The sequence below is a fragment of the Nicotiana sylvestris genome, chromosome 2, assembly GCF_000393655.2.
Source record: "Nicotiana sylvestris chromosome 2, ASM39365v2, whole genome shotgun sequence".
Taxonomy (NCBI): Eukaryota; Viridiplantae; Streptophyta; class Magnoliopsida; order Solanales; family Solanaceae; genus Nicotiana; species Nicotiana sylvestris.
In genome coordinates, this window is record NC_091058.1 from 143,601,321 (window position 1) to 143,673,409 (window position 72,089).

Genomic DNA, 72,089 nt, shown 5'->3' on the forward strand with positions numbered 1-72,089 from the left:
AGTTTCCAATATTTTCCGATTCTCCATTATAATATACTAGCTTATATCCCTTCATAAGTAGCATTTCCAGCATATTTTATAGGGAGCAATCAAAATTGGACGAATTTAGAATAAAAGTATCTAGATTATTCAAGTCTAGTATGAAATGCAGGGTATCATGTTTTAATAACATATAACTCCAGTGTAATATACAGGAAATAAAATATTTAATTATTTAATTCCAGTAAATTGTTCTAGATACCAAGTTTCCAATATTTTTCGATTCTCCATTATAATGTACAGGCTTATATCCCTTCATAAGTAGCATTTCCGGCATATTTTATAGGGAGTAACCAAAATTGGACGAATTTAAGACAAAAGAATCTGGACTATTCAAGTCCAGTATTAAATACAATATTTCATGTTTTAACAACATATAACTCCTGTGTAATATACAGGAAACAAAATATATTTAATTATTTAATTCTAGTAAATTGTACTAGATACCAAGTTTTCACTATTTTCTGTTTCTCCATTATAATGTACTGGCTTATATCCCTTCATAAGTAGCATTTGAAGCATATTTTATAGGGAGTAACCAAAATTGGACGAATTTAGGATAAAAGAATCTGGATTATTCAAGTCCAGTATTAAATACAGGATATGATATTTTAACAACGTATAACTCCAGTGTAATATACAGGAAATAAAATATTTAATTATTTACATCCAGTAATTTGTACTAGATACCAAGTTTCCACTATCTTCCACTTCTCCATTATAATATACTGGCTTATATACCTTCATATGTAGCATTTCCAGCATATTTTATAGGGAGTAACCAAAATTTGACGAATTTAGGATAAAAAAATCTGGATTATTCAAGTCCAATATTAAATAAAGGATATCATATTTTAACAACATATAACTCAAGTGTAATATATAGGAAAATTTAATTATTTGTTTCCAGTAAATTGTACTAGATACCAAGTTTCCACTATCTTCCACTTCTCCATTATAATATACTGGCTTATATACCTTCATATGTAGCATTTCCAGCATATTTTACAGGAAGTAACCAAAATTTGACGAATTTAGGATAAAAAAATTTAGATTATTCAAGTCCAGTATTAAATAAAGGATATCATGTTTTAACAACATATAACTCCAGTGTAATATACAGGAAAATTTAATTATTTGCTTCCAATAAATTGTACTAGATACCAAGTTTCCACTATATTCCAATTCTCCATTATAATATACTAGCTTATATACCTTCATATGTAGCATTTCCAGCATATTTTATAGGGAGTAACCAAAATTTGACGAATTTAGGATAAAAAAATCTGGATTATTCAAGTCCAGTATTAAATAAAGGATATCATATTTTAACAACATATAACTCAAGTGTAATATATAGGAAAATTTAATTATTTGCTTCCAGTAAATTGTACTAGATACCAAGTTTCCACTATCTTCCACTTCTCCATTATAATATACTGGCTTATATACCTTCATATGTAGCATTTCCAGCATATTTTATAGGGAGTAACCAAAATTTGACGAATTTAGGATAAAAAATTTGTATTATTCAAGTCCAGTATTAAATAAAGGATATCATGTTTTAACAACATATAACTCCAGTGTAATATATAGGAAAATTTAATTATTTGCTTCCAATAAATTGTACTAGATACCAAGTTTCCACTATATTCCACTTCTCCATTATAATATACTAGCTTATATGCCTTCATATGTAGCATTTCCAGCATATTGTATAGGGTGTAACCAAAATTGGACGAATTTAGGATAAAAAATCTGGATTATTCAAGTCCAGTATAAAATACACGATATCATGTTTTAAGAACGTATAACTCCAGTGTAATATACGGGGAAAAAAATATTTAATTATTTAATTATAATAAATTGTACTAGATACCAAGTTTCAACTATTTTCCACTTCTCCATTATAATATACTGACTTATATGCCTTCATAAGTAGCATTTCCAGCATATTTTATAGGGAGTAACCAAAGTTGGACGAATTTAGTATAAAAGAATCTGGATTATTCAACTTCAGTATGAAATACAGGATATCATGTTTTAATAAACTATAACTCTAGTGTAATATACAGGAAAAAATATATTTAATTATTTAATTCCAGTAAATTGTTTTAGATATCAAGTTTCCAATATTTTCTGATTCTCCATTATAATGTACTGACTTATATCCCTTCATAAGTAGCATTTCCAGCATATTTTATAGGGAGTAACCAAAATTGGACGATTTTAGGATAAAGGTATCTGGATTATTCAAGTCCAGTATGAAATACAGGTTATCATGTTTTAATAACATATAACTCAAGTGTAATATACAAGAAATAAAATATTTAATTATTTAATTCCAGTAAATTGTTCTAGATACCATGTTTCCAATATTTTCCGATTCTCCATTATAATGTACAGGCTTATATCCCTTCATAAGTAGCATTTCCAGCATATTTTATAGGGAGTAACCAAAATTGGACGAATTTATGACAAAAGAATCTGGACTATTCAAGTCCAGTATTAAATACAATATTTCATGTTTTAACAACATATAACTCCTGTGTAATATACATGAAACAAAATATTTAATTATTTAATTCCAGTAAATTGTACTAAATACCAAGTTTCCACTATGTCACGACTCCAACCCCGATCCTATAGTATCCTCACATCTGGCCTTGGCTGTACTTAGTCTAGAAATCATATAAGCTCCTCGGGCAATAGTAATATAGTAGTTCTCAGCCCAAAACATCATTTAATATATCTTTTAGTTTCAAAAATCGAGTAAAAGTGGTTGAGTTGTAAGACAGTAGAAAACGGTACGACTGAGTTCAAGTAGTAAGTCAAACAGTGAGGAAATAGTAAATAAACTCCCCAGAGGGTTCAAAGAATTGGCAAGAAGCCCAAATATGACAATCAGTCCAAGTAATGATGATAGCAAATAAGCTTTAATCAAATACGCAGTAGAAGCAACACTCGGGACGGACCAAGTCACAATCCATAATAGTAAACGACCCGCGCTCATCATCAAGCACGTGTCTCACCTCAATATAGCACTACGATGTGCAAATCCGGGGTTTCAAACCCTCAGGACATTATTTACATTCATTACTCACCTCAAGCAGGCCGAAATCCTAGCTCACTACTCCCTTGCCTCGCAAATCAACCTCCTCGAGCGTCGAATCTGATCAAAACCACAAGTAATACGTTACAATAGGCTAAGGGAATACAACCCAATCGAAAAGACTCGAAAAATATCAAAAATCATGAAGTTGGCAAAACCCGAGTCCCGGACCCACTTCTCTTAAAATCAGAAAATTGACGTCGACGGATTCCTTATCTCGCCACGAGTCTATACATATCAAATTTACCAAAATTCGAGCCCAAATGCTCCCTCAAACCCCCAAATTTCCATTTAAAAAGTCAAGCCCTAATCCTTCCCTTTTTATTCAAATTTCCATGAATTTAGATGTTGAATCTACAATTAAATGACGTTTCTAGGCCATAGGACTTACCTCCAATCGAATCCCAGTCAAAACCCTCTTTAATACTTGTCAAAAGCTCCCAAGGTTACTCAACAATGGAGGAAATGGGACTTGGTTCACGGGTGAAATGTTTATTAAAACCCCTTCTGTCAGCCCAGATTTTACTCTATGCGATCGCATCCGAGCCTCTGCGATCGCATAGCTCAACTTTCCCAGGCCTCCAAAATGTCCTATGCGAACGCGACCCCTTAACTACGATCGCACTGATTCACCAATCAAACCTACGTGATCGCATACACTACTCCGCAATCGCATTGAACTAAGTACCCCTCAGAACCTCAGGTCCATTTAACGCTACGCGATCGCATTACTCCTCATGCGATCGCAATGAACAACCTCTTCAACCTATACGATCACATACCCTATTCTGCGATCGCATTGAGCAATTAGAACAGCCTTCTTCAAACCTTCTATGCGATCGCAATTGCACTCCTGCGATCGCAGAGAACGAAAATGTTCTGCAACACTCAGCTGAATTCTGCAACTTCGAAAACCAAGATTGGTCCAATTGACCATTCGAAATCACCCCGAAGCCCCCGGGACCTCAACCAAAAGTGCCAACCCATCCTAAAACATCATTCAAACTTGTTCAATCATCAAAACACCACAAGCAACACCAAAACCATCAAATTACATCGGATTCATGCCTAAATTTCTTAAAAACTTCCGAAATACGCATTTGATCAAAAACCCGACCAAAACACCTCCGAATGATTTGAAATTTTGCACACACATCCAAAATCACCTAACGAAGCTACTGCAACTCTCGGAATTCTATTCCGACCCCCGTATCAAAATCTCACCTACCAACCGGAATTCGCCAAAATACTAACTTCGCCAATTCAAGCCTAATTCCACTCCGGACCTCCAAAATCAATTCCGATCACACTCCTAAGCCACATATCAACCCCCGAAGCTAACCTAATCACCGGAAATTACATCCGAGCCCTCTAACTCAATAGTCAACATCCGGTTGACTTTTCCAAAACAAGCCTTCCTTAAAGAGACTAAGTGTCTCATTTCCTATCAAAACCAATCCGATTTAACTCTACACACTGAATACCGATAACGAAACATAAAGAAGCATAAAATGGGGGAAACAGGGCAGTAACTCACGTGATGACGGGCTGGGTCGTCACATCCTCCCCAACTAAAACAAACGCTCGTCCTCGAGCGGGTCAAGAAACATACCTGGAGCCTCAAACAGATGAGGATATCTGCTTCGTATCTCCTGCTCGGTCTCCCAGGTAGCCTCCTCCACGGGACGACCTCTCCACTGCACTTTCACTGAAGTTATATCCTTTGACCTCAACTTCCGAACCTAGCGACCCAAAATAGCTACTGGCTCCACATCAAAGGTCAAACCATCATCCAACTGAACCGTGCTGAAGTCCAAAACATGAGACAGATCCCCAATATACTTTCGGAGCATAGAAACATGAAATACCGGATGCACACTCGACAGGCTGGGTGACAAAGCAAGCTCATAAGCCACCTCCCCAATCCTCCGAAGCACCTCAAAAGGCCCAATCAACCGCGGACTCAACTTGCCTTTCTTCCCAAACCTCATAACACCCTTCATGGGCGAAACCTTCAGCAAGACCTTCTCACCAATCATGTAGGATACATCTCGAACCTTCCGGTCCGCATAGCTCTTCTGACGCGACTGTGCTGTACGAAGCCTCTCCTGAATCACCTTCACCTTCTCTAAGGCATCCTGAACAAAATCTGTCCCCAATAGCCTAGCCTCGCGGGCTCGAACCAACCAACGGGAGATCTACACCGCCTCACATACAAAGCCTTATACGGAGCCATCTGAATACTTGACTGGTAGCTGTTGTTGTAAGCAAACTCTACAAGTGGCAAAAACGCATCCCATGCACCTCCAAAATCAATAATACAAGCACGCAATATGTCCTCCAATTTCTGGATAGTACGCTCGTACTGTCCGTCCGTCTGAGGATGAAATGCTGTGCTCAACTCCACCTGAGTACCCAATTCCCTCTGCACGGCCCTCCAAAACTGCGAAGTAAACTGAGTACCTCTATCTGAGATGATGGAAACCGGAATACCATGCAACCGTACAATCTCCCGGATATAAATCCCTGCCAACCGCTCTGAAGAATAGGTTGTACACACAGGAATGAAGTGCGCAGACTTGGTCAGCTGATCCACAACCACCCAAATCGCATCAAACCTCTTCAAAGCCCGTGGAAGTCCAACAACAAAGTCTATAGTAATCTTCTCCCACTTCCACTCGGGAATAACCATCTGCTGAAGTAAGCCACCCGGTCTCTGATGCTCATATTTCACCTGCTGACAATTGAGACGCTGAGCTACAAATCCCACGATATCTTTCTTCATTCTTCTCTACCAATAGTGCTGCCTCAAATCCTGATACATCTTCACGGCACCCGGATGAATGGAATACCGCGAGCTGTGGGCCTCCTCCAAAATCAACTTTCTAAGCCCATCCACATTGGGAACACAAATCTGTCCCTGCATCTTGAACACACCATCATCACCGATGGTCCCATCTCTTGCGTCATCATGCTGAACTCTATCCTTAAGGACAAGCAAATATAGATCATCATACTGGCGCTTTCTGATGCGATCATATAAGGAAGACCGAGAAACCACACAAGCCAACACCCGACTAGGCTCCGAAATATCTAGTCTCACAAAACGATTGGCCAAGGCCTGAACATCAACTGCAAGGGGTCTCTCCCCAACTGGAATATATGCCAAACTCTCCATACTCACTGCCTTTCGGCTCAAGGCATCGGCCACCACATTGGCCTTCCCCGGGTGATACAATATGGTAATATCATAATCTTTAAGCAACTCTAACCATCTTCGCTGCCTCAAATTAAGATCCTTTTGCTTGAACAAATGTTGAAGACTGCGATGATCAGTGAACACCTCACAAGATACGCCATACAAGTAATGTCTCCAAATCTTTAATGCATGAACTATGGCAGCCAACTCCAAATCATGAACGGGGTAGTTCTTCTCATGGGGCTTCAACTAATGAGAAGCATAAGCAATAAATCTACCATCCTGCATCAACACATAACCAATCCCAACTCTCGAAGCATCACAATACACAGTATATGAACCTGAAGCTGATGGCAAAACCAACACTGGAGTTGTGGTCAAGGCTGTCTTGAGCTTCTGAAAGCTCTCCTCACACTCGTCCGACCATACAAATGGAGCACCCTTCTGAGTCAACTTGGTCAAGGGCGATGCAATGGATGAAAATCCCTGAACAAACCGGCAATAATAGCCTGCTAACCCAAGAAAGCTACGAATCTCTGTGACTGAGGACAGTCTAGGCCAACTCTGAACCGCCTCTATCTTCTTTGGATCAACCTGAATACCCTCGTTGGACACCACGTGCCCTAAGAAAGCCACTGAATTGAGCCAAAACTCACACTTGGAGAATTTTGCATAAAGTTTCTCCTCTCTCAACCTCTACAACACAACTCTTAAATGCTCTGCGTGCTCCTCTTGACTACGCAAATACACCAGAATATCGTCAATGAAGACTAATGCGAATGAATCGAGATAAGGCCGGAACACGCTGTTCATCAAATGCATGAATGCTGCTAGGGCATTGGTTAGCCCGAAAGACATAACAAGAAATTCATAATGACCATATTTGGTTCTGAAAGCAGTCTTAAGAATATCTGAATCCTTGATCTTCAACTATTGATAGCCAGAACAGAGATCAATCTAGGAGAACACTCTCACTCCCTGAAGCTGATCAAATAAATCATCAATGCGAGACAAAAGATACTTGTTCTTAATTGATACTTTGTTCAATTGCCTATAATCGATGCACATTCTCATTGTGCCATCCTTCTTCTTCACAAACAGAACGGGCGCACCCCAAGGTGACACACTAGGCCGAATGAACCCCTTATCTACGAGTTCCTGAAGCTGTTCTTCAATTCCTTCAACTTTGTTGGTGCCATACGATACAGCGAAATAGAAATGGGCTGAGTACCCAGCACCAGGTCAATACTAAAATCAATATCCCTGTCCGGTGGCATGCCCGACAGGTCTGTAAGAAAAATATTGGGAAAATCCCTCACAACTGGAACAGAATCAATACTAGGAGTCTCGGCTCCAACATCCCTCACAAAACGCTAGATATGAAAGGCAACCATTTCCAACCATACGTTGGGCCTTCAAGAAGGATATCACTCTACTAAGAATATAATCAGTCACACCACGCCACTCGATCCGCGGTACACCCAGCATAGCCAAAGTGACTGTCTTAGCATGATAGTCTAGAATAGCACAACACGGGGATAGCCAATCCATGCCCAAAATGACATCAAAATCCACCATGCTCAATAGTAATAGATCTTCTTGGGTCTCCTGACCCCTAATAGTCACCATACATGACCGGTACACACGGTCTACAACAACAGTATCGCCCACCGGGGTAGATACATAAATAGGTAAAGCAAGAAACTCATGGGGCGTACCCAAATAATGAGCAAAGTATGATGACACATAAGAAAAGGTGGAACCGGGATCAAATAATGAAAAGGCACCTCTGTGGTAGACGGAAACAATACCTGTAATGACATCATCCGAAGCAATGGCATCGGGTCTGCCTGGGAGCGCATAGAAACGGGCCTGACCTCCCCCTGATCGACCTGCCCCTCTAGAGCGACCCCTGGCTGCCTGACCTCCACCCCTAGCTAGCTGGGCGGGTGGTGAAGTAACTGGAGCAGAAGTCGAGGGCTGACCCCTTTGCTGATACTGACCACCGCGAAGTTGAGAACACTCCCTCCTCATATGCCCAAACTCTCCGCACTCATAAAAACTACCCGGTGCTAGAGATGGGGACTGAAGGGAACCCCTCGCACCGGAGTGACTAGCTGATGCACTCGGCACAGAAGAACCCTGAGCTGATGGGGCATGAAACGAACTCTGAGCTGGAAGGGCGGTGAGTAAAGGCTGGCCCTGCTGAGACCTATGATGACCACGACCGGAAGATGCCCCACGATACTCTGGATGGGCCGAATGAGCAGGCCTGAAAGAACGACCTCTACCATGCTGGAACTGGCCTCTCGAAGGAGCACCACTATAACTGCCCGATCCTCGAGGCCTCTTGGCCTCCCTCTCCTATCGCTCCCAACGGAGAACCATCTCAATCTCACGAGCGATATCAACCACCTCCTCGAACATAGCACCCAATACTCTCTCTCTAGTCATCAGAATACGGAGATGGTAGTTAAGGCCATCCACAAATCTCCTGATCCTCTCACGATCTATCGGAATATCCGCTCCTCTCTGCGGGACTGCGGTACATACTTCTCTAAGAAGAGAGCGAAGAACTGCTTCCCAGAAAGGGGTGCTGCACCAACCGGCCTACACCTCTCAAAATCCTCCCACCAAGTAGAGGCAGCCCCCGAGAACTGAAAGGTGGTAAATGCCATACCACTAGACTCAAGAATCCCTGATGTACGGAGCATCCGCTGGCACTTGTCAAGAAAACCCTAGGCATCCTCGCCCTCAGCACCACTAAACGACGGAGGCTGGAGCCTACCAAACCTCTCAAGACGAAACTGCTCATCGTCCGGCATAGCTGGTACTACGAAAACCTGAACTAGTATAACCGGTTGAGTTGGAGGTGCCCCCGACGTCTATAGTCCCTGCACTACCTGCTCAGGTGTGCAAGCAGCGGGGGTCTGATTGCCTCCCCCGGTCTGTGAAGTAGCTGCTGCTGTGGTGGCTGAAACTGCCTGAGCGAGGCCTGTGCAAACTGTCAAGATCTGTGCCAAGGCCTCCTGGAGACCCGGTATCACAATGGGCACAGCTGGTACCTGCACTGGTGCTGCTGGAGCCTGGTCCTGAGCTGGGGCAACTAAAGGATCCACAAGTGCTTCCCCTACTGCTCTGCCTCTACCACGACTACGACCGCGTCCTCGACCTTTAGTAGCCTTAGTAGGTGGTACTGGTGGTCGTCCGGTACGTCCGGTAGCTCGAGTCCTCACCATTTGTGAGAGGGTGCAATAAAGAGAAATTTAATATTCGGAGCAAAAAGTTCGCACAACCAAAATTTAAAGAATGCGTAATTTTCCTAACAGGTTCTGCAGCCTCCCGAGGATAAGTACAGACTTCTCCGTACCGATTCGCGAGACTCTACTAAACCGACTCCAGACTCACGAGACCTAGTAACCTAGGCTCTGATACCAACTTGTCACGACCCCAACCCCGGTCATGATGGAGCCCAACACACTGCTAGGCAAGCCTGACCAACTAACAACCCTTTCTGTTTTCTTATGAAAATCATTATCAGTTAACACAGTTAAATTGCTAAATTACTCCAATAAGAGTTTAAGACAACGAGTTAAATATGCGGAAAGTCAGATGATAATACCACTACATAGCCCATACAGATCTGGTGTCACAAGTCTCTAGCCTCTAGTACAAGTTTAACAACCTAATACATGTCCATCTAGGGAATACTAATTAATAACATAGAAGGGAGAGATCAGGGCTGCGGACGCCATGCAGCTACCTCGATGCTCTCGGATATGCGCTGCTCAACTGAAATAATCCTCACTCAGCCTCAGATGCACCTGGATCTGCACGCAAGGTGCAGGGAGTAATGTGAGTACTCCGACCCAGTGAGTAATAAGCATAAATAATGACTGATAATAAGAAATCACGGAAAATATAGAGTAATCTACACTGCGACAGTTTAAAAACAAGTAATATGAGAGTAATAAACCAATGGAAGCAAAATGTAGAAATACTACAACAAATAAGCAGTTAAGTGACAAACATATAAAGAGAAGTCAACACATAGAACGTTACCCTATAGTACCCGCTACGGCATGCAGCCCGCTCCATTTATTTATCGTCGACGACGCTCACTGGGGGTGTGCAGACTCCGGGAGAGGCCCCTTGCGGCCCAAGCGCAATATCAAGCCATCTCGTGGCATCAAATCTAGGCCCTCAGCCTCATATCAATATCAGTATAACAGTGCGGCAGCGCGCAACCCGATCCTATAGTATCCTCACATCTGGTCCTTGGCCGTACTTAGTCTAGAAATCATATAAGCTCCTCGGGCAATAGTAATATAGTAGTTCTCAGCCCAAAACATCATTTAATATATCTTTTAGTTTCAAAAATTGAGTAAAAGTGGTTGAGTTGTAAGACAGTAGAAAACGGTACGACTGAGTTCAAGTAGTAAGTCAAACAGTGAGGAAATAGCAAATAAACTCCCCGGAGGGTTCAAAGAATTGGCAAGAAGCCCAAATATGACAATCAATCCAAATAATGATGATAACAAATAACCTTTAATCAAATACGCAGTAGAAGCATCACTCGGGACGGACCAAGTCACAATCCATAATAGTAAACGACCCGTGCTCATCATCAAGCGCGTGTCTCACTTCAATATAGCACTACGATGTGCAAATCCGGGGTTTCAAACCCTCAAGACATCATTTACATTCATTACTCACCTCAAGCAGGCCACAAGTAACACATTACAATAGGCTAAGGGAATACAACCCAATCGAAAAGACTCAAAAAATATCGAAAATCACGAAGTTGGCAAAACCCGAGCCCCAGGCCCACTTCTCAAAAAATCAGAAAATTGACATCTCCGGATTCCTTATCTCACCACGAGTCTATACATATCAAATTTACCAAAATCCGAGCTCAAATGCTCCCTCAAACCCCCAAATTTCTATTTCAAAAGTCAAGCCCTAATCCTTCCCTTTTTAATCAAATTTCCATGAATTTAGATGTTGAATCTACAATTAAATGACGTTTCTAGGCCATAGGACTCACCTCCAATCGATTCCCAGTCAAAACCCTCTTTAATACTCGTCAAAAGCTCCCAAGGTTATTCAACAATGGAGGAAATGAGACTTGGTTCGCGGGTGAAATGTTTATTAAAACCCCTTCTGTCAGCCCAAATTTTACTCTATGCGATCGCATCCGAGCCTCTGCGATCGCATAGCTCAACTTTCCCAGGCCTCCAAAATGTCCTATGCGAACGCGACCCATTAACTGCAATCGCACTGCTTCACCAATCAAACCTACTCGATCGCATACACTACTCCGCGATCGCATTGAACAAAGTACCCCTCAGAACCTCAGGTCCATTTAACGCTACGTGATCGCATTACTCCTCACACGATCGCAATGAACAACCTCCTCAACCTATTCGCATACCCTATTCCGCGATCGCATTGAGCAATCAGAACGGCCTTCCCCAAACCTTCTATGCGATCGCAATTGCACTCCTGCGATCGCAGAGAACGAAAATGTTCTGCAACACTCAGCTGAAATCTGCAACTTCAAAAACCAAGATTGGTCTGATTGACCATCTGAAATCACCCCGAGGCCCCCGGGACCTCAACCAAAAGTGTCAACCCATCCTAAAACATCATTCAAACTTGTTCCAATCATCAAAACACCACAAACAACACCAAAATCATCAAATTACATTGGATTCAAGCCTAAATTTCTTAAAAACTTCCGAAATACACATTTGATCAAAAACCCGACCAAAACACCTCCGAATGATCTAAAATTTTGCACACACATCCAAAATCACCTAACGAAGCTACTGCAACTCTCGGAATTCCATTCCGACCCCTGTATCAAAATCTCACCTACCAACCCGAATTCGCCAAAATACTAACTTCGCCAATTCAAGCCTAATTCTACTCTGGACCTCCAAAATCAATTCTGATCACACTCCTAAGCCACATATCAACCCCCGAAGCTAACCGAATCACCGGAAATCACATCCGAGCCCTCTAACTAAATAGTCAATATCCGGTTGACTTTTCCAAAGCAAGCCTTCCTTAAAGAGACTAAGTGTCTCATTTCCTATCAAACCCAATCCGATTTAACTCTACACATCGAATACCGATAACAAAACATGAAGAAACATAAAATGGGGAAAACAGGGCAGTAACTCACGTGACGACGGGCCGGGTCGTCACACACTATTTTTCACTTCTCCATTATAATATACTGGCTTATATGCCTTCATATGAATAGTATTTCCAACATATTTTATAGGGAGTAACCAAAATTGGACGAATTTAGGATAAAAAAATCTATATTCTTCATGTCCAGTATTAAATACAGGATATCATGATTGAACAATATATAACTCCAGTGTAATATACAGGAAAATTTGTTTAATTATTGAATTCCACTAACTTGTTCTTGATCCTAATTTTGTACTATTTTCTGACTTCTCTCCATTATAATATAGTTGGATATATAGCTGCCAATATTATATATGGTATTGTTTGATTTTTCACATTTGTAACAGTAAAATCATAGTCATTATTTATATTTTCCTTGAATTTAAAGAGATCAAAAGTAAGTTAGATAAATACATTAATAAAAAGAAATTATATTAATATAAACTAAAATTACATTGTCACCATTAAGATTCCAAGTACTTCCACAAAAACACACAAAAAAAGAGCATAAAATAAAAAATTAATCAGAGCCACAAGAACTATCATCTATACTGCCACCATTAGCCCCATATCGGACAATGATCTCCAGCCTATCCAGCTTGTCCTTAAGTCTTCTTAAATCCCTTTTATATTTTTCCATGAACTCATCGAACTTGATCTCAAAGGCTTCGATGATATCTTCTTTGATTTGATCAACTATTATTTTGATTGCTGCATCCATTTTTCCTTATTTTTTCTGTTTGTCTAATTAAACTAGATGAGTTTGTGTGAATAAATCTGTAAACGATATGATACTTATATAGCGTAATTGTTTTTTAAAACTGTATATAAAAAGACAAAAGACAAATTGAACGTCAGGGGTAAAAATAAATATTCATGAATCATAATTTAATGAAAATAGTGTAAATGTAATTATTACTTTAACACAACTTCCAATGTGAAATATAAGTTAATTTTAGTGGTTAAAAATGCATCAAACACTGCACCTCATAAAGTAATTAAATGTAGACAAAATAGATTTACTTGTATGTTATGTCATAAAATACCATATTTATGATGTAATACAAAGCAATGTGTATAATATTCCAGTAATTTATTTTGGATAAAAAATTTCCAAGCTTTCCAAATTTCTTATTATATATATACAACTCCAGTATAAGATACATAAAAATTTCAAAAATTAGGCTCCAGTATAATGCATAAGTAAAAATGCTCTAATTACTGTGATACAAGTCCCAACATATAATATAACTTGTGATTAAAAATGCACAAAAAACTGTACCCAATGGTTACTTAATGAAATTCATAGGTAATGATGAAATATTATAGCTAATAATGAAATATTATAGGCAAGTAAACTAGAGTCAGTAGTATGTCACGTCATATAATAACGTCATATAATAATGTCATATAATAGCTATTACTTGATAGACTACAAATTGCTGTAGTTTGATTTATATCGCTTCATAATTAGAATTTTCAGAAACCAACCCATGAAAAATCAAACTTATTATGCATAAATCAATATACTTTCATATAATATAGTTGCAGCATAATGTAATTTATTATACACATTCGGGTTTAAAATACTAGAGAAAATACTTGTATTTGATATAGCTGCAGCATAATATACAGGAATTAAAATTACACAAACAAATGAATATTAGACAAAATAAGTATAATTCTGTAAAATTATGATGTCCAACTTATTATCCAAAATGTAATTATTAGTTTAACACAACTCCCAACGTATAATATAGTTAGTGGCTTAAAATGCATAAAAGACTGCATCCAATAGTCATGAAGTACTGACGAAATGATTTAATGTTATAGGCAGCTATACTAGAGTGACTTGTATCATACGCCATCAAAAATCTATAATTCAAGTCACGTCCAATATTAAATAATGGACATTTTCGTTTAAAAATATATACCTCCAGTGTAATATACAGGAAATAAAATACTGGTGTATATGCCTTGATATGTAGCATTTTCAGCATATTTTATGGGGAGTAAATAAAATTGGACGAATTTAGGATATAATATTCTGGATTATTCACGTACAGGAAATAAAATATTAAATTATTTAATTCCAGTAAATTATTCTACATACCAACGTTCCAATATTTTCAACTTCTCCATTATAAAATACTGGATTATATACCTTCATAAGTAGCATTTCCATCATAATATACAGGAAATAAATTTACAAAAACAAATGAAAATTAGATTGCAGTATACTTAATAAGTATAATCCTGTAAAATTATGATATCCAATTTATTATCCAAAATTTAATTATTAGTTTACCACAACTCCCAACATACAATATAATTTATGGCTAAAAATGCATAAAAGAATGCACCAAATTGTCATAAGTACTGAACAAATTATTAAATATTATTGCCAGTTATACTAGAGTGACTTGTATCATACACCATAACAATATCTAAGCAGAGTTACGAAAATTGGTCATAAGTAGAATTTGCAACATAATTTAATGGGAGTAACCAAAATTAAAAGAATTTAGGATAAATAATTCTGGATTATTGACGTCCATTATTAAATACTGGGTATAATGGTTTAACAAGATATACCTCTAGTATAATATACGGAAAATAAAATAATATATTATTTTATTCCAATAAATTATTCTAAATACCACGTTTCAAGTCCAGTAATAAATACGGGATATCATGTTTTAACAATATATAACGCCAGTGTAATATACATGAAACAAAATATTTAATTATTAGATTCAAGTAAATTGTTCAATAATATACGGGCTTATATACCTTCATAAGTAGCATTTCCACTATATTTTATAGGAGGTAACCAAAATTGGTCAATAATAATATACTGGATTATATGGCTTAATAAGTAGTTTTTCCAGCATTGTGCACATCTTTTGTAGGAACTTTATGGTTTCGCAATATATATATATATATATATATATATATATATATATCCAGTAAAATATACAGGAAACAAAATTTTAAATTATTTAATTCCACTAACATGTTCTTGATACCAATTTTGCACTGTTGTAGACTTCTCTCCATTATAATATAGTGGGATATATAGCTACTAATACTATATGTGCAATTTAAAGAGATCAAAAGTAAGGTAGATAAAGACATTAACAAAAAAATATTATATTAATATAAACCAAAATTACATTGCCACTATTTACATTCGAAATACTTCCACAAAAACACACACAAAAAAAGCATAAAAATAAAAAAAACTAATCATCTCCCATATCATCAGATTCAAACGAACTATCATCTATACTCCCATTTCACACAATGCTCTCAAGCCTATCTAGCTTATCCTTGAGTCTTCTTAATTCCCTTTTGTAACGATCCGATCGGTCGTTTTGAGCTTTTGCACTTCGCTCGCCAGTTCTTGGGCATTACTTACCTCGTGTGGTGCATTATGACTTATGTAAATCATTGGTGTTGGGTTTCAGGTTAATCAGAATGAATTTAGAAGAATAGTCTCAGTTGAAAGCTTTGAATTTGAAAGCTTTGACCAAGAGTTGACTTATGTGTAAATGATCTCGGATCGGAATTTTTATGATTTGTCTAGCTCCATTAGGTGATTTATGACTTAGGAGCGCGATCGGAATTGGTTTTGGAGGTCCGGTGTGGAATTTGGCTTGAATTGGCGAAAGTAGTATTTTAGCGATTTCCGGTTGATAGGTGAGATTTTGATTCAAGGGTCGGTATGGAATTCCAAGAGTTGCTGTAGCTTCATTATATGATTTGGGATGTGTGTGCAAAATTTCATGTCATTCGGAGGTGATTTGGTCGGGTTTTTGATCAAATGCGTGTTTCGGAAGTTTTTGGAAAACTTAGGCTTGAATTCGATGTGAATTGATGGTTTTGATGTTGTTTGAGGTGTTTTGCTGATTCGAAAAAGTTTGAATGATGTTATGGGGTGTGTTGGCATGTTTGGTCGGGGTCACATGAAGCTCGGATAAGTTTTGGAAGAGTTTTTGGAAGATTTTTGCCGTTTTGAGCATAAGCACGTAATGATCCAAAGGTCCATTTTTAGTTATCGAGATTAAAATGTGATTTCGAGACTTCCGGAATTTTGATAATGAATTATAGGACTAATCTGGAATATTTGGTCCAATTTCATCAAGTCACGATTGGGTTTTTGACGCGAAACATCTGATAATTGTTTAACGAGCGAAATGGATATTGCACTGAGCAAACGAGCTCTGAATTGAGTTTTGACTGAAGGGATATGTTTGTATCATTAATTGTGACTCATAGGAACAAGAATCATCGAATTCCGAGGTCCCAGGCCCGAGAAATGAAATTTTTGAGAAAAATTATTTTCTGAAAATATTTAAGGAAAATGGAAATGAAATTTGATTAGAAAGTGATGATATCGGGCCCGTATTTTAGTTCCGGTGCTCGGTACAGGTCTTATATATGTTTTAAGCACTTTCTGTAAAGTTTGGTTGAAAACGGACGTCATTTGATGTGTTTCAAACTCAAAATGGGAAAATTGATGTTTTATGAAATTTGAAAGAATTCTTGGATTTTAAAGCTTAATTCATGGTATATGACGTTATTTTGGCGATTTGATCACACGGTTAAGTTCGTAGGATGTTGTTGAGTTAGTGCATATGTTTGGTTAAGAGCCCCGAGGGCTCGGAGCGTTTCGGAGGTGTCTCGGAGTGATTTCGGACTTAGGAAAATTTGGAGAAAAATTGCAGAAATAGTACCTAGTGAATAGTACCGGGAACAGTGTAACGACCCGATCGGTCGTTTTGAGCTCTGGCGCGTCATTCAGCAGTTTGAGGCCATGAGCAGCTTCATCTCAGGTATATTGACTTGTGTGTATGGTAAGAATTAAAATTCAGGAAGTTTGGAGTCAAATCTAAATGGAAATTCTCATTTTGAAAGCTTAAAATTGAAGAAACGAACTAGGATTGGAATTTTGAGTAAACGACCTCAGAATTCGGATCCGAAGGTTCCAGCAGGTTTATATGATGATTTCGGACTTGGGCGTATGCCCGGATCTAGTTTTGGATAACCCGGGAGCGTTTTGGCGCCTATTGTGGAAGATAGCATTTTAGAAGAAATTGCATCAGTTTGGCTTAAAATGCATTTCAGTGTTATTGATGTCCGTTTGGAATTCCGAGACTGGGAGTAGCTCCGTATGGTGATTCTGGATTTGGGAGCGCGATCGGAAGTGAATTCGGAGGTCCGTAGGTCATTTTGGAGCCGTTTGGCTAAATATAGAAATTTGAAGGTTTTTGAGAAAATTCGACCGGAAGTGGAAATTTTGATATCGGGGTCGGAATGCGATTCCGAAAGTTGGGGCAAGTCCGTAATGTCGAATGTGACTTGTGTGCAAAATTTGAAGTCATTCCTGAATGATTTTGGTAAGGTTTGAGACACTTAGTCTCTTTTAAGGAAGCTTAAGTTGGAAAAGTCAACCGGATATTGACTTATGTGTTAGAGCGCTCGAAATGCAAATTTTATGGTTCGGATAGCTTTGTTAGGTGATTTAGGACTTAGGAGTGTGTCCGGAATATTTTTGTGCTGACCGGTGTAGAATTAAGCTTGAATCGGCAAAGTTAGTATTTTGGCGAATTTCGGTTGATAGGTAAGATTTTGATCCGAGGCTCGGAATGGAATTTCGAGAGTTGGTGTAGCTTCGTTATGTCATTTTGGACTTGTCTGCAAAATTTGAGATCATTCGGACGAGTTTTGACGTGTTTCGACATCGGATGTGAAAATTAGAAGTTTCAAAGTTCATAGGCTTGAATCCGAGGTGAATTTAGTATTTTTGCGTTGTTTTTGGTGATTCGAAGAAACAAATAAGTTTGTGTCATATTATGGGACTTGTTAGTATACTTTGTTGGGATCCCATGAGGCTCGGACAAATTTTGGAAGAGTTTTTGGAAGATTTTTGCCGTTTTGAGCATAAATGTAATGATCTAAAGGTTCATTTTTAGTTCTAGAGATCCAAATTTGATTCCGAGACATCCAGAATTTAGATAATGAATTATAGGACTGATCTGGAAATTTTGGTCTAATTTCATCAAGTCGCGATTGGGTTTTTGACGCGAAACATGAGTAATTGTTTAACGAGCGAAATAGATATCGCACAGGGCAAATGAGCTCCGAATTGAGTTTCGATTGAAGGGTTGTGTTCGTATTATTATTTTTGACTCATAGGAACAAGAATCGTCTAATTCCAAGTTCGTATGAAGGAATTAGAGCCTTTTTAGTAAAATTAAAGAGTGCTGGTGCATCAGGTCTGGTGTGGCACTTTTAGTGACCAGATTAGCACCTTTAGCGACCAGATTTGGGTCTTTAGCGACCAAATTTGCTTATTAAAAGCTGCTGCGTTTCTACTCGTTTTTTTTACCAATTTTCTAGCGAAATAACACGGTTTGGGGCGATTTTTGAGCAAGAAATCATGAGAAATCTTGAGGTAAGTCACTTGTGATTATTTCTACTCCATAATATTGAATTATCATCTAATAATCCGACTAGATTACATGTTTTTGAGGTGTAAATTGGGGATTTTGGACCTAGGGATTTGAAAATAAGATTTGAAGATTTGAGGGGTCATTTGAACTCCGATTTTGGTAAATTTTATACGTACGGACTCGTGGCGATACAAGGAATCCGGTGATGTGACTTTTGTAATTTTTCGAGAAGTGAGCCCGGGGCTTGGGTTTTGCCAACTTCGTGATTTTTAGCATTTTTTCGAGTATTTTCGATTGGGTATTATTCCCTTAGCATATTGTGATGTATTCGTTGTGGTTTTGACCAGATTCGACGCGCGAAGAGGTAAATTCGAGAGGCAAGGGCATAGCGGAGTAGACATTGGACCGTCTTGAGGTGAGTAATGATTTTAAATGATGCACTGAGGGTTTGAAACCCCGGATTGCACAACATACTGCTATGTTGAGATGAGACACGCGTTGTATGACGAGCGCGGGGTCATTTACTATTGGGGATTGTGACTTGGTCCATCCCAGTTGATATTTTTACCGCGTAATTGATAAAGATTTATTGTTTTTCACTATGATTGGGCTTATTGCCATATTTGGGCTTCGTGCCAATTATCTGAAATCTTTTGTGAATTTACATCACTATTTTCCTCACGAATTGAAATATTATTTGAACTCAGTCCAATTGAATTATATTATTTTGTGAACTCAGCTACATTTATACTCAACTCGAGATTTAATGATATTTATAATGTTGTTGAGCTGAGCACTATTGTTTTACTGATGCCCAAGAGGCTTATGATTATTTTCTGGACTGATTGAGGCCGAGGGCCATACGTGAGGATATGTTGAGTGATGTGAGGAGGCTTTCAGGCCTCGAGTGTTATATGAGGAGGCTTTCAGGCCTCGTGTGTGATGTGTGAAGGCTTTCAGGCCTATTGATATTGCGCTTGGGCTGTAGGAGCCCCTCCGGAGTCTGTACACACCCCCAGTGAGCGCAGGGTACCCAGGTGAGTTGGGAGTGGGCCCGAGAGGCCGTTGCTTGTGTGTGGTGAGTTGGGAGTGAGCCCGAGGGGCTGATGTTGTGTGCTGGTGAGTTGGGAGTGAGCCCGAGGGGCTGATACTATACTGAGATTTACATATTGAGCCCGAGGGGCAAGCTTTTGATTTATCCTTACTGTGGAAATTATTTGTCTTTACTGTTTTAAAAGAAGAATTATCTGATACTCACTATTTTACTGTATAACTGATTTTACTGCTTGGGATAGCGCTATATTGTGCCGTTATGAGATTTCATGTTTTCAGTCGTTATTTATTTTTATTACTCACTGGGTCAGAGTACTCACATTACTCCATGCACCATGTGTGCAGATACAGGCAGAGCTGAGTTCGCTCCTGAGCGCTGATTCTTTCCAGGCTAGGTGGTGACTAGGAGTAACGAGGTAGCTGTTGACGTCCGCAACCCCGTTTTCTCCCTTATCTTTGTTATTTATGATAATTCCAGACTTTGTAAAATATTAGTAAACTCTGTAGTAGCTCATGACTTGTGACACCCCGATTTCGGGCTGAGTTGGGATGGTTTTCCTTGTTCTATCACGTTTATTTCGCATTTAAGATTATATTGCCCATGATTTAGACTTATTCCTGCTAAGTAATTATAAAGAGATGTACTGTTTTGTTGATTGGCTGGCCTTGTCCTCACGAGAGGCGCCATGACGACCGGGTTGAGATTTTGGGTCGTGACAACAATACCGCGCGTGAACAGTAACCGCGCGGGGTGAACATTGATCCGTATACAGTAACCCATGAACAGTGCCGTGTACGGTAACCCCGTGAACAGTACCGGACAAAATGTTAAGTTCGGGAGATTTTCCATTTTTAACGATTTGGAGCTCGGATAAGGCGATTTTTCGGGAGATTTTCGGAGAGAACAACGGGGTAAGTATTCTTAACTCAATTTTGGTTAGATTACTCGAATCTATTACAAGTTTTGGCATTAAATCCGTGAATTTAGCGGGAAAAGTTAGAAACCCTCTCGGATAGAATTGAGAATTTGAGGGTCGAAATGTTATGGGAATTTGATAATTTTGGTATGGTTAGACTCGTGGAGAGATAAGGAACCCGTTGATGTAAAAATTTCTGAATTTCGAGACGTGGGCCCGGGGCTCGGGTTTTTGCTAATTTCGAGAATTTGGGTATTTTTCGATTGTTTTTATTGGGCTTTGTTCCCTTATCATATTATGACATATTCGTTCTGATTTTGGATAGATTTGACGCACATGGAGGCCAATTCGAGGGGCAAAGGCATCGCGAGCTAAAGAAGTAGCCGGTTTGAGGTGAGTAATTGATGCAAATGATGTCCTCAGGGTTTGAAACCCCAGAATTTCACATCGTAACGCTATATTAAGGTGACTTGCACGCCGGATAACGGGCGTGGGGTAGAGCACCATTGGGAATTGTGACATGGTCCGTCCCGAGAGATGTTTTTACCGTGTTTTCTACTTGAACTAAATTGAGAATCATCCTTACGTGGATTTAATTGATACATCTGGGCTTCTTGCCAATTATTTGAATCCTTTAGGAATTGACATCACTGTTTTCGCATACATGCATATCATTTGATCTCAGTCCAAGGTTTTAAATACTGTTTTGCAAACTCAGCCATCTTTCTAAGATTTGAAAACTTAAATGATATTTCTAAATGATATTTCGGGCTGAGAACTACTGTTTTACAAATGCCCAAGGAGCTTATTATGATTTCTGGACTGAGCATGGATCGGGCTACGCGCTGCAGCAGTGTTACATTGATATTGAGGTTGAGAGCCTGGTTGATTACATTGATATTGAGGCCGAGGGCCTGGTTGATTACAATGATATTGAGGCAGAGGGCATGGTTGATTACATTGATATTGAGGCCGAGAGCCTGGGTGATTATACTGATATTGATATGAGGCCGAGGGCCTAGATTTGATGCCACGAGATGGCTTGATATTGCGCTTGGGCTGTAGGAGCCCCTCCGGAGTCTGTACACACCCCCAGTGAGCGTCGTCGACGATAAATAAATATGGATGGCTCGGGCTGCACGCCGCAGTGGGTACCAGAAGGTACCGTCGTATGCATTGCATTGCACTCATGCATTTATTCCTCATCTACATTATCCGCCATAATAATTATGTGCTCTTATTTCATTGACTGGTTGCTTCATACTGTTCTGAACCTGAGGGGCTGATACTGTTCTGAGATACTGAGCACGAGGGGCTGATACTGTTCTGAGATACTGAGCCCGAGGGGCTGATACTGTTCTGAGATACTGAGCCCGAGGGGTAGATTTCTACTTATTATTTAGATACTGAGCCCGAGGGGAAGATTTCTACTCGTCATTTTACTACCAAATTACCTGTTTTACTAGTTTAAAAGAAATTTCACATGATGTTTCACTGAATTGTTATTTTAAATGATTTCACTGCTTCTATATAGAGTGTTGTGTGCCTTAACGTGTTTTCTTACCTTCAGTTATTATTTATATTTATTACTCACTGGGTCGGAGTAATCACATAACTCTCTGCACCATGTGTGCAGGTACAGGTATTCCTGAGGCATAGAGCGAGTTTTCTGCTGTTTAGTTTTCATCGGAGTTATCGAGGTAGCTGCATGGCGTTCACAACCTTGATCTCTCCCATCTATCTCTATCCCTTTATCCCGCATTTTCCTAGACAGATTTGTAATAGGTGGATATTCTGTATTAGAGGCTCATGTTCGTGACACCGGATTCTATTGGGCTATGTTGTGGTATCCTAATTGAACTTCCGCAGATTTTATTATTATTTATAAACTTGAAAGTAATGACTTAGTAAATTCTCTGTGATATTTATCTAAAATCTGAATAAGAATTTGGGGTAATGTTGTTGAATGGTCGGGCTTGCTAGCAGTGTGTTGGGCGCCATCATCACCGGGGTTGGGGTCGTGACACCTTTCATACTTGTCCATGAACTCATCAAACTTCATCTCAAAGGCTTCGATGATATCTTCTTTCATTTGATCAACTATTGTTTTGATTGTTGCATCCATTTTACCTTCTTTTTTCTGTTTTGTCTAATAAAATTAGATAAGTTTGTGTGAACAAATCTGTAAACGATATGCTACTTATATAGTGAATTTGTTTTAAAAACTGTATATGAAAAGACAGAAGGCAAATCGAACCTTAGGAGTAAAAAACAAAGATTCAGGAATCATAATTTAATGAAAATAGTGTAAATGTAATTATTACTTTAACACAACTCCCAATGTGAATTATAAATTAATGTATATTCCATTAAATTGTTCTAGATACCAAGTTTTCACTATTTTTCATTATAATATACTGGCTTATATCCCTTCATAAGGAGCGTTTCCAGCATATTTTATAGGGAATAACCAAAATTGGACGAATTTAGGGTAGGAAAAATTTGGATTGTTCACGTACAATATTAAATACAGGACATTATGGTTTTAACTATATATACCTCCAGTATAATAAACATGATACAAAATATTAAATTATTTAATTCTAGTAAATTGTTCTAGATATCAACTATCAAATAGTTTCAACTTCTCTGTTATAATATATTGGCTTATATCCCTTCATAAGTAGCATTTCCAGCATATTTTATAGGGAATTAGCAAAATCGGTCAAATATAGCGTAAAAATTCAGGATTTTTTAAGTACAGTATTAAATACGGGACATACTAGTTTAAAAATAAATTACTCCAGTATAATATACAGGAAACAAAATATTAATTTATGTAATTTCAGTTAATTGTTCTAGATACCAAGTTTCCACTATTTTTCAATTCTCCATCATAATATACTGGCTTATATCTTTTCATAAGTAGTATTTCCACCATATTTAATAGGGAGTAACCAAAATTGGACGACTTTAGGGTAAAAAAAATTGAATTATTCACGTCCTGTATTAAATACAGGACATTATGTTTTATAACTACATATATATCCAGTGTAATATACAGGGAATAAAATATTAAATTATTTAATTCCAGTTAATTATTCTAATTACCAAGTTTCCACTATTTTTCACTTCTCCATTATAATATACTGGCTTATATCCCTTAATGAGTAACATTTTCAACATAATTTATAGGGAGTAACCAAAATTAGACGAATTTACGATAAAAAATCTGCATTATTCACGTCCAGTATTAAATACGGGACACAATGGTTTAATAATTTATAACTTCAGTGTAATATACAGGAAACAAAATATTAATTTATGTAATTCCAGTTAATTATTCTAGATATAAAGTTTTCACTATTTTTCACTTCTCCATTATAATATATTGGCTTATATCCCTTAATGACTAGCATTTTCAGCATAATTTACAGGGAGCAATACTGGATAATACGATTTCAAATGATATATCTGTAGCCAAATGTACAGTAAACAAAAATTTTATAGTCTTTAATTCTAGCATAATATATAGCATATTAACCTGCATTTCAATCAAAAATATGTAGTCAATGACAGAAAAGAAGAAAAAACTATTTCTTGGTCTTTATCTTGCGCCTTTTTGAAACAGAAGATTTATCTATTCTTCATGTGGCCTCATCTTCACTAGCAAGATATTCCTGCTGCTTCTTGTTACCATAATTGTATAATAATGTTGCATATCTGAATCGAAGACGTGTAGGATCAAAGATGTTCTTGTCAACTGGTATCTTTTTGCCTTCAATAAAATACTCCGCAAATGCAGAACAATATATACCACAATCACTACAATAAAACACATATTAAGAAAGAATAAGATAAAACAATAAAGGATAAAAAGCTGATGTAATATAACGAAGAAAGATAAACATAGGAAAACACTTACACTTTTTCTTGTTGAGGCAAGTTATCCACTGAAATAACAGCAAATGGATTACTTAGATCCTCTTTTTCCAAATAATGTGCTTTATCCATTGCAATATCACTTCTTTGCTTATAAAATGTAGTAGTGTTGAGCAACAATGGTATCATTACAGCAAATGGGTTCAAAGCTTTATGAACTACAATATCATGTGTTGAGGATCTTATTGAGTCGTATACGTATATGCACCCATCATGCAAAGATAGAACACCCAAAATCCAATGCCATTCATCTTTTACATTGATTGGCATAAGAACATAATCCACGAAAACCCAGGGTGTGTTACAAAGAATATAAAACCCAAGCACATACTCTCTTAACGTCTTTGTCAATTCAAAAATCTCATTTTTTACATTTATGCTATCCATATTTGATTTATCGTACACTTCTTGAATGACAAAACTAAAATAGTTGTCGGTAGTTGTGATCCGTATGTTTCCATATTTTACCTTCTTTCGGAGGTAATAAAATATCACATCAATATGCTACAAAATAAAAACAGACATTAATTGAATATACAGACACGTTTAATCTAAAACAACACAAAAAAGTAATGTATGTTGACATACCGTTGAATTGATGCCTATACCAGAATAATAAAGTTCAAAAAACCATGTCTTTTTATCTATAAATTGAATTCCAAGATCAAACTCTTCCTCCAGTATATCATCCTTCTTTTCATACCCCTTCTTCCTAAAAATATTTAATAAAGATATAAATAGAATAGTCCAAACTATCATTACAAAGAAACTTCAATCAAAACATATGTTATACATATGTAAAGCTACCTGCGAGTTTGGATTAACTTTGTTTGAACAAACTTACTGAAGTTATCTCTAATTGAAACTGGAATTTCTTCAGTAATTGACATTTTAAATGGGTGATCCCCTTTCACAATAACACGAGATACAAGAGATTTTTTCATTCTTGTTCCATCTTCTTCAATAGAGTCGTCCAAAATCTCATAAGCTTCGACACCTTCAAAACTTGACTGAATGGACAAGGAAGAAGTGGCAGCATCTTCATGTGTAGAATATTTTGGAATAGTTGTTGTCATAGGAACAACACCTATAGACTCATTAACAAACTCAAAAGTTATTTTATGAATCTGGTAATCAATTTGAGTGTCAGTCATCTCAATTTCATGATCTGGAATCATCTTGGTTGATGATTTTTTATAAACCCTTGAAGCTGGAACATCCTCATTGAATGACTCTTTAGTCAACTTACCAGACGAAATATCTTCATTTCTTGTTTGCTTACAAAGCTCAGCTGTTAATTTATGAGCCTCTAAATTATACATTTCTAACCATTTATCTTCATCTGGAATTCCAACATCAACAAAACCAGATGCTACATAAAAAATACATTAATATGTCAGAAAATATATAAATAATTTTTTTTGAATATATAACTTTATGTTTCAATACCAGAAATCCCTTCCTTTATTATTTTCTAAATTAAAATCTTCTAATTTTCCATGTTCATCATTGACATCATGTTTTTTATTTAATTTAAATTTTCTGCACCGCCAAAGCTTTGTGCGACTTGAGGGCATACATTAATTAGATACCATATTTTGTGTTTAAAACTTTGACGATTAGGCAACAAAGGTCAGATCATGCGCAAGCCCCCAAACATCCGCTTCTACGAAAAAATATCGTGCTTCTACGGGTGCCCACCTGGCCACAACCTTGCGTACCTGTGAACCCAAGCATTGCTTGTCATTTCTGCTTCTATAATCAGTTGGGAGTCTCTACGTGCTAACACATGTGAGCATTTCTTCGCATGTGCGATTGCGCCATATCTGAAACCCCCAACAGTCCCTCAAGTCCAAAACTAAGTCTGATTCGCACCCGAGACCCCTTAAGAGGCCAATCAATTACACCAATGCATCCAAATACATAATACAGAATCGCTTGCGCGATTAAAATACTAAAATTACATGTAGAACCACAAATTGGACCTCAAGAAATTGAAGCGTTACAAACAGTATATTTTATACTATACCTTGTTTGATTTCATTGACTGCATCCTGCTTCCATTCACTATCACCTTTTACATATTTTTTCACATCTCCATTGTGGTGATTCTGCAGCAAAATGTTCAAATAAAATGATATTAGATATAAAACAAATAAAAGAAAAACAAACAAACAATGAGTACTAGTATACCTCTAACGTGCTCTTCTTCATTGAATTAATTGCATTGAACACCTCAACAAATTTCTCATCAAGATAATTTTTTAAAACCACTAGTTCATCCTTGTATTCCTTCTTCAATGATGATACTTCTTTCTTCAATTCATCTTGGCCATCTTGCAAAATCTTAAACTGAATACACCACTCACTATCTTTAGTTGACGGGTCAACAGAAGCTTTACCTACACCTCGATGTTGGTTATGAATATTCTCCACCACCTTTTCTGCAAATCATTTCCAGTTTCATTTTTGATTTTATAGATGTAGAATCAACAAGGTCATTATTTGCTGACATAACATTAGCACTATTAGAGACATTCTCCATCATCTGCTTCTCCAAATCACTAGCACCGATACTTTTCATTTTTGATGTTTCATTAGCAGCTTTCCCCTGCTTCTTCAAATTATTACCATCTTTTCCCTTCTTCTCCAAAACATTAGAAGGTGTTCGTTGCCTTTTCGCATTCACATTAATCATCATTTTGCACTGTCCTTTTAAAGTCTCAGGTGGGGATCAACAAAATCATCATCTAAAGTAACGTGTTTCTGATCAACATTATCCGCAATCTCATTCTCAAGAGACATATTCCTTAAATTCAACTACATAAACATACAATTTACTCAATTTTAGTAACAAAATTATATATAGCAAAAGTAACTCTTAATACATGAGAAAACAAAAATGAAATTAATTTACCTTTTCAGAAGGTAAGCCAAATAGCTTATCATTTAACTCTTCAAATTTCAGCTGCCGTGTAACACTCCATCGAATAATTGGTGGAGATATATTTTGACACCGTCGAGCAATAGAACTATGCAAATATCCAAAACATTCGTAGAACCATATCTGAATAGCATAAGGGAATCCTGAAATCCAATAATACTCTCGTTGCTTATCCAAAATACCTGACATTATTCTCATTGTTTCCTCATATAAATTTATTCCCCATGGATAACTATTGTAATCACTCTTGTCAACCAAGTCCAAGTTCTTCCTATCAACATGTTTGGTGTTTTTAATAGAAAAGAGGAATAAATTTACAACAAATAGCACTGCTATCTTAATAGCATCTTCATCAGACTCAAATGTTTTTGTAAGAAAATAATCCACAAGATGTTCTTTAGAATCAGAAGGATAATCCATAAAGTACTTTGCAATTGAACCATTATTATTTTTCGTAGCTTCACTACAAAGTTGTACATCACCAGTACATTTTAATCCACTTATAAAAGCAAACTCTGCCAAGCCAAAACGTAGTTTTACCCCATTGACAAGAAACACCATTTCTTTCGCTTTCCCTTTTTCTACCTCCTTGGTTAACAAATAATATATTAACTGTGATTGAATTTTTATACTAGGCAAATTCAACAAATAGCCAAAACAAGTTGACTTAAAAAGTTCAAGTTGCGTTGTTGACAATTTTGTTTTCTAATTGCTAACAATCTCAGAATTGAAATTACTGCCAAGTATTGGTCTATCACTTGCACTAAGCTGCAATACAATACAGATACATATATAAGTATATTACATAGTATACATTCAACAGAGTATGTATTAATCAAATAATGTGTAATATAATTTACCTTCAAAAATGATTTGGAATGTCTTCTCTTATGAATGCTTGATTCAGAATCCTTCCTTTTTTTTGTAGGCTTTATATTATTTTGAGAAACATCAACTTCCTTAGCACTTTGAGAACGCGTTATTCTAATACTAGCTGACCCAGAGGTATTCGAACCTAATCTAGAGGTATTTCGTGCGTTAGCCCTTTGTAAACGAGTCCGTCCTAAACTAACAACTTTTGTTCCACTTGCTGATGATGATACACCAACTGCATTCGCACTTGGAGCATCTTTCATATAAGATTCTACCATTGTAAGAGAATAATTTTCGTTATTCATAACGAAATCAGAAAAATCTGATGACGCTGAGATTGGATGAATAGGTTTTTTACGCTTGAGAGAGTGATTTCTACCCATAAAACGTCAACTGTTCGAAATTAAGCTTGACATTTCAAAAATTAAACCTCGAGATTAAACCCTAACGACTGTGTATTTTGAAATTCGAGATAATATATGGCGCGTTGTTTGAAAATTCGAGGTACGCTTTAGTGAATGGCGCGTCGTTTAAAAAGAAAAATATACTGTAGTATACTTGATCAGTATAAAACTGGAAAATATGAAATCAAAATTACTATCCATAAAATATAGAATCCTATGAAATGAGTGAATATATAATTATTTCTATGACACATCTCCAAATGTATTATATAATTTTCGGTATAATATTATTTCAGGATTGTACACTTCGAGTACATAATACAGGAGATTATGCTATCAGGTGGTATATCTCCATTAGAATATACAGGAAAAATTCGAGGTACGCTTTAGTGAATGACGCGTCATTGGAAAATCAATATAAACTCTAGTATAGTAGATTACTATAAAGTTGTCTGTAAAATTATGAAATCCAAATTACTCTCCATAAAATTTACTAGAATCCTATGAAATGACAGAAAATGTAATTATTACTCTTACACAACTCCCAACGTATAATATAATTTGTAGTTAAAAATGCATAAAAGGCTGAACCAAATGGTTATCTAAAGTACTGAAACATTATGTCCAGTATATTAAACTGGTCAAATATCATGCAAAAGCATAATGTCCAGTATTATATACTGGATGTGCACAATACATATTCGTGTCATATTTTACAACCTACTTTTCTTGGAATGTGCAAAAAGTTACATTTCTCTGAACCTAATAAAACATCTAACAGACCTGAAAAGTTACCTTTACATTTATACATATTTTAAATTTAGTAGGTGCACACTTTCACTATATTAAACAATCAGTTCACTAGAAAAATTCTATCATATTTTATTAAAATTTATATTCATCAGTAGCATTTTACCTTTTTCAAAAAAACCATGTCTGATGCTAGAGGAAGCAGGAAGCTTACAATGGATGAACTTATGCAGAAGTGGGAGAGTTTAAAGTCTGATTGGGATAGTAAAGTTCCAATGGATAATATTATACAAAAGTGGGAACAAATAAAGGCTGACTGGAAAAGAATAAGACCTCAGGTTTTTGCTGATGAATCATTCAAGAACAGGCTGAACGTAGAACGCAGTTCTGAAGGTTATTCAACCTCGTTCGACAAGGTTGTCCAGAACATTGATTCTTTCAAGTATCCCAACAGGGACGACTGTGCGAAGCTCAAATATAGCTTAAAGAATCTTCCTCATCTTATGGACAAAATAAAAATTGAACAAAATCAGTTGCGTCATGATTTCAACAGGTTGAAGAATGATCTCGTGAGACTTTGTGGTATTTTGCCCGGGTATCCTATCATTATCTCTGATTCGGATGATGATGAGATATATCAAGAAATTGAGGAGTATTATTCTGATGATACAGATGATTCTTAGTATTGCTTAATCCTTTTTTATGTTTTTGTTCTATGTTTTTGTCATTGGGTGCTCTTTATCTTCTACTATGTTTATGTGTGATTGTTCTTTGTAATATTTCTTTTATGTATCTGATATTATGGAATACGATCGACATAGTATCAAAAAGTTTTCAAGAAAATTATACAAAAATTCTGCATTATTCACGTCAAGAATTAAATACGGGGCAAAGTGGTTTAACAATATATAATTCCAGTGTAATACACAGGGAATAAAATATTAAATTATTTAATTCCAGTAAATTATTTTAATTACCAAATTTTAACTATTTTCCACTTCTCCATCGTAATATACTGTCTTATATCCCTTCATGAATAACATTTCCAGCATAATATATAGACAATGACCAAAATTTGACGAATCTAAGATAAAAAAATCTGCATTATTCATGTCCAGTATTAAATATGGGACACAATAGTTTAACAATATATAACTCCAGTGTAATATACAGGAAATAAAATATTAAATTATTTAATTCCAGTAAATTATTCTAGATACCAAGTTTCCACTATTTTTTACTTCTCCGTCATAATATACTGGTTTATATCTTTTCATAAGTAGCGTTTCCACCATATTTAATAGGGATTAACCAAAATTGGACAATTTTAGGGTAAAATAATTTGAATTATTCACGTCCATTATTAAATACAGGACAATATGTTTATAAGTATATATAAATCCAGTGTAATATATAGGGAATAAAATATTAAATTACTTAATTCCAGTAAATTGTTCTAATTACCAAGTTTTCACTATTTTTCACTTCTCCATTATAATATACTGGCTTATATCCCTTCATGAGAAACATTTCCAGCATAATTTATAGGGAGTAAACAAAATTTGACGAATTTAGGATAAAAAATCTGCATTATTCACGTCCAGTATTAAATACGGGATACAGTGGTTTAACATTATATACTCTCGTGTAATATACATGAAATAAAATACTAAATTATTTAATTATAGTAAATTATTCTAGATACCAAATTTCCACTATTTTTCACTTCTCCATTATAATATACTGGCTTATATCCCTTCATAAGTAGCATTTCCAGCATAATTTATAGGGAGTAACCAAATTTTGACGAATTTAGGATAAAAAATTTGCATTATTCACGTCTAGTATTAAATATGGGACACAGTGATTTAACATTATATAACTCCAGTGTAATATACAACAAATAAAATATTAAATTATTTAATTCCAGTAAATTTTTCTAGATACCAAGTTTTCACAATTTTCAACTTCTCCATATGATAATATACTGGCTTCTATGCCTTCATAAGTAGCATTTCTATAATAATTTATAGGAGAGTAACCAAAATTGGCCGAATTTAGGGTAAAAAAATTTGGATTATTATAGGGGTAAAAATCTGAATTTACAAGAAGCAACCAAAAATATATTAAATATGACATATCTCCAGCATAATTTACAGGAAATTACTGGATGATATTCTTTCACATATTAGATTCTCCAGCATAATATAAAAAATACAAGCTAGAATTCCATAAAAATTACTGGATGATATTCTTTCACATATTAGATTCTCCAGCATAAAATACAGGAAGCAAAACATTTTAAATTCAAATTATAAAATCTGCATATATATCAACAAAGTATTCATGTTTAATATATAATGCAAAAAACTATGTTTATCAAGGTATTTACACTTGAGGACTGCCATATGCTAAAGGATATTTACAAAAGTTATTTCCATTATCTCCATATTCATCACCAACCATCTCTGGAGGAGTTTCATACCCTGATTTGTGTTTCCATTCTGCCTGTCCCCATAGACAAAAACCATGATACTCCCGATAATATTTAATTGTATTGGGCACAATTGTCTTAACATCTTTACCCTGCATCAACATATCAACATATCTTATAACAAATGCACCACAACTTGTGTTTCCTATCTGTTTTGGTGATTCTTTCCAGCGAACATCAAATGGTTCATACACATGCCCAAATATAGGATGCAAGTCACCAAATTTACAACACTCCATAACCACAGGAATGAAATGCTGATAATAAAGAAGCTGCGTCTTTATAACATCATACTTATAGCCCTCGTAAACCGAATCATATACATATATGGTCTTCTCATTCAAGTATAAAACTGCCAGGTATTAATGAGTGCAATAATTTAAGCGAATTTCACCATTTACCATTGGAGCAGGAAGTCGAATCAGACAGAAAATATTTTCAACAGATGACCATGAAATCCCACATCTACGATTCTCACCCAATATATACTGACAAAGCCCAAATCCAAATCCCACATTCCAAAATTCAAACTCAGTCCAGCCTTCTGGACGACGCTTCCAGTCACTATATGCAAATCCAAAGTGTCATTAAAGTCCACATCTGTTGTTGTTGAGGCAAATGGATACTCATTGATGTGATATATATGTTTCTTCCTCATATAATATAATAAAACATCTATGTGCTGAATATAAAACAAAAATAAATATATGTCAAATATAATATAAAATAAAATCAAACGTTCACAATGTAAAAGATATATACATACCACATCAGTTAAAGTATACTTATCATCGCCAATCTCTTTAAAGAACATTCTTGATTTAGCTTTCTCATTGTAAAGTTCATATGGCTTTTGTTGCAGTACAGGATCTGTTTTGTAAATATCAGTTACACCCCTAAAAAAAAAGACAGAACAAATATTAAAAACAAAATAAAAGAGAAATTTTAATAACATATATATCAAATAAAAATAGAATAAGCTAAATATCAAAACTCACTTTGGTAGACGACCTCTTCTCTTGTTTTCATTTAAATATGCTACAAAATTATCCTCAGAAGATTTGATTTTTTCCGATAATGCCAGCAACATCTTCGGACATATTTTGAACTCCAATTCATACCTTTACTTGTTCCCTTATATGGAGATTTTAAATGCCAACTGGCATTACGAATTCTTTTTCCTCTACCAAGCAATTCTTCTTCTACATAAGCACTTTGTGCAATCTGTTGTACTTGTCCTCCTGACACTTCTTTTCCTTTATAGGAGGCAAAATTTAGTTTTTCATTTTCACCTCCTACCTCCATATTTTTTATTTCAGGTTTCAATGTGGTCTGCTGATCAGAATTATCATCCAGTTGAGAAACAGATTTAGCAATTTTAAGAGGAGAAACATAAACTCCCTCATCCCCACTTGAATATAAAACAATCTTTTTATCAGAATCACTATTTTGCATATCAGCAACAACAGATTGTTCAGCAGGGGTGCGATCAATAGTAGGTTCATGATCAAACACATTATAACTTGATTGACTTGACTGAGTCAAAATATTAAAATTAGGGCACGAATCCACAGATTTCCTCTTTCTTTTTCTAGTATACAATTTTCCCTGCTTAAAAAAAAACAAAAAACAAATGGAGAGATTATTAGAACTGAAAAACATAATGAAATGAAATATATTATACTTATCCAGTATAATTTACTGGACAAAAACAGCCTAGAGATGCCAGTCTTCCAGTATAATATACTGGATGAAATGAATTAGATGGCGGGAAACTCCAGAAGCAAATACTCGGGGTATAAAGAAGAAAAATAATCAAAAGGCATATTATAAAAGAAAAACACAATTAATGATTCAAAAAATTAAGAACAAGTGAAAATAATTTCTAGTCTGGACAACAGAACTTACACAGGGTATAAACAGAACTCATCTAGTATAATATACTGGACAACAATCTTACAAAACGGTAAACTTCCTGTAAAATATACTGGAATCAAACAAAACTCAACTATAATATAATAATCATCCAGTATAACATACTGGAAAGCAATCATTCCCAGGACAGATTTCCAGTATAATAAACAGGGAAACAAGCCTGCGCACACTAACCTGCTGAATCTTTTCAATAATTTCATGAACAACAAGAGGTTCTTTTTCATTCAACTTCCTTCCAATTCCATCCAAATTACCTTTACTTTCTTGGATGCACATTTCAGAAAGAGTTGCCAGACCAGTCTCAGGTTCCCTTTCCTTTGCTCCAGATGTTGCATTCACATTTAATATAGGAATACCTTGTTCCACTTCAGGTGAATCCAAAGTTATATTCCCCTTTTCAATATCGCGAAAAATGGCTTTAACATCTGTACCTCCTGTTACAGCATCTGTTCCTTCCAAATTACCTTTACTTCCTTGGATGCGCATTTCAAAAAGAGTTGTCAGAGCAGTCTCAAGTTCCCTTTCCATTCCTCCAGATGTTGTATTCACATTTTCTATAGGAATACCTTGTTCCACTTCAGGTGAATCCAAAATTATATTTCCTTTTTCAATATCGCGAAAAATAGCTTCAACATCTGTACCTCCTGTTACAACATCTGTTCCTTCCAAATTACCTTTACTTTCTTGGATGCGCATTTCAGAAAGAGTTGCCAGAGCAGTCTTAAGTTCCCTTTCCTTTCCTCCAGATGCTGCATTCACATTTTCTATAGGAATACCTTGTTACACTTCAGGTGAATCCAAAATTATATTTCCTTTTTCAATATCAAGAAAAATAGCTTCAACATCTGTACCTCCTGTTACAGCATCTGTTCCACTTCCCTGAGAGACTGCAAGTACATTATTTTGCAAAATATTTTGACTGGACTGTGGCGACCATGTGTCATATGTCACATCATCTATTTTCTAATTAAAGAATCAATATTACTATCAGCTGTAAGATCAGTCTCATCTGGACCACTATCTGCTCTTTCTTTGTACCCGTGGGTTTAATTTTGATAAAACTAATCAACTTCCAAATACAACACGACAAAATGGCTATTTGAAATCAGTCAATTTCCTCTGAGCATAAACCAAAACCAAATGGCCATCTATTGTTCTATTCATCTTCAAGTACAAGCAGCAACTCGACAACATAATTTCACTAAGGAAACTCAAAGAAAAAATAAGTAGCACACATAACTAATCGAACAAAGAAGATATGCCAACATCTGATTTTAGAAAGAGCAATTTAAACCCAATCAAATGCAACAAAAAATACAAAGTTCATGGACCGATCTGTAAAGCTTGGTTCAAAGAAAAAGAAATGCAAAAATTGAATAAACTAAACAAGGAAACCAACCAAGATTAAACAGATCCATGTAGATTCAAACATATCCAAATATAATGTAAAGCTATTGATCCATAAAGAATGAAAAGAGCTAAACCTCGTTGCTGCATATTCTTCGACGACGAATCGACGAAGAGAGTTTCCAAAGCAGCAAACCAAAAATGAGCTATTAACCCCGACCTCGAACCTCAACGGCAACTGACAATGGATTCGAACTCAAAAACGATTCTCAACTTCAGTTAAACTCTACGTTTCGAAAATCTGTTCGTGCGCGTGACGCTGTTTGTGCGTTTTTTGGAAGAATGGTCTGTTGGTTTTATGAAGAAGAAGCAACAGCTTCTCTTTGTCTATAGCTGCTAGGTCTATTATGTTTTGAGGTTCGTTCGACTGGATGAGAAACAACGGCTAGATCCGGTTCAGGGAGTGGTCGCTGGAGGTTCGACGAAGGAGATGACTCGGGGGTGGGGTCTAGTTGAAGAACGGCGGGTCTCTTTGGGGTGTGGTTAAGAAGAAAGAGCTCCGTCGATAGGTATGAGGGTGTGAAGGAGACCAAGCTTCAGGGGGCGCTCTTGGATTTTGAGAATTGTGGCCCCTCCCCCATTAAAGTGTATCCGTCTCTCTTTTTAGGCGTTACCCCTATCCCTTCTTTATTGTAGAGTCTAGGTCTAATGTGTATTTTTGTGTATTTTGCCAATTAGTCCCTAGGTCTTTTTGTGTTAAGTTCTTAGGGTCTTTTTATTTATTTTTTGTTCTAAAGAAGAGTCTAGAAAGGTCCCTAGGATTAGCTTAATAGGTATTGAATATTGAGCTTAAGGAATGAGCTAGAAACTTGGGCCTTTATGACTAGCTATGTTTAAAATTAGCTTAATTAACTAAAAGTATTATCAAAAATATTTATTAGCTCTACTTAAGTAAAAATAATTATTAAAATAAGACTGACCATTAAAACAAAACTATTTTTTTTTTTTTGGTATTTTTTCAAGATTAAAAATGACTACAAAACATTAATGAATCTTTTTTTGTAATTTTTGTTTTCTTGTAATAAAATAAAAGTAAAGAGTAAAATGAGTTAAAATAGCTATATTAGGCCTAAATTAAATATTTACGTGCTAAAATATGAAAAATCTTGGGGAGGGTCAAAAATCACATATCTACAATCATCCAACTTTCTATGGATATTTTAGTAAATCAACTTTACCTAAAAGTCTTCACACTTATAATATAGTATGATATATATATATATATATATATATATATATATATTAAGAAAAGGCATAAAGAAGCTAGAGAAAAGTTTAGCATGTAGACTTTTCCAAAAGGTTGGTCTTTCTCTTACTCTCTCTCTCTCTAACACCGTCTACCTTCACCACTATCTTCAACAATTACTGTCGACAACACAAGTAAGGCCTCTAACCTTAAGTTCTCCTCCCTCTCTTGATTTCTCCAACCTTATCTTTTTCTCTTCTTCCCCATTCTTCCCGTCTTCTTCTTCTCTTCTCTCTCCGGTGATTGGTAGGAGTCAATACTGTGTTGCTCTCCCTCTATTCCCCTCCCCATCGCATCCTGCATTTGTGTGGGGACATAGCGGCAGACCCAAGTCGAAATCAGTCAACCTTCTAGAGAAGATCCAACCACATGTGCCTTTGTCCATCAAGTTTTCCGGCGCGTGCGTTTCCTTCCAGGGATTGAGGCTCAAGAATGAACGACAAATTTCTATTGCTTCTGACAACAGATCTTCAGGCGTAGCAAACCAGGTTTTATCGTTTCTTCTTTATCTTGATAATTTGCTATTTTACCATTAATAATATCTTATTTCTTGCTTATTTGATCTTGTCCTTATTCACTATTACTAATTACATTAGCAAGAACTTTGATTACCATTTATAATTTTATCTTGAACCTTTGCTTGTTTGTTTGTGCTTTCGCTATACCACTTATCTAGTTTATAGTATAGTAGTTCTGCTTGTTTTTGTGACTGCTAGTTGTAGGATATATTCCCTTTAGTTCATGAATTTTAACACGCGCGCCTGTTTTTGTGCCTTTTAGTTATAGATTATATTTTGTTGATTTTTTTATTTGTAAATTTGTCGCTTATTTTAGGGTAGTGCCTGTGTAGTGTCCCTTAGATTATAGTAGCTTTGGTGAACGATGATAGGGTAAGGTCTTGTCGTCAAGAGGGGAGGGGAGTCATTGCGGAGGATTGGGTGCTGGAGGGTAAGAGGTCTAAGGGAGCCACCATGCTGAGAATTGGGTCTTGAAAAATAGGAACTTTAACTAGGAAGTCCATAGAATTAGCGAAGATTCTCTAAAAGAGGAATATTAATATAGCTTGTGTCCAGGAGACTAGATGGATAAGAGGTAAGGCGCGGGATGCAGACGAGTTTAAACTATGGTATTCTGGGAGCGTAGGGGGAAGAAACGGGGTTGGTATTTTGGTTGATAAGAACCTCCGGAAATTAGTGGCAGAGGTTAGGATAGTTAGAGATAGGCTGATGAGTATTAAGCTAATTGTTGGTGGATTTACTTTGAACATAATCAGTGTGTACACACCCCAAGCAAGCTTGGATGAGGAAGTCAAAAGGAAATTCTGGGAGGATTTGGATGAGATGGTGTGTGGTATTCCGCACACTGAGAAGTTTTCATTGGAGGAGATTTCAATGGCCATATTGGAGCGACGCCTGGGGGATATGATGATGTGCATGATGGTTTCAGTTTTGGACATAGAAATGTAGGGGTAACTTTACTGCTGGATTTTGCTAGAGTTTTTGATTTGGTGATAGCAAACTCGAATTTTTCGAATAAGGTGGAACACTTGGTCACCTTTCTGAGCTTGGTGGCTAGGACCTAGATTGATTATCTACTATGCAGGAAGTTCGATAAAGGTCTTTGCACGAATTGCAAGGTCATCCTGAGTGAGAACCTCATGACCCTTCATAGGCTCCTAGTCATGAACCTTGGGATCACGAGGAAGAAGAGGAAGAGAGCGGTGTATGGCTAACCTAGGATCAATTGGGGATCCTTGACTGAAGACAGAGGGCAGGAGTTAGGGGTTAAGTTGTTGACTATGGGGGCTTGGATGAGTAGTGGGGATGCGAGCGTTATGTGGACCACGACAGGCAGTGTATTAAGGAAGCTATCAGAGAGGTTTTAGGGGTCTCGAAGGGTTACTATGGTGGTCACAACGGAGCCTAGTGGTGGAATGGAAAGGTATAAGGAAGGTGAACACCAAGAAAACGACGTATCTGAAGCTAGTGGAAAGAATTGACGAGGAGGAGAATAGGTCAAATAGGGAGCAGTATAAGTTGGCTAGGAAGGAGGCGAAGTTAGCAGTTAAGGCGGCTAAGACTGCAACGCTTAGTAATTTATATGAAGAACTTGAGGGTAAATGCAGGGATAAGAGGCTATTTAGGCTAGCTAAGGTGAGAGAGAAAGGCCCATGACTTGGATCAAGCGAAGTGAATTAAGAACGAAGAAGGTAGAGTTTTGTTGGATGAGGCGCATATCCGTTGGAGATGGAAGACTTACTTCCATAGTCTCTTGAATAAGGAGGGGGACAAAAATACTGTTTTGGATTATTTGGGATCCTCTGGGAGTCATTGGGACTTTGGGTATTGTAGGCAAATTAGAGTTGAGAAGGTTGTGGGGGCTATGCGAAAGATGAGCAGGGGCAGAGCGACCGGATCAGATGAAATCTTGGTGGAGTTTTGGAAGAGTGTGGGCAGGGAGGGCTTGGAGTAACTTAGTAGGTTATTAACGTCATTTTAGGACAAAAAAGAAGCCAGAAGAGTGGAGATGGAGCATAATGGTTCCTTTGTACAAGAATAAAGGTGATATCCAAAATTGCAATAACTATCGAGGTATTAAGATGCTTAGTCATACTATGATGGTGTGGGAGAGGGTGGTGGAGTTAATGGTGAGAAGAAGTGTGTCTATTTCCAAGAACCAGATCGGGTTTATGCCTGGGCGCTTGACTATGGAAGTCATTCACCTTGTTAGGAGATTGATGGAACAATATAGGGAGAGGAAGAAGGACTCGCATATGGTGTTCATAGACTTAGAAAAAGCTTATGATAAAGTCCCAAGGGAGGTTATGTAGAGATGTTTAGAGGCTAGAGGGGTACATGTGGCCTGCATTAGGGTGATTAAAGACATATTTGATGCAGCTAAGACCCGGGTGAAGATAGTGGGAGGTCTCGGATTATTTTCCGATCGTGATGAAGTTGCATCAGGGGTCGACACTCATCACCTTTTTGTTTCCCTTAGCGATGGACGTACTGACCCGCCACATCTAAGGGGATGTGTTGTGGTGCATGTTATTTGTAGATGACATTATTTTAATTGACGAGATGCAAGATGGTGTTAACACTAGGTTAGAGGTGTAGACACAAACCTAGGAGTCTAAAGGTTTCAAGTTGAGCAGGACCAAGACAGAATACTTGGAGTGTATGTTTAGTGGTGCAACTTAGGGAATGGAAGGGGGGTGAGGTTGGATTCACAAGTCATCCCTAGGAGGGGAAGTCTTAAGTACCTTGGATCTATTATACAGAGGGGATGGGGAGATTGACGAAGATGTCACACATTGTATTGGGGTGGGATGGATGAAATGGAGACTTGCTTCTGGTGTTTTGTGTGACAAGAAGGTGCCAGCAAAACTTAAAGGTATGTTTTATAGAGTGGTGGTCAGTTCGACTATGTTGTATGGGGATGAGTGTTGGTCAGTCAAGAGCTCCCGTGTACAGAAGATGAAGGTAGCGAATATGAGGATTTTGTGAAGGATGTGCGAGCACACCAGGTTAGATAAGATTAGGAATGAAGTTATTCGGGACAAGGTGGGTGTGACCCCTATTGAGGACAAGATGCGGGAAGCAAGGCTTAGATGGTTTGGACATATGAGGAGGAGAAGCACATACGCTTCGGTAAGGAGGTGTGATGGGTTGACATTGGAGGGCCTTAGGATAGGTAGAGGTAGGCCGAAGAAGAAGAAGAAAGTGTGGAGGTCGATGATTAGGATAGTAGGTTAAGTGTCTAGATTATTCATACCGATAGTATTAATACGTACTCTTGCATTTCATTGGTATTAGGTTTCTTTGACTACCTGTCATTTTTTACATTTCAATCATCTTACTATCTTTATTAATGTTGCTTTTACATGGCTTCTCGGTGTTGTCCCTTCTTGTTTTTCTTTTTATTATTTGGTGCTTATGCTTTCCAGAGCCTAGGATCTATTGGAAATAGTCTCTCTACCTCTACAAGGTAGGGGTAAGGTCTGCGTATACACTACCCTTCCAAGACCTCACTATGCGGGATTATACTTGGTATGTTATTGTGGAATTTTCCAAAATGAAAATCTAAAAATTGAAGAAAAATTCAACATTATGAAAATTGTACATCCTTTTCCTTCTTTCTTTTAAGATGAAACAAATGTATGATCCTTCTATAAAACCAACACACACACACACACACACACACACACACACACACACACACACACACATATATATATATATATATATATATCCCATACCCTAGTATATAATGAAAGATGAAATGCAATTTAGTTCAATAAATATTAAGTAGAAGTAAAGAGTATTTTAATGAAGTAGTATATTATGTACGGGTAAAATCAGTCCCGATTTCCTGATTAAAAAACAAGAGACAACGTGGTTCGACCATGGCTCAGATAAGGCCGAGGGGTCCCATAGATTAGAGCCTAGGGGGAAAAATGACACGTCAAGAATCGAGAATGGCCAAACATGGGAAGAATCGATGCCAATCAAAGCAAAAAATTAGGATTAAGGGAAGCCGGTTAGAGAGGGTGAACGAGGAGCCTAAATATCTGTCATCAACCGGATATTACGGTGCGTATCATGCCCGATATCAACTGTAGATCCCTACTATATAAATGGGAGAACCTTTTCATTTTTAAGACCATTGTTGGCATGCACATCAAAGCAATAAAGTTTATTTTGTCTTCTAGCTATTGTTCAAAGTGTTCTTCAGTTGTTCATTTCTGTAGTTGCAACCGAGCTCATCTCGATGGCTCAATCGAAAACGGTTTAAGCGTTCAAACTTAAAGCCAGGCTTAATTGTTTCATCACACTTGGTTCGATCGCCTTGTTTTCCTTTAATTCAATTGTTTGTTGACATAATGGCATTTCAATCGCTAAACCAGTTGACACCAATTCACAAGGTGCTATCAATATCAACCTATCGACTGATCCCGAAAACAGCATTCACGAGGCACCCTAACCATCGGCTCGAGAAGCACCCAAGGGGGGAGGCGATGGAGTTAGCTAACATTTGATTTTTGAAATGTTACAAGCTCAGCAAGTGGCAATAGCACAACTGCAGAGTCAAAATCATGCACAGAACATGGCCGAACCTGAGCGGGTTGGAGAAGATACTCGGAGAGAAGAACGGATTGTCACAAAACCAGATGGGTTAGGACCTAGGGAAATTTCCAAGGTAATGGAAAAGCTTGAAGCATTGAAAAAATGGGTGGTGTCCAACTAAAAGAAGATTGAGGAAAATGACAAGAAGGTGGAAACTTACAACTCGGGAGTCGATCAGATCCTAGGAGCGCCTCCGATATTGAAGGACCAGATTCCAAAAAGTTCACTCAGAAACCTTTTTCCCCGAGCGCGGCACTGAAGCCAATTCCGAAAAGGTTCGAATGCCCGATATTCCCAAATAAAACTAAACTACAGATCCAAACGAGTATATAACCTCCTACAAGTGTGCAATAAAAGACAAACCCTCGAGGACAACGAGATCGAGTCGGTGTTGCTGAAAACATTTGGGGAAACCATATACAAGGGAGGAATGATATGGTATTATAACTTACCTCCAAATTCTATTGATTCATTTGCCATGCTTGCAGATGCCTTTGTTAAAGCCCATACTGACACTATCAAAGTTGAGACAAGGAATTTGGACCTGTTTAAGGTCAAGAAAATGGACGACGAGATGCTTAGAGAATTCGTATCGATGTTCCAGATGAAATGGATGGACCTGCCCCGGTCGTAGACGATTGGGCCTTTCAGGCGTTTACTCAAGGACTCAGTCCCCAAAGTTCGGTTTCTTCTCAAATATTGAAGCAAAACTTGGAAGAATACCCTACGGTCACCTGGGTCGATGTCCACAACAGGTACCAGTCAAAGATCAGAGTCGAGGATGATCAACTAGGAGCTCCATCGGGGTCTGTTTACCCTAATATAGTGAACGACAGGTCTAAACGGATTGTGGATCAGGAACCAAGACCACCCCGAGATCGATACCAGCCATACAACTCTGATAGAAGGGGAAACAAATCCAATCGCCAATCGATCAGGAACGATAGAAGAAGTGACCAGGGTCCCAGTAACTGAGGTTTGGTGAATAGAAATGGTTTTGACAGATCACTCCGGGGAAGATATGCCTCGAGACTATCAGAATATAATTTCAATATGGATGTAGTGAGTATAGTGTCAGCCATCAGTCGCATTAAGGAGACCAAATGGCCAAGGCCACTCCAGTTTGATTCAGCTCAGAGGGATCCCAACTTGATATGTGAATATAACTGTATTCATAGTCATAAGACCGAGGATTGTAGACAATTAATGGAAGAAGTGGCTCGTCTATTCAACAATGGCATCTTTAGGAATTCCTAAGTGAGTGGGCTAAAAAAATCTAAAAACAGGGACGCCAACAAACAAATTGAGCAGCAAGAACCTCAACATGTGATTAACATGATCATTGGAGGAGTATATGTCCCACAAGGGCCAATGATAAAATGCACCAAAGTTTCTATCACAAGAGAAAAATGAACTGGAGACTACGTACCGGAGAGATCCATCTCGTTCAGCGACGAGGACAACGAGGGCATCATTCAACCTCATAACAACGCACTAATAATATTTGTACTTATTAATAAATCTCGAGTTAAGAGTGTGTTAATTGATCTAGGTAGCTCGGCTAACATCATCCACTAGAGAGTCGTGGAACAACTGGGGCTTCCAGATCAGATTGTACCAGCAGTTCGAGTATTGAACAGGTTCAATATGGCATGCGAGAAAATAAAGGGTGAAATCACCCTATCGATCAACACAGACAGAACCACCCACGAGACAAAATTCTACGTGATTGAAAGGGGATATGGCCTTGTTCGGGAGACCATGGGTTCCACAGTATGAGAGCGGTGCCGTCGACCTTGCATCAAGAGATAAAGTTTCCAACCCCAAGTAAAATCAAAGCGGTCTACGGGGAACAATTGGCCGCAAATGAGATGTTCGCTATCGAGGAAGTGAGCCTAGTGCCCACAATCAAGATATCAAAAAGTGGGGGACAGGTCGAAGAGAAAGGCACCAAATAGAAATCATCGATCTCGACTCCGAGCGGGCCAGAAAAACAAGAGGAACACCCAACTAATGAGGAAGATGACTTCGGGGTCCCGAGATCCTTCGTGGCACCCGATGATACCGATGCCTCCAAGTCGACGATCGAGGAACTAGAAAAAGTTATATTGATCGAGCACCTACTATTCAGAAATGTATACCTAGGCACGGGATTAGCCCCCGATCTCAGGAAAGAACTTATTTATTTTCTTAAAGATAATACCGATTATTTTGCCTGGTCCCACTTAGATATAGCAGGGACCCTACCAGATATAACAACTCACAAATTGAGCTTGGATCCGAAATTCCACCCGATCAAAAAATAGAGGAGGCCGCAATCCAAAATCAAACACACATTCATCAAAGACGAGATATCTAAATTCTTAAAAATAGGTTTTATTCGGGAGATTAAATACCCGAATTGTCTAGCTAACATAGTAGTCATACCTAAAAAAGAATACAAGCTTAGAATGTGTGTAGATTATAAGGACTTGAATAAGGCATGCCCGAAGGATTCATTTCCTTATCCTAACATCGATCGAATGATCGATGCAATTGCTGGGCACGAGACACTGAGTTTTCTCGATTGCCTATTCCGGGTACAGCCAAATACGGATGGATCGGGGCAACCAAGAGAAAACTTCTTTCATAACTAAATTTGGCACCTATTGTTATAATGTGATGCCCTTCGAGTTAAAAAAATGTCGGTGCCACATATCAACGCCTAGTTAACCAAATGTTCGAGGAACATATAAGGAAATCAATGGAGGTTTATATTGACGCTACGTTAGTTAAGTCCCTACAAGTAGAGGACCATTTGAAACATTTGCAGGAAACCTTCGACATACTGAGGAAATACAACATGAAGCTGAACTGGAGAAGTGTGCCTTCGTAGTCGGCTCACGCAAGTTCCTTGGCTTCATGGTATCTAACCGGGGAATAGAGATCAACCTGGATAATATAAAAGCCATAGAAGATATCACCATGGTTGACAATATCAAGGCGGTACAGAGACTGACCGAGCAGATAGCCGCATTGGGCCGATTTATTTCGAGGTCATCGGATAAAAGCCACCAATTTTTCTCATTACTAAATAAGAAGAACTACATCTTTTGGACCCCGAAATGTCAATAAGCCCTATAAAAACTCAAACGATACTTATCAAGTCCTCATTTGCTGCACACCGCGAAGGCAAACGAAAAATTATACCTCTAATTGGTAGTCTCCAAGGTAGAGGTAAGTGGTGTCCTAGTCCGAGAAGAAGAAGGTATGCAATTTCCTATCTATTATTGTCATGCCCCAACCTCAGGGAGTGCGACCTTCTCTCAACCGAGTCGACCCGATCGAGAAAGCTTGTTAGACACTTTCTACCCAACTCGCTTATGATCGAGAGAAGATGCGTTTCCAGTAGTTAAACAGTATAAGAATCGTATATATAAACATTACTAATTCATTTCATTTTTCTACATTATTGTTAAGTTCCCAAAATATATACACTTTACGATTTAGTGGAACAAGAGTCCAAAACACAACATAATCCGACTGACCTTTCTAGCATCCATAGACAACCTACATAATGTCTACGGAGCCTCTAAAGATATAAAAGGTAGTTATGATAATGTAGGCAACAAGGCCCCGACTATACCTCAAAACATGGTAAAAATATGAACAAAAGATACGATACATAACCCCGGGATGAAACGGGGCTCACAGAGTTTGCTAGGAAGAGGATGCACCACTAACTGTGATCAACACTGTCTGTTATGGAACTACCTAAATCCATTTAAAGATGTAGCACCCAGGGCAAAAGGGACGTTAGTACTGTCGAATAGTACTAGAATGTAAAGCTAAAACACCATCTCAATAGAATGAAAAATAATACCAGGGGAAAAATAGTCATGAGTTCAATAAGAGTTTCAAATAATATGAAATCATCAAGTAAGTATCACATAAGTTCTCAAGTCAATTTTCATCTTATTAGGTTGGGTAATCTTTAGTGCCATATGCCACAATCCACAATACCATTGTGTCCTTACACGAAGTTCGATCTTGACCCGATCGGCTATGTCATCTCATTTGAGACACCAACCATATCCACAATTTCAATCAATCATTTCCAGCACAATTACCACCATATGTGCGGCATGGCATCCGATCACGGCCCGATCGGCTAGGATATCTCACTTGAGACATCAACCTTTCCATCAATCATCTCGCTTCATATTTATTTCCCATCTTTCAATCATTGGCACGAGTGGCTTCATTTACTAAGTCATTCTTGGCACCTGGCCGTATTTCACCATTCAAATTTCCCTTTTTACACGTTCAAATAACATCATCATCAGCAACAATGAGGCCTATCATGTAAGGCATTTGTACACATAAGGGAAAAACTTGAAAAATCCTAAGCACATAGAGGCTTTTCATACAAATTGGCATAACAACCTTTATTCGATTTTTGACATGAAATCTTAACCTTTCTTAACACATATTCACATTTTCACACACATCCTCAAAAGGGCAAGATGACATGATAAGTATTTAGAACAAATATTGAACATATATCATTCAACACAACATATTAGGGATAGCCAATTCTAGTATGATCAATTTCGGGACTTACACCAACTACACGAACACCAAGGGTTTCGATTCTAAGAAGAAGGGGGTCTAGCCATACATACCTCGATTGAGCTCCTTTAAACTTTAAGATGTTCCGGAATATTAGCAACTTCAATCTATTTTAATAATATAGCAAAATTGAACCAAATAAATTAGGAAAGCGATCATGATTCGAGCTCACTTGAGCATTTTATCAAACACTATGTGTGCATTAAGGTTTCATGGCCCTATTTATGAAAGACTACACCAAACCGCACCCCATTCTTTTCCATCTTTAACTCACAACCTTCCCACATACCTTAAGAATACATACATGCAAGGCAAGCACTCTCATCCCCATGAATTACTTACTAATGGCCCATTTAGTTACATTTTGAAATTAGGAGTTTGGGTGATAGAACCTTACCTCTTGGGAAGAAGACCTAGGTGCCTCTCTTGATAATCTTCAAGTTTTAAGCAATAATTGAAGAGAAATATTTTATGAAGAACACTTTATTCCTCTAGGACTCTCTTTCTCACTCTAAAGATATCAGAATATAGGCTCAAAATGGTCTAAGGTGGGTGTTTTAATGAAATAGGGTCGGGTTTAAGAACCCCAAAAATGAAGCTCTGGAATAGGCATAATGATTATGTGGCCCTTGAAATGACCGCAAAAGGTGGCCCTGAGAAATGTCCTAGTCTGTTTCACTCTACAGCCGTTATGCAGCTGCAGACCTGTTCTACGGTTGCAGAATGCGCTGTAGAACATCCCTCCGCAAAAATCCAAGGACGATTATGCAATCAAAGTTCGGCCCGCAAAATGGTTATGCAGTCGCATAATTGGCCGCGAAACTGACCTAAAATTGGCCAAAAAGACTACTTCACTCTACAGCCATTCTGCGGCCCGCAGAGTGATTATGCAGCCGCATAATGGACCGCAAAAATGCATACTTCTGCAAAAATATTTCTTTTAGCTCCCCATCGTACAGTTCAATCCAAAAATTCCGAACCACGGCTCACAAGCTTGTCGTGAAGAATTTCTACTACTATTAACCTCTACGCCTACTTTGGCATCACGGAATCTGGGTTTTTAGGAAAAAATTACGGGGCCTTACAATTATGTAAGTAGAACCCTAGGTGATGCCAAAACGAGGTATCTGCTCCTAGAGAAATTAGCGCTTTCCTTATTAAGAGAATCTAGTAAAATAAAATCATACTTTCATTGTCACCCTATATGCGTCGTAACATCGTATCCGCTATGGAATGTTATGCATAAACCCAAGCTTTCGGGTCTGCTAAAAATTGCCTTTTAAAGTTAGCGGGTACGATATTGAGTACAAACCCTTAACAACTATAAAATCTCAAATTTTGGTAGACTTCGTGGCCGACTTCACACCGGCCTTGATCCCGGAGACCGAGAAAGAATTATTACTTGCCTCGGGGTCTAGCTGAAGGATCTGGACCCTGTTCACAAAAGGTACTTCTAACGCAAAAGGGCCCGGGTTAGGAATCATATTAAAACAACCCACGGGTAATGTAATAAGGCATTCTATTAGAACTGCGAAATTGACTAAAAATGAAGCCGAATACGAGGCTATGATTGAAAGTTTAGAACTAGCTAAGAGCCTAAGGGATGAGGTGATTGAAGCCAAGTGTGATTCCCTCCTTGTTGTCAACCAAGTTAACGTGACATTTGAAGTAAAGAAGACCGGATGCGGAGATACTTGGATAAGTTACCAGTGACGTTACATCATTTCAAGGAATGGACACCACAACATGTGCCTCAAGATCAGAATAACGAGGCCGATGCGTTGGCTAATCTAGGGTTATCGGTCGACTCCGACGTTTCAATTCCGAAACGTTGGTGCAATTGATGAGCTCGCTGATAGAGAAAGGTCATGCCGAGGTAAACTCAAAAATATTGACTTGGGATTGAGGAAACAAATACATAGACTATCATCAGAAAGGGAAATTGCCATCAAATCCCAAAGAATCAAGGGCCCTTCGAACTAAGCTGCCAGGTTTAGCTTAATCGAAAGAAGACTATATCGAAGATCATTTTTCGAACCATTACCGAGATGATTAGGTACCGAGGAGACCGATTACATCATGAGAGAAGTCGACGAGGGTACTTGCGGAAACTATTCAGGAGCAAAATTGTTGGTTAGGAAATTGATCAAGGCTGGTTATTGTTGGAACAAGATAGAAAAGGATGCGAAAGACTTCGTTCAAAAGTGTAATAGATGTTAAAAGCATTCCCGGATGATCTACAAACAGGGGGAGATGCTTCAGTCAGTCCTTTGGGTGTCTCGATTGTGGTGCTTTGGGGTATTTAAGAGGGAATTCAGCGGTTTATGGGCCTTAGGGAAGTGTGGTTCTGTATCTGCGGTTCTCAGACAAGGGTAAAAACGCCCAGATTTTGCTCTATATCTTTCAATTATTAACGCGATTTTGGCACCTAATTTATACTCAAGACTTCTAAATTAGTGCACTACATAAAACTCTGATTCTATTAAGATCGATTTTGTGGTATTTAGTAAGAAAATTTCTTTTAAACAATTTGTCAAACACCTTGCAAACGGTTTAAAATGGCCTCTTATTTACACAATTTGGGTACTCAAATTTCCCACAAATTTGATTCAACAGTAGCAGCGCAAACATGAATTTCTCAACCAATGTCCCTCACTTCTTAAAGCTAACAGTAATTAAACCAAAAATAGAAACATCAAATAAAAAAAATTGTGGGGCTGTTGCAATGAAGAAGAAGAGAGAAAGAAAGAAAAGAATAGAAAAGAGAAATAGGAGAGAGAGGAGTATATGGGAGATACATGTGGTGTCTTGTGCTAGAGAAGTAGAGATCAGGAGAAGTGGATTTTTTGAGATTGTTAGAGCTGGGGGAGTTAGGGCTGGGGGAACAGATGCAGAGGATACCTGGGCAAAGAGCAGTATGCAGAGTATACAGATATCTTTTTTTTTTACCTACTCGACTTCCGCATCTGCGGTATATTTCCGCTTCTGCGGAGATGCATATGCGGCCAAAGGAATGCTTCTGCGGAAATTGCCACTTATGCGGTGTCAAAACCGCTTCTGTGTGACTGCATTTGCGGTCAAAAATCCGTAGATGTGGTTACACTAGAAGATTGATGCACAGATTTTCCAGCTACTGGTTTTTGTCCTCCGGATCACTCCGACCTATTTAAATCAACTCCTAAAGTCTAAAACTTAGCAGATTAGTCAAAAATAATATTCTAAGCTATTCTGAAAAAGAAAATTTCAAAAATGACTTCAAAATTTTGAAAAACGAAGAATTGCCTCCCACCAAGCGTCGCATTTAACGTTGTGGCATGACGCAAAATAGTTTTACCACTTTTTCTTGCCACTTGGACGATATGAACTGGGCACCCAACTTGGAATCAAGCTTGTGACCACGAGCGATGGGGGGTGGTGAGTTGATGATCAAGCCAAGCCTCAAATTCTTTATTTTGCACTTCTTGACTCTCATGTGAGGAATGTTATTTTGCTTTCTTGTTCCCTCAAATTGTAAGATGTATGGTTGTTGCCTTTCCTCCTCGCAATCCTTCATTGACTCATGTGGCTCAACTTTCATATCACCACATAATTCCAATGTTGAAAAATGCTTGGAATGTGACTTGAAACCTCCAACTTGGAATTTTTCTTGGATGTTGACATCCTCTTTTTTCCCCCGAACTAGAGTCAATCTCAACCAAATTTTCATTTACACTTGTTAAGTTATTTTTGAAGCTTTCTCTGATTTTCAACATGTTCTGCTATGTTTCCTTATGTCGTTCTTCTACTGGAGTTTGCATGTCAAATGTCTTAGTCTCTTTTGAGGTTTTTGAATCTTTTTTTGTTAAGTATCTGATTGATTTATTTGTTTTTTCATCTCTAGACTTGATTGTGTTGAAAACCCAAAAAATTTGGGTTCATTCGAGTTCTGAGACTATTTGCTATGTGATTTACTTGTTCGTCATGATCTGAATTCTATTGGTTTCAAAACTCTAATTTATTTGGGGCTTATGCAAGTTTTTGAAGCTATTTCACTTGTTTGAAGTTGCTCGACTTGATTTGAAACCCTTTTGTTTCAGCATCTATTTCTTCAAGTGGTTTTGACTTCTTGCTATCATTGAAACTAGGCTATACTTTTCAGAAGGGCCTTTTCACTTGACCCTTTACACGCTATTTGATACTCTTTTCTCTATTACTAAGTTACTGAAATTGACCTATGTGACTACCATGTTTCGATAGTTCACAATTTACTAGATTTGTGATTGTTATTGCATGATGCTTCTCTTTGTCATAAGTTCAGCCTCGCATGCCTAATGTTTATGCAATCTTTTATATGCTAAATTTCCCTCTAAAATGACCTTCAATTGCGGACTGATTTCAAACCACTCCTTTTGTAATTCTGATTGCACTCGTGTATTAAGTAATTGATTCTTTCCTTATTTTACTGATTTCCCTATTTCTTGGACCAATTTGAACACTTTCCTTTGAACCTTCGATCCCTACCTTTTCTACTCAATTTGATTAACTCCCTTACCTTGGTTACATTATTATTTGATTCTTACCGACATTTCCTTGATTAGAATCTGATGAACCTAGTCTCTATTACCTACCATGTACTTGTACTATGATGAAGATACATCCTTATTGGTGATATTCAGCTTTATGTGATCTCTTTCCTTATTTAGTATTTGCATATTACCGTTTAATTTTAACTCCTTAATTAAAGGATGTCCTTGATACTGATTTGATTTAATTGGTACATAGTTCCATAATTACTGCTAAACTATGATTCTTGCCTTATTTTCTTCCTATTTTCAATCTATAAATACCTTGCTCTTCCGTTAACACAAACACACACGAATACACTTAGTTCTAAAAACTCACTCACACTCGAAATATTCTCTCTTTCTACTTATAGTGTGGCCTGTCTTCAAAGTCCTGCTACCTGTTGTTACTGTATTTTTCTTCTTTGAGCTGGTATGTTCTGATTAAGATTTCAGCATCACAACAATATGTTTACTTAATACTTTTGCCTTCTTGTCTGTCTACTGCTTATGTTTAATTCAGTACTCTATTCTAGCATGCTGTAATTTCTTTCTTCCTATTCTGAATCTATGAATTGTGTATCCTAAACCCCTATCCTAATGTGTTTGATATTGATGGTTTGTTTAAGGCATAACGGTATTGAGCATTGTTGTCCATGACTCAAACTTGATCCCGTGAGATCCTAACCTCTATGTCTTCTCTAGTATTGCATGTTCTGGTGGGCGTATAAGCATGCCAGCATCTCCCATTATTGTACATGCCCAAAGCTGAACCTTGCCTAAGTACATAGGCTCTCTGCAATAAGTTCCCAACCCTGACACCTTTTTTGTGTAATGTTATCAACTCTGTAACTGTTTCCCAGCACCCCTTTCGCTTTCCTTTACTTCCTTAGTTCTTAAAGTTCTGTTTCTACACTTCCACTCTCTCTTAGATTTAAGTTCTACCCCCCCCTCTTGTGAGCCTTGCCTTGGGACCCATAAGTTCCCTATGAACTTGGACATTTGAGGGCTGACACTTCTACACTGCTCTTGTCCCTATTCTAGTTTTGAAACTTGGGTGTGAGCACTGCCCGGGGTTCCATTGAGTGCTTAGGGAACTCTGACACACTCAAGTTGAGAAAGGCTTTGGATCAATGGTCTTTGAGTTGGTTATCTCATAACTCTGACAGGAAGTCAAGAATCAGGCTTTCCCTAGTTGTAATTCTTTGTATTTTCCTGATGTATTTAGTATTTATTCTTGGTTTGTCATAATTTGTAATGAATATTTGGGGATGGATAGTGAAAAAGGGTGGGTATTTATGCATGTCAAGGGTAGAAACCATGCCTATAGGACTATTTAATTATGCATATTGAATCACTTTTAGAAACCATGCCTATAGGACTATTTTAATTATGCATATGCATTCAGAAACCATGTCTATAAGGTTTAAATCTGGTTCCGCATTTAGATACCATGCCTATAAGGTTTAAAATAAGTTTCTGCATTTAGATGCCATGTCTATAAGGATCTAAAATCAATAACGCATAGAAATCCTACCGATAGGGACTTTTAAATAAATCTGATTCATTCCAGTTACAGTCAATATTAGATATCATGCTCCTAGGGACTAAAATCAGTAGTGGTAGATACTACCATCTGTAGAACCTGCGATCAGTCTAACTTTTAATTTTGTACATTCTGCCTCTCTCTTAATAACTTAATTCCCTCGCTTAACAAGGTTTAGCAAAGTATGCACATAGGATTTCAAACAATTTATTCCGAATTTTTACTGTCTCATCACCTTCTGAATTCAGTAGATATCATGCCTATAGGACACCGTCTAAACACTTAGGCAAGCATTAGAGTAATAACTATAAACTTAATCTATTTCTGTTAATTGCCACAACCAGTAGGCAGGCCTGATTCGAACTTCTTATTTGAGTTATGTAATAAACTAAAACTGCATCAACAATCTCATCTCCCTTATCTTTAGTATTTTAAATCAGACCTAAGCAGTATGTGTAAGACATGCTATTTTATGTGTTTTGTTTGAGGAGGTGTACTTGAGCCTTATATGCTTATGTGTTTCCCCTTAACATGCAGTATGTGTTTTGTATGTCGCCTTAGAATTTTTATCTTTGAAACTCCAAATAAGTCTGATATCCCTCCTTTTTTTAGGATTAGTAGTCCTAAGTACCTCCGGGACTGATAGGAATGAGACGGGTAATAGCATGCAATAAGTAATCGAGACCAATCCGCGCTTTAAACACCTTAACGGGGTGGGAAGGGTAGATATGGATATGATGACCACACGATAATGTCACTTGTAGCCCCTCATTGAGGAGTGATTACCGGACATTGGGTGGGGTGATCCATATTTTTAATAAACCTAGGACCCCTTTCCTTTGTTCTTTATTTCTTTCAACATTTTTAACTCCTTATTTTAAAAAATCAACTTTTCTAATTTTTCTTTCAAACTTTGTTTACTTTCAAACCATTATGTATTGAAATCCCCTATTATTTGAGCATTATTTGCTTATATGTTAATTGCACTCCAAATTCACAATAATTGTCTGGCTTGTAACCACACTAGTAGATTCTGAGGGGTGCCTAACACCTTTCCCTTAGAATAATTTCAAGACCTTACCCAATCTTTGGTCATTCAAATCAAACTCTTTTGGTGTCCTAATTCACCCTAATCATTAGGTGGCGACTCTTCAAATGCAAACCCAGTTCCCCAAAAGGAACGAGTTGTCCCTCCAAATGTCATAGATCCGGACTCCGTGAGGAAAAAGGGGGCGCGACAGCATGACGACTGTGCTGGGGATCATTAGGCTTTTACCATTTCAGACTATTGTTGTGAATTTATGCGTAATTATTTGTTTATTTCTTTTAAGCATTTAATTTCCTTTTCGATTGCCAAACTAACTTGTCTTTTTGTTTCTTTCCTTTACTACTGCTTTAAATTATGAAATTGTCATATTTACTGCTTTGTTAACGTGCAAATACGTGACAACATGCCTTTAATTGTTGCATAATCATGTTCAACATCATACTCCACTCGTGCTATAGCAATGCTTATGATGAGTGGTTGCGCTCTTCCAATATTATCACCCCCAAATCCAGAAAAAGTGTATTTGCGGTAAAACTAGTCGATCAATGGTGTAGTCGACATTTCCGTGCCTTTCCCCCTTGAGGTGTTCGCTCAAGGGTACCAGTCTAAAACCCATAGAAACTTTACTCTGTTTAAACTGTGCATGCATCATGGTCAGCCTAGCCGAGTCAGTTATGTTGTCTGCATAATGACTCTTTAAGATAGCCTTGTCAGAAGTCCACTGGGTTTCCCTAAAACCCAAATGGACATTATCACATTCTGTGCATTTATTTGGAGAACTAAATGCTTTTATGCTAATTGTTGATATTAAATAGTCGATTCGGGTGGTGGTAAGGTCCTTACCTTGTTTGTCTTGCAGAAAATGAAGAACGAGGTCCCCAGTTTTAGTATGGTTAGTATGCCCCCACTCTTGCCAGACTGATGGAGGAGTCTTCCATCAGATGACCAAATCAATGAGTGGAAAGAGAGGGCCGCCAGAGCTAGCGAAAAGTTGGAGTATCTGGAATACAGTCTGCTGGAATTAGAAGGAAAAGTGAGGAAGAGAGTCACCGACTGCCAGAATGCTGAGGGAAACGAAGGAGAACACCTGGAAAAGGCATTTTTATTGGTGAACCTATGTGAACTGGAGGATTTGATCAACGGGAGCATTCAACCCGAGGAACATCCTCCTGGGACCAAATAGATAGGAGTTTTTCTTTTGCTTTAAGAAATGTAATAAGGCCAATGGCCATTAATAACTTTATTTCCTGCTATTTAGTGTCGATTTGGGATTCATCTATTTAGTCAATGAAATAAGGCATTTAGCATTTTAAGTTCTCCAAATCAACTTGTCACTAGGCCTGCCTCGGGCACAAAGAGGTTCCCAAATTAGGACACGATTTACATTCTTGCATTATGTGTTTAAATGTTGCAACATTTTCTTATAATCCTCACTAACTTGTTACCTTTTGTTTTTACTTTTCTGCTTTATTCCCCTTCCCCAAAGGTTAGTTCGTGCACTCTAGCAACATCATCTTATTCCATGAGATCCAGAGGCCCTCTACCCACTCCTCATCTTAGTCTTGTCAGAAATAAGAACAAAGGAAAAATGGAAGATTTGAACAACGCCAGAAAGGAGAACTCAACTGAACGGGTAGAGGTCACTCATGGTCATGGTACTCTGGTTCCTAAGAAAAGTGCATCCCAATTTGAACAAAAGCTGCTAAAATTCCAAGAAGAACTTGATCAGGTTCGAAATCTGGAAAATCTATCATTTTACCTCACCACTCCAGATGTCAATTTTCCAAATGCTCAAAACCCTACACCGCCACAAAATATCCCAAAATGACCAAACCATCTCGTTCCTCACCATCACACAACACCAGCCATACTTCTAACAATACTCAACTGCTCGTCCCAGAACCCTTAAACTCCACAAATGACCACTTCCACACTCATCACAACACTCCCATTTACGTGGAGACCATGCCACACCCCATGCGACACATCTCAAGCACACCCGAGTCTGATGATAAAGACTCGCTCATTAGGAACCTGGCGGAAGAACTTAAGAAATTGACTAGCCGAATCCAAGGCGCCGAAGGAAGCAAGGGAATTAAGGGGCTGAACTATGAGGATCTTTAAATACAACCCGATGTTGAACTGCCCGAGGGGTACAAAACTCTGATGTTCAAAATGTTTGATGGTACGGGGGATCCAAGAGTCCATTTGAGAACGTACTGTGACAAGCTGGTTGGAGTAGGGAAGGACGAAAAAATATGCATGAAGCTTTTCACGAGAAGTCTGAAAGGAGATGCTCTATCTTGGTACATTAGCCGAGATCCGAAGAAATGGTCAAACTGGGTAGGCATGGCGTCCGACTTTATGGACAAGTTCAGGTTCAACAGAGAGAATGTGCCGGATGTGTTCTATATTAAGAATCTAAAGAAGAAACCTACAGAAACTTTCCGCGAGTATGCTACTCGCTGGAGGTCCAAAGCTGCTAAAGTCAGGCCTGCCTTAGAAGAAGAACAGGTGAACAAATTTTTTGTCTAGGCTCAGGACCCGCAGTATTATGAAAGGTTGATGTTTATTGAGAGCCGTAAATATTCTAACATCATCAAGGTGGGTGAAAGAATCGAAGAAGGCATCAAAAGCGGTATGGTTACGAACTTCGAGGCTTTGCAAGCTACCAATAAGGCCTTACAGTCTGGTGGTGCATCCAAGAAAAGGACGTAGGGGCCGTAATGGTTGCATAAAGAATCGAATCTCTTATCAAATACCAAACCTATCCAATATCTCCACTCACATATCAGCCTACTCCAAACTACCAAGCACCCTTACCCTCTTACCAAACTCCACCGCCCACTTATCAATCACCTCCGCCTCCCACATATCAGCCTACTTCACCCAGATATTTCCAACCTGCACATGTTTACCTAGCCATCAAGGCTTAACCGTCCCACTATCAATCACCTCCTATATGCAAAAACATCCCTAGACCTCGACCAAATTTTGTACGTAGACCTCCTAAATAGTATATAGCTATTGCTGAACCCATTGACCAGTTGTATGAGAGATTTAAAGCTACTGGTTATGTCACCCCTATCCCTGCTGTAACCCCTGAGAACCCTTCTCAGTGGATTAATCCAAACAAATCCTGTGCATACCATTCTAGCATGAAAGGGCACACCATAGACGAATGTCATTCCTTGAAGGACAAGATCCAGGCTCTGATTGACAACAAGATTATCGTGGCAAAGGAACCCGCTCTGAATGTCCGCAATAACCCTCTACCAGACCACAAGGGTGGAGGCGTTCACATGATTGAAATAGAGGATGATTGGGATCCCCAGGGATCGATCGGTTTGATCACAGAAGGGGATGACCCAAAGAAGCCAATAGTTACTATTATTCCAATCATGGTCCAGATTCAGCCCTCTGGGGATGCCAAGGTAAATATGTCTGTACCATTGGAGTTTGAAACAACGCCATCTGCAAAGACACCAATGCCAATTGAGGTCAAATTCGTGTCTCCAGTAAGTGCACCTCCACCATTCGAAGTTGTCGTTCTACCACCTAAGGCACATGCTCCATTCGGAGTGAAGATAGTCACGTCGATTCCAGTGACGATGTCAACCATGACACCCTTCCACACAAATGCCATACCATCGGACTACACAGCCGAGGCAAGAAGAAACGACAAGGGTAGGTTCGAGGAAACTGTTGCCGCACAGGGTATGACGAGAACTGGTAGGGTTTATACCCTGGAACACCTAGCTGAGTCAAGAAAGCAGGCCTCCAATCGGTTACCCATCATTGAGATAGGTCCAGACGATCTTTGGAGAAAGATATAGGCCAAGGAATACTCGATCATCGACCAATTGAACAAAACACCGGCACAAAATTCCATACTTGCTTTGCTACAAAATTCTGAGGCACACAAGAATGCTCTGTTGGAGGTGCTGAGTGAAGCATACGTGCCAAACAACATCACTGGTGGGGAAATGACCAACATGGTCGAACAGGTATTGGAAAGTCACTAAATTACCTTTCATGAGGATGAGCTACCGCCTGAAGGGTTAGGACACAACAAAGCATTGCACATCACTGTGCAATACAAAGACTACTTCATCTCCAGGATCTTAATCGACGGGGGTTCCAGTATCAACATTTGTCTGCTGGTAACACTCAAGATGTTGGATAAGGGATTGCACGAGATAAAGGATGGAACGATAAATGTGAAAGCTTTTGACGGTTCCCCAAGGTCCACCATTCGAGAGATCAGTCTGTGTTTGCAAATGGGACCGACTTGGTTCGATGTTGATTTCGAAGTGATAGACATGCCAGCATCTTACAATTTGTTGTTGGGAAGGCCATGGATTCATGTTGCTGGAGCCGTAGCATCAATGCTGCATCAGGAAGTAAAATTTGAATGGAATCACCAGGAAGTGATCATTCACGGCGACGGTAGCAATACTATATACAGCTGCCAGACCATTCCATCAATTGAGGGGAGAAAGAAGCTGGGAGGGGTGACTTACCACCACATCGAACGGGCTGTTGTTGACAAAGACAAATGGTGGGATAAAAAAATCGAGAGCATACTGAATTGGAGTGGGTATGAACCTGGCAAAGGACTTGGCAAGAACCTCCAAGGAATCACTGAGCCCATAAAACTCAAAAAGCACGGCACCACTTTCGGTTTGGGATACGAGTACACCTGGGAGGAATTCAGCAACTGGTCGCCACTATGGCGTGGTCCTTATTATCCGCTGGAGCAGCCAGTACCGCATTTGGAGCAGACTTTCCAACCAGCCGATGTTATCTATGGGTCAGAGGAAGAAGAAACACTCGCAGCGGTGAAGAATTTGTTCTTAGAAGATAATGATATGGATTGTTGTGTTGTTCTCGAGGAGGAGGGAGAGGAAGGCCTTTCCATATAGGCTGTAAGCAGAGGAGCATGCCTCAATAACTGGACCATCAGGACAACCAGAGCCCGACGAGCCTCAGGGTAGCAAGGCTAAAACAAGCACTATTTTGTTTACTAAAAGAATTTATTTTTTCGCATGTTTTCAATTCCTGCAATAAGATCTTCAATGTTCAAAATGATTATGCAATTTATCAAAGTATTTTGAATTTTCTTATGAATCAACACTCATTGTTATTTTTCTCTCATTACTTTGCTTATACAGCATTACTATTACTTATCTTGATGAACCAATGACTGTGACATGCAACGAGACAATGCAACAAACGGACATAGATTCAGAGGAAGATGACGTACCAGAAGAGATTGTTAAGAATGTTGAGAATTTCGAGAACAGACCTAAGTCCAACCTAGATGAAACAGAAGTGGTTAACTTGGGAGATGCAGAAAACGTCAAAGAAACACGAATCAGCGTCCACTTATCGCCATCAGAAAAGAATGAGTACACAGAATTTCTAAGAGAATATGAGGACATATTCGTCTGGTCGTATGATGACATGACTAGTCTGAGTACATCTATCGTGGCTCACAAACTGCCAACCGATCCAATATGTCCGCTGGTAAAGCAAAAGCTCAGAAAGTTCAAGCCTGACATGAGTCTGAAAATAAAGGAAGAATTCACTAAGCAGGTCAAAGCTAAGGTTCTCAGGGTAGTGCAATACCCGACATGGTTAGCCAACATCGTGCTAGTACCAAAGAAGGACAGGAAGGTTAGAGTTTGTGTCGACTACCGGGATCTCAACCGAGTCAGTCCAAAAGACAACTTCCCTTTACCAAACATACACATCCTGATCGACAATTATACCAAGCATGAGTTGCAATCATTTATAGACTATTTTGCTGGTTATCAATAGATCTGGATGGATGAAGAAGATATGTATTGCTACAAGATGATGTCATTCGGTTTAAAGAATGCAGGGGCCACCTACATGAGAACCATGACTATCATTTTCCACGATATAATACACAAGGAAATAGAGGTGTACGTAGATGATTTTATCATCAAGTCCAAGAAGGCCATTGATCACATGGAAGATTTTAGGAAGTTCTTCGATAGACTGAGAAGGTACAACCTAAAACTGAATCCCGCGAAATGTGCATTTGGGGTTGCAGCTAGAAAATTGCTTGGGTTCATTGTGATTCACCGAGGGATAGAATTGGACCCATTAAAAGTCAAAGCTATTCAAAAATTTCCACCACCAAAAAACAAGAAGGATGTGATGAGTTTCTTGGGGAGACTCAACTACATCAGCCAGTTCATAGCACAATCTACAGTTATTTGTGAGCCAATCTTTAAGATGTTGAAGAAGGATGCCGCTAACAAATGGACTGACGACTACCAAAAAGCTTTCGATAGAATTAAGGAATACCTGTCAACACCACCAGTCTTAGTCCCGCCTGAGCTAGGTAGACCCTTATTACTCTACCTTGCAGTATTGGATGGAGCTTTCGGTTGTGTTCTGGGGCAGCATGATGAAACAGGGAGGAAGGAGCAGGCCATTAATATCTCAGTAAGAAGTTCACCCCGTACGAGGCCCGGTATTCTCTGTTAGAGCGCACCTATTATGTTTTGACTTGGGTAGCCCAGAAGCTGAGGCACTACTTCTGTTCCTATACCACATACCTCATATCAAGGATGGATCCGTTGAAGTACATCTTTCAGAAGCCCATGCCCACTGTAAAGCTAGCCAAGTGGCAAATCCTATTGGGTGAATTTGACATTGTCTACGTAACTCAGAAGGCAATAAAGGGACAGGCGCTAGCAGATCACCTTGCTGAAAATCCCGTGTATGGAGAATACGAACCCCTGAAAGCGTATTTTCCTGATGAAGAGGTATCATTCATAGGAGAAGATATTGTAGAATCCTATGACGGTTGGAAAATGTTCTTCAATGGAGCAGCAAATTTCAAAGGAGTTGGTATAGGAGCGGTCCTAGTATTGGAAACCAGTCAGCATTATCCGATGTCTACCAAACTCAGGTTCCCGTGCACCAACAATATGGCTGAGTACAAAGTCTGCATCCTCAGGCTCAAGATGGCTATTGACATGAACATTCAGGAGTTGTTAGTAATCGGAGATTTGGACCTACTTATACATCAAGTCCGAGAAGCATGGGAAACCAAGAGTTCCAAGATACTCCCGTATCTGCATTATGTACAGGAATTGAGAAAGAGGTTCACAAAGATGAAATTCCAACATGTTCCCAGAGTCTAGAACGAGTTCGCCGATGCATTGTCTACCCTATCATTTATGATACAACATCCAAACAAAAACTTCATTAATCCTATTCCAGTAAGGATCCATGATTAGCCAGGTTATTGTGCCCATGTTGAAGAAGAAGCAGACGGAAAGCCTTGGTTTTATGATATCAAGAAATATTTAGCGAAAGGCGAATAACCAGAACTTGCAAATCCTACTCAGAAACGCACATTTCGGAGGTTGTCCAATAATTTCTTTCATAGAGGAGGAATCCTATATAGGAGGACTCCTGATCTTGGATTGTTAAGGTGTGTCGATGCAAAGGAAGCATCCAGGCTACTAGAGGAAATTCATGCTGGGACCTGCAGTCCATATATGAACGGTATTGTCTTAGCAAAGAAGATACTCCGGGCCGGTTAATTTTGGATGACTATGGAGATAGACTGCATCCAGTATGTCTAAAAATGCCATCGCTGCCAGATACATGCAGACATGATAAAGGTACCCCCAAACGAACTCAATGCAACAACTCACCATGGTCGTTTGTCGCCTGGGGAATGGACGTTATTGGACCAATTAAACCTGTCGCTTCCAATGGTCATAGGTTTATCCTAGTAGCAATTGACTATTTCACCAAATGGGTCGAAGCAGCATCCTACGGAGCGGTAACTAAGAAAGTCGTGGCAGACTTTGTCTGCGATCACATCATTTGTCGATTCGGGATTCCAGAATCAATCATTACCGATAATGGCTCCAATCTCAACAGTGACTTGATGAAAGCTATGTGTGAAACTTTCAAGATCAAACATAAGAATTCTACAGCCTACTTACCTCAGATGAACGGGGCCATAGAAGCTGCCAATAAGAACATCAAGAAGATACTAAGGAAAATGATAGAGAAGCATAAGCAGTGGCATGAGAAGCTATCATTTGCTATATTGGGGTATCACACCATAGTCCGCACATCAACTAGGGCAACCCCCTATATGCTGGTTTATGGCACAGAAGTCGTCGTTCCCGCCGAAGTGGAAATTTTTTCCTTAAGAATCATATAGGAAGTAGAGCTCAATGATGCAGAATGGGTGAAGAGTCGCTACAAGCAGCTGGCTCTTATAGATGGGAAAAGAATGAATGCGGTCCGCCATGGTCAACTTTATCAGAACAAAATGTCCAGAGCCTACAATAAAAGAGTCAAGCCAAGATAGTTCACACCGGGGCAGCTCGTATTAAAGAAAATCTTTCCACACCAAGATGAAGCCAAAGAGAAATTCTCTCCCAACTGGCAAGGTCCGTACATGGTTCACTGGGTTCTAACAGGAGGAGCCCTCAATACTAGCAGAAATGGACGGAGAAGTCTGTCCAAAGCCAATCAATTCAGATGCGGTCAAGCATTACTATGTGTAGTCTTTATGCTTTCCTATATGATGTAATTGAACTACGCCTGACCTGATTCTTGTTTAAGAGGGGATACGTAGGCATCCCAATGGGTTCGGTCACAATTCAGTAAAATTTTCATTTCCCCCACAATTGGAAACTAGGGCAGAATTTTGAGGAGGACCCTCAAAATTCTGAAGTTGATTTCAGCCAATCACTGCAAGCAGCAGTTAGAAACACCAACCCATTAAACTGGGGCAAAATTTTGAGGAGGACCCTCAAAATTCCATAGAAAGAGAGGTAGGAATGTCTTGAACCACGTCACAATCGTCGGTTCATCTAAAAACTATTTTAATTATGTACTTGTGTCATGTTTTTACTAAGCCATGCATCTTTATTGATGAAAATTGTTTGTTTAGCAATGCTACCCCATTGATACATACAGTTTCACTAGTTTAAAGCCAAGCAGGCGGGGACACGAACTAACCTCCCCTTTACAAAACTGCCGATTTTTCTTTGGATACAGGCACTTGAGTTGCAAACTATACACTCACGAGACAAACATTATTTAGGAATAAAACTCTCAGAACCGTTGCACTTACTCACAGTTGATATCGGCACACAACAGTGTCCCTAGCAGGCACAATGTCCCCAGTAGTCACAATATCACAATCTGTTATTAGCTAAGAAAACACTATTACCATTTACCCTTTTATTTCTTGCATAAGGCTACCATTCTGCCTTTCGAGACTAAACACTGTCTCCATCTTCATTTTGCATTGCATAAGACTACCATTCTACCTTCCGAGACTAAATGTTGTCTCCATCTGCATTTTTTTTGCATTGGATAAGGCTACCATTCTGCCTTCTGAGACTAAGCTCTGTCTCCATCTGCATTTCTGCATTGCATAAGGCTACCATTCTGCCTTCTGAGGTTAAGCTCTACCTCCATCTGCATTTCTGCATTGCATAAGGCTACCATTCTACCTTCCGAGGTTAAGCTCTACCTCTATCTGCATTTCCGCATTGCATAAGGCTACTATTCTGCTTTCCGAGGTTAAGCTCTACCTCCATCTGCATCTGCATGGCTGAAAGATCGCCACCTTATTTATATTTGCATGGCTGAAAAATCACCACCTCTACATTTGCATGGCTGAAAGATTGCCACTTCATTTGCATGGCTGAAAGATCACCACCTTCTGCATTGTATAGGCTGAAAGATCGCCACCTCTACATTTGCATGGCTGAAAGATCGCCACCTCTACATTTGCATGGCTGAAAGATCGCCACCTTCTGCTTTGCATAGACTGAAAGATCGCCAAATACTGCATCTCATGGGCTGAAAGATCGCCAAATTGTCCAAAGGCGTCATTGTTCGGAGGCACCATTTTCATAGCCCGAGAACACCATGTCATGGCCTGAGGACCCCTTTTAATCGTTTGCATATCATTATTCAAAGGTATCATGGTTCGTAGGCATCATTCGCATAGCCCGAGAACATCATTTCATGGCCTACAAATCCTTTGTTATACGCTTCATGGCCCAGGACATCATGGTCTAAGGACGTCATCTTAACCGTCTGAAGACAAACATTCATGGTCCGACGGGAATTTGCATTATGTTTAAATTTACACACAATATACGCTTGTGTTACTTATTTGTAGTGCGAGCAATGGCCATCTCGTCAGGAGTGATCCCGCTCCAGTTCCCGTAGCCCTATCAAACATTAACCATTCACCACATCCTAAATATTGCGTCCGTTCTTGAAAGGTCCCCATCGACATACTCCGCCGACGGATCCTGAACCACATATGGCCTGATTCCTATAAGACCAGGGATATGTAGGAATCTCAAAAGCCAGAGCACGGCCAAACCTCTTCAAACCATTTCGTTTGGTCAAAATTGGCCATCATATCTTTACCCGACAACTCTTTCATCATTCCCGAGTAAAGAGGGGCAGCTGTTGATACCCAATTTTTCCCTGTATATCTTTAATATGCAAAATACTTTAAAAATATCATGTATATACATATATAAGTATGTCCAAATGTTTTATTATTTTCCCTTAATTTTTAAAAGGTTTTTAAGTCAATTTATTGCCCTATTTTATCTAGAAAAGCCCAATAATTATTCCCAAAATTATCATTTTAGTGATTCATTTATTGAACTCTCACCTTTTATACTACAATATAGCTAATATAATTGTTTCATATTTTTACAAATTTATTTAGTATTTTTAAGGCTAAATTGTATATAATTGCAATACTAGCCTCTCTTAGATTTAATTATGTTTATATCTATAAAAATTAGGTCCAATATTTTTAATGTGATAATTATGTATTATTAATCATTTTAGTACCTTTAATTTATTTTCAAAAATTATTCTACTATTTTTAAAAATAAATATGGGAAAAATGACTATTTAAATGTTAGCCCCGTTTATTTCAATTTTAGCCTTATTTGAACCTCAAATTGAACCTGATTTCAAACTCAATTACCCTGACCCAATCCCTGTTTGAACCGACCAAAACACAACCCTGTTAAATCGCCCCACCTACCCGATTAATCCAAGTCATTGATCAAAATGATCAATGGCCACCAAACACCCTTTCCTTTTTTAATCCCGACCTATCCCCTAACCCTAACCATTTTACAACCCCATCCACCTCTGAATCCCTGTCTCTCTCAATTCACTCTCGCCCCCTCTCAAACCCTAGTCGCCGCCCTCAACTACCACCTGAAAATTCTCACAAATCCATGGCTACCAAGGTCAGTGGAGGCCTGTATCTACCTCCTATGACTCCTACATGCCCGATTATCATGATTTCAAGGATACATCCTGGAAAAGTTTGGTCCAGACCTTGGTTGATTTCAGTTCTTACAGCTGTATCCGGTCATCTTTGACCTTGCTCCGGCCAGCCATGGATATTCAAGCCTGACTCTTGACTTCTCTTACTTAGATCAATGTGTTTCCAAGCATTTCTCACCATCTGGGTTCCTCTGAAACCCTAAACTTTGAGGTTCCTCCGATTTCTTTTAGATCGGTTTTAGATCTGTGTTTGCTCTAAACTTCTAAACATTTTCTGTAGGTTTCTTTCAAAACTCTACCTTCGAAACCCCTTTATGCTTTACGATTAGGTTTTGTTAAGTTATTTTTGAAGCTTTCTCTGATTTTCAACATGTTCTGCTATGTTTCCTTATGTCGTTCTTCTTATGGACTTGCATGTTAAATGTCTTAGTCTCTTTTGAGGTTTCTGAATCTTCTTTTGTTAAGTATATGATTGATTTATTTGTTTTTTCATCTCTAGACTCGATTGTGTTGAAAACCCTAAAATTTTGGGTTCATTCGAGTTCTGAGACTATTTGCTATATGATTTACTTGTTCGTCATGCTCTGAATTGATTGGTTTTAAAATCCTAATTTATTTGGGGCTTATACAAGTTTCTGAAGCTGTTTCATCTGTTTGAAGTTGCTCGACTGGATTTGAAACCCTTTTGTTTCAGCATCTGTTTCTTCAAGTGGTTTTGACTTCCTGCTATCATTGAAACTAGGCTATACTTTTCAGAAGGGCCTTTTCACTTGACCCTTTACACGCTATTTGATACTCTTTTCTCTATTACTAAGTTACTGAAACTAACCTATATGACTACCATGTTTCGATAGTTCACTATCAACTGGCTTTGTGATTGTTATTGCATGATGCTTCTCTTTGTCATAAGTTCAGCCTCGCATGCCTAATGTTATGCACTCTTTTATATGCTAAATTTCCCTCTAAAATGACCATCAATTGCGGACAGATTTCAAACCACTCCTTCTGTAATTCTGATTGCACTAGTGTGTTAAGTAATTGATTCTTTCCTTGTTTTACTGATTTCCTTGTTTCTAAGACCAATTTGAACACTTTCCTTTGAACCTTCGATCCCTACCTTTGCTACTCAATTTGATTAATTCTCTTACCTTGGTTACATTGGAATTTGATTCTTACCTACATTTCCTTGATTAGAATCTGATGAACCTAGTCTCTATTACCTATCATGTACTTATACTATGCTGAAGATACTTCCTTATTGGTCATATTCAGCCTTATGTGATCTCTTTCTTTATTTAGTATTTGCATATTACTGTTTAATTTTAATTGTTTAATTAAAGGAAGTCCTTGATACTGATTTGATTTTAATTGCTACATAGTTCCATAATTACTGCTAAACTATGATTCTTGCCTTATTTTCTACTTTTTTCAAACTATAAATACCTTGCTCTTCCGTTAACATAAACACACACGAACACTCTTAGTTCTAAAAACTCACTCACACTCGAAATATTCTTTCTTGCTACATGTATTATGGCATGTATTCAAAGACCTGCTACCTGTTTTTACTGTATTTTGCTTCTTTGAGCTGGTATGTTTCGATTATGATTTCAGCATCACAACAATAAGTTTACTTAATACTTTTGCCTTCTTGTCTGTCTATTGCTTGTGTTTAATTCAGTACTATATTCTAGCATGCTGTAATTTCTTTCTTCCTATTCTGAATCTATGAATTGTGTATCCTAAACCCCTATCCCAATGTGTTTGATATTGATGGTTTGTTTGAGGCATGACAGTATTGAGCATTGATGTCCATGACTCAAACCTGATCCCCTGAGATCCTAACGTCTATGTCTTCTCTAGTATTGCGTGTTCTGGTGGGCTTATAAGCATGCCAACATCTCCTATTGTTGTGCATGCCCAAAGCTGACCCTTGTCTAAGTACATAGGCTCTCTACAATAAGTTTCCAACCCCTGACCCCTTTTTTGTGTAAAGTTATCAACTCTGTAACTATTTCCCAGCACCCCTTTCCCTTTCCTTTGCTTCCTTGGTTCTTAAAGTTCTGTTTCTGCACTTCCACTCTCTCTTAGATTTAAGTTCTGCCCCCACCCCCCCTCTTGTGAGCCTTGCCTTAGGACCAATGAGTTCCCTCTAAACTTGAATATTTGAGGGTTGCCACTTCCACACTGCACTTGTCCCTATTCTGGTTTTGAAACTTGGGTGTGAGCACTGCCCGGGGTCCCATTGAGGCCCTTAGGGAACTCTAACATACTCACGTTGAGAAAGTCTTTGGATAAATGGTCTTTGAGTTAGTTATCTCATAACTCAGACATGAAGTCATGAATCAGGCTTCCTCTGGTTGTAATTCTTTGTATTTTCCTGATGTATTTAGTATTTATTCTTGGTTTGTAATAATTTGTAATGAACATTTGAGGTTGGCTAGTGAAAAAGGGTGGGTATTTATGCATGTCAAGGGTAAAAACCATGCCAATAGGACTATTTAATTCTGTATATTCAATCACATTTAGAAACCATGCCTATAGGACTATTTTAATTTTGCATATGCATTCAAAAACCATGCCTATAATTTTTAAATCTAGTTTTGCATTTAGATACCATACCTATAAGTTTTAAAACAAGTTTCTGCATTAGATGTCATGTCTATAAGGATCTAAAATCAATAACATAGAAATCCTGCCTATAGGGACTTTTAAATAAATCTTATTCATTCCAGTTACAGTCAATATTAGATATCATGCTCCTAGGGACTAAAATCAGTAGTAGTAGATACTATCACCTGCAGAACCTGCGATCAGTCTAACTTTTAATTTTGTACATTCTGCCTATCTCTTAATAACTTAATTCCCTCGCTTAACAAGGTTTAGCAAAGTATGCATATAGGATTTCAAATAATTTATTCCGAATTTTTACTGTCTTATCACCTTTTGAATTCAATAGATATCATGCCTATAGGACCTTGTCTAAACAATTAGGCAAGCCTTAGAGTAATAACTGTAAATTGAATCTGTTTCTGTTAATCGCCACAACCAGCAGGCAGGCTTGATTCGGACTTCTTATCTGATTTATGTAATAAACTAAAATTGCCTCAACAATCTCATCTCCCTCATATTTAGTATTTTAAATCAGACCTTAGCAGTATGTGTAAGACATGCTATTTTATGTGTTTTGTTTAAGGAGGTGTACTTGAGCCTTACATGCTTATGTGTTTCCCCTTAACATGCAGTATGTATTTTGTATGTCGCCTTAGAATTTTTATCTTTGAAACTCCAAATAAGCCTGATATCCCTCCTTTTTTAGGATTAGTAGTCCTAAGTGCCTCCGGGACTAATAGAATTGGGACGGGTAATAGCATGCAATAAGTAATCGAGACCAATCCGCGCTTTAAACACCTTAACGGGATGGGAAGGGTAGATATGGATATGATGACCATGCGATAATGTCACTTGTAGCCCCTCATTGAGGAGTAATTACCCGACATTGTGTGGGGTGATCCATATTTTTAATAAACCTAGGACCCCTTTCCTTTGTTCTTTATTTCTTTCAGGATTTTTGACTCCTTATTTTAATAAATCAACTTTTCTAATTATTCTTTCAAACTTTGTTTACTTTCAAACCATTATATATTGAAATCCCCTCTTATTTGAGCCTTATTTGCTTATATGTTAATTGCACTCCATATTCACAATAATTGTCTGGACGGGAACCACACTAGTGGATTCTGAGGGGTGCCTAACACCTTCCCTTTAGAATAATTTCAAGCCATTACCCTATCTCTAGTCATTCAACTCAAACTCTTTTGGTGTCCTAATGCACCCTAATCATTAGGTGGCGACTCTTCAAATGAAAACCCAGTTCCCAAAAGGAATGAGTTGTCCCCCCAAATGTCATAAACGCGGACTCCGCGAGGAAAAACGGGGCGCGACATTTATGATTTTACAAATATGAGCGAGTTTATGTTAATTAGCTACGGATAATAATTCTTAATTAGCTTCTTCCGAAGACGAACAAGACTTCCTAATTGAATTATCCCTAAAACAATTAAGAGATTAAGCACACCCAGAATGGCTACAAGTAGTTCAATCCTATCCCTAGGCAGAATCTATAAAGTGAGGGTTAAAACCTCAAGTTCTTGTTAATTAATCTTTCCCAACCCCAAATTATCTTTTCCAAAATCAATTCGGAGTTAATGGGTGAGTCCTAGGGTTAGCTAATCCCTTCGGAAATATTAAAAACAAGAATAATTAAAGTAACAATAACTCACTTCATAAAATGATAAAAATCATTTAATATATAAGCACAACAAGGTATTTAATCCACACTTTAACTATGAATATTTCCATAAACAAGATTCAAGTATTGGAAATAAATACTACACACTTAAATATTCAATACTACGCAAGAAAATGAAGGAATAAACATAAATAGGTAAGAAATCTTTAACCACAAGCTTGAAATCTTCAAAATCCAAGTTTGTGTGCAAAACCCTAGATCCTAACCCTGTTCTTCTATAGTCTATGGAACTGAAAATAAGCAAAAGATCGCTAAAATATCTGCTAGGACGAGTATAAAAATGGTTTGGGGTTGAAAACATGTGAAATGCCTAATTTGCCCAGGTTTGATGCCTGTTGACCGCACCTGCGGAAGAATCCTCGCAGGTGCGGCTCCGCAGAGGCAGAGATTCCATCGCAGAAGCGAACTGCCAACTAAATCTCTGTAACCGAAGATGAGGTTCACCAGGTGCAGAAGCAGTAATCGTACCACAGTTGCGGTTTCTCGCAAGCTCAGGCAATTCCGCAGAAGCGGCTCTTTTCTCGCAGAAGCGGGGTCGTTTCTGCGACCATCCTTCCATAGAAGCGGGATCACAGGTAGTTTTTTGCATGGTTTAACCCTTTTTCTCAATTCCACTCCAATTGAGTTCAAATCACTTCATGGCATCATTTACCTGAAAATCTAACAATACACACCATAAACGACTTCATATTATAGTTAAAAGACATGAAACCTAAAGAAAAGAGACTAGAATGAGTGGTAAAATCACCACTCATCACAAGACTTGTCTCTTTCTATTAGTGTTGTTTAACCTTCATGTTTGCTATGTCTGGTTAAATCTTACTCTATTTATATGCTAAAACATTGACTCGTGACTCTCTCATTGATTTATTTTGAGTTCCCTATTTCTTGGCTTGATTTAAAAACTTTCCTTTAGACCGTCAATTCTTCCTGTTTAAACTTGGCTTATTTGCTTATTCATGGGAACCTATGTTATTCTCCTTAAATTAGTAATTTCGAGTCCTTGATTCACCGATTTTCTATATGTTGATTCTCGATTATTTCCATATTCTGCAACCTTATTTAGTTTTCTTACCTTATTTGGGCTAACCGTGTTATTTGCTGATTCTTCACTAACTGTTTCCTTAATTGAACCATCATGTACTTACCCCTAATTGTCTATTTTGTACATAATGCTTACTTGATTTCTTTACTAAAACATTTCTGCCCATTACCGTTGGTTAACTACCCCTTAATTAAGGGAGTACTTGCATTGATTTGATTCTGATTAGTATTGGTTCCATAATTATTGCTGAACTTTGATTCTTGCCTTATTTTATACCTATTTTCAAACTATAAATACCCTGCCCTTTCACTAACACAACACACAGACATATTGGTTATAAAAAACTCTCTCTCACACTCAAAACTTTCTGCTCTCTCTTTGGTTACTTGATATTATTTTGAGTTAGTCGGCTGCAAGCCAAGGCTAACTATTGTGCTTTCTTATTCCTTACTTTGTGTTTACCATCTCTCTACTGGTATGTTCTGATTTCAATTCAAGTCTCAAAACCAATATGTTTCTTTTACTACTTTAGTTTATCATGTTTCTAATTTGTTTCTATCTATGGTTATGTTGTTCAACATGCAATTGACATGTTTACATTACTGCTTCATCTAGCATGCTAGTCTAACCTTCTTAGGGCTTATCAGAACTTGTTCAACCCCCTCCCCTAGTAGTCTGTCTCAACATGACTCTACCCTTCTTTGAATGCTTGTCTACTTGTTATCTAGTTTTGATATGCAAGCTGATCTGTCACTTTAGATGGCTTATTCTATATTAATTCTGAAACTCCTACTGTAATGGTACCAATAGTTATCCCCTAATCCCTTAAACCCCACAAGAACTGCTATGCTCTTGATACTATGTGCTCTATATATCCCCAATTTCCATTCCCCTGTATGAAGGACTGTCATTTGGGTATTGCTGAACTTGTTTGACTGACCTGCTATTTGTTTAATTACACCACTATTTTCAAAAGCTGTTTACCCAACAACTCTCTTGCTTACAAAGTTATTTCAACTTAGTTTCTTTTTACACTGTTTTCCTACTAAAACCTTTTCAAACTATGTCAAACACTCTCACTCTACTCCTAAGTCCCAAGGTTCTGCCCCCTTCCAGTGTGTGTACTGCCTTGGGATCCTCTTGAGATCTCTCTGAACTCTGGCACACTGAGGCTGGCCCTTCCACACTACACTTACTCAATTTGGTTACAAAGTCTAAGTGTGAGCACTGCCCGGGATCTTTGAGATCCTTAGGGAACTCTGACGCACCTAGACAATGACATTGTCTATGAAATTGGCATTTGAGGCTATTGGAGGTTTGGGAAATCACTTGGGCCTGCTTCAGGCTCCCTATAGTGTAACTTCTTGTTTTTCTTTATTTATATAATTCATTCATCTGGTTTGTAATAATTTGTAAACGAACATTGGGGTGATTAGTAAAAAGGGGTGGGTAGTTACATATTTGTGGGGTAATATGGATAGAAACCATGCCTATAGGATCTCATATTTGCTATGTATGCCCTACCATGTTA

At 38.1% G+C, this 72,089-nt stretch overlaps 1 protein-coding gene across 2 annotated transcripts; it reads right to left on the reverse strand.

Moving 5' to 3' along the window:
* Positions 1-32,194: 32,194 nt before the first annotated feature.
* On the reverse strand, positions 32,195-36,329 carry LOC104238723 (uncharacterized). Of its 2 annotated transcripts, XM_070168251.1 has the most exons (4): positions 35,809-36,329; positions 33,388-33,997; positions 33,156-33,285; positions 32,195-33,071 (listed from the first exon to the last, which is right to left on the reverse strand). In XM_070168251.1, the coding sequence occupies exons 2-4, from the start codon at positions 33,477-33,479 to the stop codon at positions 32,811-32,813; spliced, it is 483 nt and encodes a 160-aa protein (XP_070024352.1). In that variant the 5' UTR covers positions 33,480-33,997; positions 35,809-36,329; the 3' UTR covers positions 32,195-32,810. The 2 variants fall into 2 exon arrangements, with proteins under 2 accessions (XP_070024352.1, XP_070024351.1); XM_070168250.1 differs by lacking the exons at positions 32,195-33,071; positions 33,156-33,285; positions 33,388-33,997 and adding an exon at positions 34,004-35,211 and having other exon boundaries at positions 35,809-36,322.
* Between the last annotated feature and the right edge of the window lie 35,760 nt (positions 36,330-72,089).

Coding starts and splice junctions, on each gene's coding strand:
- LOC104238723 (XM_070168250.1), bottom strand. CDS start 35,020: ATGCGCATCCAAGAAAGTAAAGGTAATTTGGAAGGAACAGATGTTGTA.